This window comes from Oncorhynchus gorbuscha, linkage group LG19 (genome assembly GCF_021184085.1).
Source record: "Oncorhynchus gorbuscha isolate QuinsamMale2020 ecotype Even-year linkage group LG19, OgorEven_v1.0, whole genome shotgun sequence".
Taxonomy (NCBI): domain Eukaryota; kingdom Metazoa; phylum Chordata; class Actinopteri; order Salmoniformes; family Salmonidae; genus Oncorhynchus; species Oncorhynchus gorbuscha.
Window position 1 is genome coordinate 44,367,585 of NC_060191.1, and position 72,089 is coordinate 44,439,673.

The 72,089-nt window shown below is 42.5% G+C and overlaps 1 protein-coding gene and 1 long non-coding RNA gene across 7 annotated transcripts; one reads left to right on the plus strand and one right to left on the minus strand.

The window, feature by feature from the left end:
- Positions 1-480: 480 nt before the first annotated feature.
- LOC124004805 lies at positions 481-11,145 on the minus strand. Of its 3 annotated transcripts, XR_006833535.1 has the most exons (8): positions 10,206-10,587; positions 9,516-9,650; positions 4,838-4,961; positions 4,456-4,548; positions 1,128-1,254; positions 928-1,041; positions 753-830; positions 481-601 (listed from the first exon to the last, which is right to left on the minus strand). It is a non-coding gene; the product is annotated as an uncharacterized LOC124004805 (long non-coding RNA). The 3 variants fall into 3 exon arrangements; XR_006833536.1 differs by lacking the exon at positions 10,206-10,587 and adding an exon at positions 11,009-11,145 and having other exon boundaries at positions 511-1,041; XR_006833534.1 differs by having other exon boundaries at positions 511-1,041.
- LOC124004782 (alpha-2-macroglobulin-like) lies at positions 10,196-42,928 on the plus strand. Of its 4 annotated transcripts, none has more exons than XM_046313575.1 (36): positions 10,196-10,607; positions 12,431-12,614; positions 14,113-14,269; positions 14,504-14,556; positions 15,191-15,211; positions 15,435-15,603; positions 15,748-15,832; positions 16,041-16,155; positions 16,291-16,402; positions 16,485-16,594; positions 16,800-16,967; positions 17,114-17,350; positions 17,559-17,622; positions 17,908-18,053; positions 23,648-23,797; positions 24,284-24,520; positions 24,781-24,877; positions 24,960-25,095; positions 25,317-25,542; positions 25,728-25,854; positions 26,424-26,545; positions 26,708-26,759; positions 26,919-27,002; positions 27,079-27,255; positions 27,694-27,775; positions 28,071-28,227; positions 30,760-30,834; positions 32,497-32,662; positions 32,755-32,951; positions 33,220-33,435; positions 33,643-33,761; positions 34,208-34,298; positions 34,524-34,592; positions 34,754-34,859; positions 40,882-40,923; positions 42,590-42,928. In XM_046313575.1, the coding sequence occupies exons 1-36, from the start codon at positions 10,507-10,509 to the stop codon at positions 42,610-42,612; spliced, it is 4,473 nt and encodes a 1,490-aa protein (XP_046169531.1). In that variant the 5' UTR covers positions 10,196-10,506; the 3' UTR covers positions 42,613-42,928. The 4 variants fall into 4 exon arrangements, with proteins under 4 accessions (XP_046169531.1, XP_046169532.1, XP_046169533.1 ...); XM_046313576.1 differs by having other exon boundaries at positions 24,963-25,095; XM_046313577.1 differs by having other exon boundaries at positions 24,781-24,862; positions 24,963-25,095.
- Positions 42,929-72,089: the final 29,161 nt, after the last annotated feature.

A 72,089-nucleotide genomic window follows, 5' to 3' on the forward strand; every position in this document is an offset into this window, starting at 1 on the left:
GCAGTGGGTTTGCTGGTCAATACATATATTGAACAGGGATGGAGAGGGAGCTAGTGAGGTAGGCTGCAGTGGGTTTGCTGGTCAATACATATACTGAACAGGGATGGAGAGGGAGCTAGTGAGGTAGGCTGCAGTGGGTTTGCTGGTCAATACATATACTGAACAGGGATGGAGAGGGAGCTAGTGAGGTAGGCTGCAGTGGGTTTGCTGGTCAATACATATACTGAACAGGGATGGAGAGGGAGCTAGTGAGGTAGGCTGCAGTGGGTTTGCTGGTCAATACATATATGAACATGTAACCACAGTAATGGTGGCCAGTAAATCAATGAATAAAAATGTAATGTTGGCAAATTAAACAGAAATTGTAGACCTTTAATCTTTTCCAACAAGTCAACAGACACTTTTCTTCAAAGTACAAAACATTTCACAGTGTTAACTTTCTCTTTATCCCTGGTTGATGTACATTTCAGAGCCTCTTCAGTGTGGATTTTCAACAACAAAGACTGCACTTCCAGTTTGTGTTCTTTACTCTGTTGAACTCTTGTGTCTTCATTCCTAGGCACAGCACATGGAACCACCGTTGGCAGGCAAAACATTCAATCTAAAACAAAACAAAGCATAACACGTTATAAATTATATCAAATATCAATGCAGTATGACGAATTAGCCATCCATTGTGTTATATCATAAATTGTCTTACATGCCGTCACTGTTGTCAAAAGATTATAAACATATTAAATAAAGTTACTAACCCAGTCAGTCTTTGGGCCACATCCAGGTTCTTTATCAGTGGCACACATGAAGGAGTTGTTGGCTTTGTTGAACTCTGACTTCATAGACATGAACTGAACATATGGCTGTCCCACACAACTACATACATAAAATTAAAGAATTGACATATACTTTGATTTAAATGTCATTACATACCAGACATTTTTAGTATATCCTCAGCCATTTCTTTTCGCAGTTGCTCCGTGTGTTTTTGAAGGCTCTATATCAATTTGGGATGTTGGGGAAGTTCTGTGCAACTTCCTTGGCCATCTACACCAACAAAAATTAAATAGAGTTTTTGACCTAATTGTCACATAACAGCTAACCATACATTATTGAGAATATAACTATCAAACCTGCATTACAAAGACCCCGCAGCTGAAGGTGTCCTGCTATATGGTGTGAGTTATTTCCCCTCCTTTCCACTTCATGTCCACCCAGTCGTCTTTTCCATGACAGGATCTTCTTATTTTGAAGTATTCTCTTTTTTATGTAAACATAATAGAATTCTGATTAGTTATAGGAAAATTAATACACAGGCCAAAACTGTATGCTGTTTTCCTTATCCCTATAGTCTAGTAGAGGTAGTTTCCTTGATGTTCCATTCTACACACAGCCTAAATTATAGGCACTGAACCATTTACAGGAGAATAACAAAAGTAGCATATAGGATCCAACCCTATTACAGAGTCAATAAATGTAGAGCGTTTGTAGACTTTAAGAAAAAAATATGAAGTGATAGATTCATCAGTACGTGCTTTTAGATAGTCATATCACAAAGGTCACAGATGACAGTGCCCACCAAATCTATGACAATAGAGAATGAATTGTAAGCACCAAAGTGTCTTAAAGTGTGTTTGTCAAAATAATATCTGAAAATGTCAGTTGTTGAACATAATACTTCTATTTGCAATAGCAATTTATAGTATATGCAGTTGTGGAATATTCCATGTACCAACACCACATGTAGGACGGACATAAGACATTCCCACATACAGTAAACACAAACAGAGGCATTTTCAGCTATGATTTTACCACTCAGAATCCAGGATAGATGTGACAATGGGGCCAGCACAGGATGTAATACACCCTTACAACAATCTACTTTTTGATCTTCTTGACTTCAATACATTAAATACATAGAAGGATGTCTCGCCTCATACCTCTGACACTTTAGTCAGGCTGCCAGACTGTAAAAACTGTATGATGGCGCCGGCAACGGAGTTCCCGTTGACTAAGCACCACAGAGCCAATCAGGAGAGAATACATACAGGTCAAGGGTGCCAATTGAAAGCCAAGGGGTGTGTCTGTGCCTTTTGGAGTACTCTCTCTTTACAGAGAACCCCTGTGGTTCAAGTCAAGAGCTACCCTTCCCCTTTCAGTCTGCTCTGCGTATGTCTGAAAGTGACAGAGCCAGCAGCTAAGAGAGTTTTTCACAATATGTCATAAAATATTAGTACACTTATGAATGTACAGTTGAAGTCAGAAGTTTACATACACTTAGGTTGCAGTCATTAAAACTCGTTTTTCAACCACTCTACAAATTTCTTGTTAACAAACTATAGTTTTGGCAAGTCGGTTAGGACATCTACTTTGTGCACGACACAAGTATTTTTTACAACAATTGTTTACAGACAGATTATTTCACTTATAATAATAATTCCAGTGGATCAGAAGATGACATACACTAAGTTGACTGTGCCTTTAAACAGCTTGGAAAATTCCCCAAAATTATGTCATTGCTTTAGAAGCTTCGGATAACTGACATCATTTGAGTCAATTGGGGGCAAACTACCTGCCCTCCAGGACACCTATACCACCCAATGTCACAGGAAGGCCAAAAAGATCATTGAGGACAACAGTCACCTGAGCCACTGCCTGTTCACCCCGCTATCATCCAGAGGGCGAGGTCAGGACAGGTGCATCAAAGCGGGGACCGAGAGACTGAAAAACAGCTTCTATCTCAAGGCCATCAGACTGATAAACAGCCATCACTAACATTGAGTGGCTGCTGCCAACATACTGACTCATCTCTAGCCACTTTAATAATTAAAAATTGGATGTAATAATGTATCACTGGTCACTTGAATTAAACAATGACACTTCATATAATGTTTACATACCCTACATTACTCATCTCATATGTATATACTCTACTCTATACCATCTACTGTATCTTGTCAATACCATTCGGCCATCGCTCATCCATATATTTATATGTACATATTCTTATTCATTCCTTTACACTTGTGTGTAAAAGGTAGTTGTTGTGAAATTGTTAGATTACCTGTTAGATATTACTGCATGGTCGTAACTAGAAGCACAAGCATTTCACTACACTCGCATTAACATCTGCTAACCACGTGTATGTGACCAATAAAATTTGATTTGATTTGAAGGTGTACCTGCGGATGTATTTCAAGGCCTACCTTCAAACTCAGTGCCTCTTTGCTTGACATCATGGCGAAAACAAAAGAAAGACCAAACGCCTGAAGGTACCACGTTCATCTGTACAAACAATAGTATGCAATAAACACCATGGGACCACACAGCCGTCATACCACTCAGGAGGGAGACGCGTTCTGTTTCCTAGAGATGAACGTACTTTGGTGTGAAAAGTGCAAATCAATACCAGAACAACAGCAAAGGACCTTGTGAAGATGCTGGAGGAAACAGGTACAAAAGTATCAATATCCACAGTAAAATGAGTCCTATGTCGACATAAACTGAAAGGCCACTCAGCCAGGAGAAAGCCATTGCTCCAAAACCGCCATAAAAAAGCCAGACTACGGTTTGCAACTGCACATGGGGACAAAGATCATTCTTTTTGAAAAAAATGTCCTCTGGTCTGATGAAACAAAAATAGAACTGTTTGGCCACAATGACCATTGTTATGTTTGGAGGAAAAAGGGGGAGGCTTACAAGCCTAAGAACACCATCCCAACTGTGAAGCACAGGGGTGGCAGCATCATGTTGTGGTGGGGACTTTGCTGCAGGAGGGACTGGTGCACTTCACAAAATAGATGGCATCATGAGGTAGGAAAATGATGTGGATATATTGAAGCAACATCTCAAGACATCAGTCATGAAGTTAAAGCTTGGTCGCAAATGGGTCTTCCAAATGGACAATGACCTCAAGCAGACTTCCAAAGTTGTGGCAAAATGGCTTAAGGACAATTGGAGTGGCCATCACAAAGCCTTGACCTCCATCCTATAGAACATTTGTGGGCAGAACTGAAAAAGCATGTGTGCGCAAGGAGGCCTACAAACCTGACTCAGCTACACCAGCTCTGTCAGGAGGAATGGGCCAAAATTCACCCAACTTATTGTGGGAAGCTTGTGGAAGGCTACCCGAAACGTTTGACCCAAGTGAAACAATTTAAAGGCAATGCTACCAAATACTAATTGAGTGTATGTAAACTTCTGACCCACTGGGAATTTGATGAAAGAAATTAAAGCTGAAATAAATCATTCTCTCAACTATTATTCTGACAATTCACATTCTTAAAATAAAGTTGTGATCCTAACTGACCAAAGACAGGGAATATTTACTAGGATTAAATGTCAGGAATTATGAAAAACAGAGTTTAAATGTATTTGGCTAAGGTGTATGCAAACTTCCGACTTCAACTGTATGTAAAATGCTAATATGTATTAGATCCAGGACAATGGAATAACTAAGACCTGAATTTTAATGCAGCCGTGTTCCGATTCCTCGTTCTCTTTCTGTCCAGCAGGGTCAACCAAGAACACTTGGCCTGATGGTTCATGCAGATACTGGGGAAGCAATATAGAAATGTATTGATCCCTTAAATTGTTTTACTATTAAATCACCCATATCACAACCCTCATACCTCTTCACAAAAATGTACCTAAATCAATTTTGGGAAAAGGATTATACACAATGAACTTCTCGTGGTTCTGGTTCACATTTAAGAAACTCATGACAGCATTGTAGTTACCGATGTTCACGTGAAATAAATAATTTCACATGTTTGCCACTAAGCCCAACATTTTTTATCAATAGTTAATCCTTTAAAATTCCACTAACAGATTGAATTAGTACCTTGGGCAGACTTTGCTTGCACACTCTCCATTTAGAATGACTTGGGCTGAGTAATGATTTAGGGTGTAACTTTGTCCCGTGACCACAGTTTTTTTGTGGTGGCTTGAAAGTACCATTCGATTGTCTGTATAAGGAGAGAAAGTAAAACCACAAATGCTTTGAATGTGAGGAACATTATACAAATAATTAAGCAACAACTAAATATGCATAGACATTTCAGAGAATGTCGGTTAGTTAGACAGGATTGTTTATCGAGATTTAAAACAAACAAAATTACATTTGCATTTGTTTTTATTTGTCTAATATATTCTGCCTAGATTCAATTTATTGGGTCATTGTCACATATAAACTCAGCAAAAAAAACATCCTCTCAATGTCAACTGAGTTTATTTTCATCAAACTTAACATGTGTAAATATTTGTATGAATATAAGATACAACAACTGAGACATAAACTGATCAAGTTCCACAGACATGTGACTAACAGAAATGTGTCCCTGAATAAAGGGGGGGGGGGGTCAAAATCAAAAGTAACAGTCAGTATCTGGTTTGGCCACCAGCTGCATTAAGTACTGCAGTGCATCTCCTCCTCGTGGACTGCACCAGATTTGCCAGTTCTTGCTGTGAGATGTTACCCCCCCCCTTCCACCAAGGCTCCTGCAAGTTCCCGGACATTTCTGGGGGGAATGGCCCTAGCTCTCGCCCTCCGATCCAACAGGTTCCAGATGTGCTCAATGGGATTGAGAGCCGGGCTCTTCGCTGGCCATGGTAGAACACTGACATTCTTGTCTTGCAGGAAATCACGACCAGAACGAGCAGTATGGCTGGTGGCATTGTCATGCTGGAGGGTCATGTCAGGATGAGCCTGCAGGAAGGGTACCACATGAGGGAGGAGGATGTCTTCCCTGTAACGCACAGCGTTGAGATCGCCTGCAATGACAACAAGCTCAGTCCGATGATGCTGTGACACACCACCCCAGACCATGATGGACCCTCCACCTCCAAATCGATCCCACTCCAGAGTACAGGCCTCGGTATAACGCTCATTCCTTCTACTGTCACGCCTTGGTCTTAGTATTTTGTGTTTTCTTTATTTATTTGGTCTGGCCAGGGTATGACATGGGTTATTGTGGTGTGTTTTTTGTCTTGGGGTTTTGTGGGGTGTCTAATTAGTCTATGGCTGCCTGAGGCGGTTCTCAATCAGAGTCAGGTGATTTATTGTTGTATCTGATTGGGAACCATATTTAGGCAGCCATATTCTGTGAGTGTTTTCGTGGGTGATTGTTCCTGTCTCTGTGTTTGTTATCACAAGATAGGCTGTATAGGTTTTCGCGTTTCGTTTGTTGTTTTGTATATATTATAAGTTATTTCATGTCTCGTTCACTTTCATTAAAGAACATGAATAACCACCACGCCGCATTTTGGTCCCACTCTCTTTCTACAGACGGACGCCGTTACAGAATCACCCACCACACCCGGACCGAGTGGCGTGGTAACAGGCAGCGACAGCAGGAGCAGCGAAAAGAGAAACAGACATGGGAGGATGAATTGTTCGGAGAAGGACCCTGGGATCAGCCTGGAGAATATCGCCGCCCCAAAGAAGAACTGGAGGCGGCGAGAGCTGAGAGGCGCTGGTATGAGGAGAAGCAACAGCGGCAGCAGGAGCAACAATATAGGGACTACACTACTTGGGAGGAAATAGACAGGTGGGCGGTCGACCCAGAGAGAGTGCCGGAGCCCGCCTGGGATTCGCTGGAGCAGTGCGAAGAGGGTTATAGGAGAATGGAGTTGGAGAGACAAGCACGACGGCGCAGAAGAAAGCCCGAGAGTCAGCCCCAAAAATGTATTGGGGGGGGCTCAGGGAGAGTGTGGCAGAGTCAGGTGTCAGACCTGAGCCAACTCTCCCTGTTTATCGTGAGGAGCCAAAGAGGAGACCAGAACCAGAGCCGGTGTTAGAGGTGAGCGAAGCAGAGACTGTGAAGGAGTTAATGGGGAAAGTGGAGGAGAGAGTAATGAGGGAGTTGCTAGTATGGTGCTTTAGGTACGATATTCGTCTGACGGAGCGTGTCGGGGATTTGATGGCACCTGGGTCAGCGCTCCATACTTGTCCTGAGGTGCGTGTTAGTCGGCTGGTGAAAATTGTGCCAGCCTCACGCACTAGGCCTCCTGTGTACCTACCTAGCCTTGCACGTCCTGTGCCAGCCCTGCTCTCAGGCTCTCCAGTACACCTTCACGGTCCAGTCCATCCTGTGCCACCTTCACACACCAGTCCTCCGGTGGCAGCTCCCCGCACCAGGCTTCCTGTGCGTGTCCTCGGTCCAGTACAACCAGTTCCAGCACCACGCACCAGGCCTTCAGTGCGCCTCGCTTGTTCGGCGCAGCCAGAGCCTTTCTCCTCTCCAGTGCTGTCGGAGTCTCCCACCTGTTTAGCGCTGCCGGAGCCTCCCGCCTGTTCAGCACAGCCAGCGCTTTCCACAGCCAGAGCTGTCAGTCTGCATGGAGCATCAGAGCTGTCAGTCTGCATAGAGCAGCCAGAGCTGTCAGTCTGCATGGAGCAGCCAGAGCTGCCAGTCTGCATGGACCAGCCAGAGCTGCCAGTCTGCATGGAGCAGCCAGAGCAGCTAGATCTGCCAGTCAACCAGACTCTTCCAGATCTGCCAGTCAACCAGACTCTTCCAGATCTGCCAGTCAACCAGACTCTTCCAGATCCGCCAGCCAGCCAGGATCTGCCGGAGCCAACTACCTGCCTGAGCTTCCTCTCAGTGCTGAGCTTCCTCTCAGTGCTGGGCTTCCCCTCAGTGCTGGGCTTCCCCTCAGTGCTGGGCTTCCCCTCAGTGCTGAGCTGCCCCTCAGTCCAAAGCTGCCCCTCAGACCCGAGCTTCCCCTCAGTCCCGAGCTTCCCCTCAGTCCCGAGCTACCCCTCAGTCCCGAGCTGCCTGAGTCCCGAGCTGCCCCTCAGTCCCGAGCTTCCCCTCAGTCACGAGCTGCCCCTCAGTCCAGTGGGGTTCTGGGTGAGGACTACTAGGCCATGGTCGGCGGTGAGGGTGGACTATCCCAGGACGCGAGGGGGAGGAACGAAGACATTTATGGAGTGGGGTCCACGTCCCGAGCCGGAGCCGCCACTATGGACAGACGCCCACCCGGACCCTCCCTATGGTTTTGAGGTGCGTCCGGGAGTCCGCACCTTAGGGGGGTTCTGTCACGCCTTGGTCTTAGTATTTTGTGTTTTCTTTATTTATTTGGTCAGGCCAGGGTGTGACATGGTTATTGTGGTGTGTTTTTTGTCTTGGGGTTTTGTGGGGTGTCTAATTAGTCTATGGCTGCCTGAGGCGGTTCTCAATCAGAGTCAGGTGATTTATCGTTGTCTCTGATTGGGAACCATATTTAGGCAGCCATATTCTGTGAGTGTTTTCGTGGGTGATTGTTCCTGTCTCTGTGTTTGTTATCACAAGATAGGCTGTATAGGTTTTCGCGTTTCGTTTGTTGTTTTGTATATATTATAAGTTATTTCATGTCTCGTTCACTTTCATTAAAGAACATGAGTAACCACCACGCCGCATTTTGGTCCCACTCTCTTTCTACAGACGGACGCCGTTACATCTACGAGAAACGCGAATCCAACCATCACCCCTGGTGAGACAGTGAAGAGCACTTTTTGCCAGTGCTGTCTGTTCAAGCGACGGTGGGTTTGTTTCCATAGGTGACGTTGTTGCCAGTGATGTCTGGTGAGAACCTGCCTTACAACAGGCCTACAAGCCCTCAGTCCAGCCTCTCTCAGCCTATATCGGACAGTCTGAGCACTGATGGAGGGATTGTGCATTCCTGGTGTAACTCGGGCAGTTGTTGTTGCCATCCTGTATCTGTCCCGCAGGTGTGATGTTCGGATGTACCGATCCTGTGCAGGTGTTGTTACATGTGGTCTGCCACTGCAAGGACGATCAGCTGTCTGTCCTGTCTCCCTGTAGCGCTGTCTTAGGTGTCTCACAGTACGGACATTGCAATTTATTGCCCTGGCCACATCTGCAGTCCTTATGCCTCCTTGCAGCATGCCTAAGGCACGTTCACGCAGATGAGCAAGGACCCTGGGCATCTTTCTTTTGGTGTTTTTCAGAGTCAGTAGAAAGGCCTCTTTAGTGTCCTAAGTTTTCATAACTGTGACCTTAATTGCCTACCGTCTGTAAACTGTTAGTGCCTTAACGACTATTCCACAGGTGCATGTTCATTAATTGTTTATGATTCATTGAACAAGCATGGTAAACAGTGTTTAAACACTTTACAATGAAGATCTGTGAAGCTATTTGGATTTTTACAAATTATCTTTGAAAGACAGGGTCCTATATGCCTTGTTTGGGAGATAAGTATCATACATAAGGTGTTATGTAGTCAAAAAAGTGTGTTATTCTGACAATACTGTGTTTACGTGATGACACATCTTCACTATTTACTTAAAGTGACAGAATAAGGGCCATAAATATTCAGGTGTACATCAGAAACATTCAACTCCAATTCCACTTAACTACAAAATGATATTACATGTCCTTAGACTTGGTGAGGTGCACATCTAATGTACTTCTATGTTCATCATTAATTACTGTATGAATTTCTTTTCTCCACGATATGTTTAGAATTGTGATTGAAAAAGGAATGCTTATTGTGATGTTACGACTAGTATTTATTACCTCATCCACAAGCCATTTGTGGGTCTGCAGAGTTTTAAACTCTGAATGTTGGAGAAGGAAAGAGGAATTTTTGTCTGTAGACCTCACATCAGCAACCACCACCTCGCAATTGTTTCTTCGCCACAGAGCTGTGACCTGCAATATGCAAATGGAACACATTTAGAAGAGTTATTGTAATCTTAAACATGAACTTAAAACAAACTATCACAATCCTTTAACATTTGGAGAAAAAAAACATATTGACTCCCCTCATTGTCTTTGAGTGGACATTCTGAACCTTGTTTGAAGTCAGTAGGTCACATGACCAAGGAGCCATTTCGATTTTAAAGTTTGAACAATTCATGTAAAAACGTGTGAGATGAAAATGAACAAACCAAAGGGTGTGCAGTACAGAAGGGGAGTCAGTGGACATTCTGACACTTGTTTGAGTCAAGTAGGTCCTATGACCAAGGAGCTATTGAAAATCGAAAGTAAAAAAGTTTGTACTTTGTTTACGCTCCCTAACTAATTCGACTAGCAATACCAAATAGTGCTCACATTTCCACATGTTTATTAGCTTTGAAATGCGAATGAATGTCCAAATCGTGAAAATAATGTTGTGCGCAATTTTTCCAACATCATGCCACTTATTTGGAGTCTTTGGCTCAAGTGGATTGAAAGCGCGAATATCCAACTTGAAACTTGCTTTACCTCGGTGGATGTTCGAGGGGGGAAGAGTTCCTGTAGATGGAATGCCCATATGCAGGAACGGCCGAATTTGGGGAAAAATAGCTTGAGGTATTTTGGTGTAATTCTGACCATCCCATTTCGCGCGGGGCTGTGACTGTTTGAGAACTTCTTCGGAATTGGGAGGAAACGGGAGGTGGCTGCCGTGTGCCAAACTATTTGGAAGGGAGTGACACAAGAGGGTGCATTTGGGTATAAACAGCACCGTTTGTGCAACTTTCCTGACCATCTGGACGAGGGAAGGGAGCATTTCGAAGTGCGGAGGATGTGTACCACGGTTATGGCCATGGCTCTCAACTTCCTTTGCCTTGTATTTATCACATCAGTAATTTTACGAACTGCGACATCGAGCACCTTCAATGAATCGTAAGTACGCTTCAAAACATTTCACGTACAGTAGTAGGCAGTAGAAGCAAGTAGTATTTTCGTCATTTAATTGAGGGATTAAACTCACAACAAGCTATTGTTGTTTACATGTTTGGCTGCATACCACAGTCTATAATCAAATTGAGGAATTCATTATTCTCCAGGCTATGCACCTGCAGATGTAGGGTAGGTCACCTGAGCAATATAATTATTTTAGTTATAAACATAATATTACATAACAAAATCGTGTATATGCCTACTGCACTGATATAGCTTAATATCAGATTTTAATTGTCTCCATTTGTGAATAACAATATATAAAAAATTTGGAAGTGGGAAGGCCACAGGGACAGGAAAAGTACCATTCTCTCTCTTTCTTGCACGTGTGAGGCTTTTCATACCTTATGAGACATGCTGGCAAGCAGGCCTGTACATTTGTGGGTTACAAATCCAACTTGTGATAGTCCGTATTAGTGTGCTTTCCTCCAATGCCCCTCTGTGCAATCATCCCCAACAGGGTCTTCATGCACCCTCAAAATCATACAAAGTATGTAAGGATGGCTGTGGGGGGTGTGGTCCATAGGGAGCTTAGGCCCCTGGCCTGAAGTTGGAGAATGTGGAATGTTGCTTTTCTAAAGTCTCCCAACTTACCAACAGGCATGCCAGCTAAGAGTAGCTTGCTTGTCTGTCTTGATTGATAGCCTGAAATGGCTTCTTGGTAGCTTTATAAGGTTATGACACTGGGAACATATCTGGGCTAACTAATGCCAACTAAATACAATTGCTAGGTGGGTAGTAGTATCATAGAGAAACAACAAAAATAATAACGGCCCTAAGCACACAGCCAAAACAATGCAGGAGTGGCGTTGGGAAAGGTCTCAATGTATTTGAGTGGCCCAGCCAGAGCCCGGACTTGAACCCGATCAAACATCTCTGGGGAGACCTGAAAATAGCTGTGCAGCGATGCTCCACATCCAACCTGACAGCGCTTAGAGGATCTGCAGAGAAGTATGGGAGAAACTCCCCAAATACAGGTGTGCAAAGCTTGTAGCGTCATACCCAAGAAAACTCTAGGCTTTAATTGCTGCCAAAGGGGCTTCAACAAAGTACTGGGTAAAGGGTAAATTTGTAATACATATGAACATTTCTATGAACCTATTTTTGCTTTGTCATTATGGGGTATTGTGTGTAGATTGGGGAGGGGGGAAATTTAATCAATTTTAGGAGAAAGGTTGCAACATAACAAAATGTGGGAAAAGTCAAGGGGTCTGAATACTTTCCAAATGCTGTGTGTGTGTGTGTGTGTGTGTGTGTGTGTGTGTGTGTGTGTGTGTGTGTGTGTGTGTGTGTGTGTGTGTGTGTGTGTGTGTGTGTGTGTGTGTGTGTGTGTGTGTGTGTGTGTGTGTGTGTGTGTGTGTGTGTGTGTGTGTGTGTGTGTGTGTGTGGGATATTTTATGAAACATGGGACCAACACTGTACATGTTGTGTTTTTATATGTTTGTCCAGTGTGTATATGTATATCTATTTTAAACAGTACAAATCTGAGTGGGCATGCCGCCTTTGTTCACCAATACATGGTTGACAGACCATCAAACAACTAATTGGTATTCCCTCCAACACTGTCTGAAACGGAATCAATTGTGCCCTCAATTTCTCATTGTTTGGACTCTGAGTGGGGCACATAGCCAGAGACAATTAAGGTCACTTTGTCCCCAACTTTAAAAAATCAGTAGGGTACAAAGGAACTAAAGAGCTGTTTGAGTACACTGCCACTTAAGTATTATTACCACAGCTGCACTCATGCTGACTCTTTCCCCTTTTAGGATTTACTTGGTGACGGTCAGCTCGGAGGTGGTAGGAGGGACCACAGAGAAACTTTGTGCTCAGGTCCACCAAGCCACAGAGCCTCTGTTGTTGAAGGTGTCGCTGGAAATGGAGGGTGGCAGCGGCACCACTCTACTGGAGGAAGACGTAACACAGGACTTCTATCGCTGCATCTCCTTCCAGGTCAGCTGTAACTGTGCTGTGTTCAGCAGGCTACAACGTTGTGGACCGCTCTGATATAAATATTTCATGTAGAACTAACATGCCTCTCTGACACGTGGGTTAAGGAATCATGCCAGCTCTGTATGACATTTCTAACTGCAAAGTTAATAATAATAATAATAATAATAATATAATATATGCCATTTAGCAGACGCTTTTATCCAAAGTGACTTACAGTCATGTGTGCATACATTCTACGTATGGGTGGTCCCGGGAATCGAACCCACTACCCTGCCGTTACAATCGCAATGCTCTACCAATTGAGCTACAGAAGGACCACAACGAAGTTCCACAACGATGTGAGCTACTGACTGTGGCCCTATTCTATCGTCTCTCATGCAAAAGCATCCCGACCACAGTCAACAAGACAATGGGTTAAATGTTGACATAATTTCTTTACTTGACTAACACTGACCTGAGTCATCAGCTTTAATAGTAGCTGACACTTTGAATTGGGTCTCTTTCCCATCAGTGTTGGGTGTTACACAACTTGTGCCTCGCTTCATATTGATTTTAGTTGAACAGTTACCCCCATCAGTTGTACATACACTGAGCATACCAAACATTATGAACAACTTCCCAATTTTGAGTTTTGACCTTAGAACAGCCTACATTTATCAGGGCATGGGCTCTACAAGGTGTCAAGAGTTCCACAGAGATGCTGGTCCAAGTTGGCTGGATGTCCTTTGGGTGGTGGACCATTCTTGACACATCACACACAGGAAACTGTTGAGTGTGAAAAAAACAGAAGCATTGCAGTTCTTGACACTAACTGGTGCACCTGGCACCTACTATCATAGCCTGTTCAAAGGCACTTATCTTTTTAATCTTTTGTCTTGCCAATTCACCCCCCGAATGGGGCACATGCACAATCCATGTCTCAATTGGCTCAAGGCTTAACAACCCTTCATTAACTTGTCTCCTCCCCTTCATATACACAGATTTTTGAAGTGGCTTTATCAAGTGACATCAATAAGGGATCATAGCTTTCACCTGGATTCACCTGGTCTATATGTGTTGTGGAAAGACCAGGTTGTTCTTAATGTCTTGTACACTCAGTGTATGTAAGATTGCAGTTGATAGAATCTCCTGGCTCTTCTTCTGTCGTTTTTGTCATTTTGTCATCTAAACAAAGTACTCTTCTTACTAGCTTTTAAGTTACCTATGTGCATTCATTCAACAAAACACATTAATTTCAGTCTTTTATTTTGAAGAGTGGTTGTAACTCCGTCATGTTATGTGGAACTCAACTTGAATTCCAGGCTGGGTTGTATGCAAAATGATCAAACCTATGAAAGGTAATAGCAGTTATATTAGTCATACTTTGCTATGCTATCTACCACTTAACAAAAAGCCCTCTGTTCTCAAGCTACTCCGTCAGAGAGCCATACTTTGGTTAGGAGCTAGAGGATTGTAGAAGTTCTACCAAGCTTCCATTCTTCTGTTCTTCATATTGTAGGTACCCCCAGTGAAGGCTGACAGTGTGGCCACTGTTCTTGTCAGCATCAAGGGGAGAAAGGATGAGATGAGTAAAAAGACCAAGATCCTTATCAAGCCTAAAAGGTTCTTCACCATTTTCCAGACCGACAAACCAGTCTACAAACCTGGACAGACAGGTAGTTAAATACAATCTTTGATGAACACTGAAACTGACCCTTCCTGAGTTATTACTTGTAAATGTACTAAACTGACCCTTTTGTCTGGGCCAACTGTTGATTTTGATTGATTATTATGCATGTACTTTACAGTATATTTGTGAGGCCATCAGAAAGGTCCTTCTTGAAATGGATGATGGATATACTGTACATAGACTCATACTATATAGACAAATGTTTCTACCCCTTTTCCAGTCAAGTTCCGAATCGTCTCGCTGGATGCCAGTTTCTTGTCATTCAATCAGATGGTAAGTTACTCTTTCAATGTTGTTCAATATAAATAAAGTTACTCTTTCAAAGCATTTAAGTTGGGTTGAACAGGACAGCAGAGTGTTAGTCAGCTTTGGAACATTCTAGGGAGGTGTAGTTTGGGAGAGATTTACTGTAGTTGAGTAAGAAAGGCAAGTGATGGAGCAATGATTTCATCCTCTTGCAGTCCAATTTTGTCTACTATTATTTTATTTGTGTGTGTGTGTGTGTGTGTGTGTGTGTGTGTGTGTGTGTGTGTGTGTGTGTGTGTGTGTGTGTGTGTGTGTGTGTGTGTGTGTGTGTGTGTGTGTGTGTGTGTGTGTGTGTGTGTGTGTGTGTGTGTGTGTAGGTGGCTCAGCAAACATGTGGTCAGAGTTCATTTGGCCTGGCTGTTTGAGCAGAGCATCTGAGTCAACATGAGCTCAAGGCCTGCTCTGTACTGTAACTCTGTAGATAAAGATGCCTGTACTGTAGAAACTGTTTTGGAAAGTTATGAAATGTTTGTTTTAAACCCATTTCCTGACACGATAGTAGTTCCCTTTAGGCCTCCTGTGAAAATAATTTGAAAATACGTTTGAAAATGTTTTTTTGGGACAAATGTTAAATGCTGAATGTTTTGTTTCTCTTTTCTAGTATCTAACAGTGGAGCTTCAGGTGAGACTCATTCAAATCCATTGCAACTAAAAACCAAAGCTGTATATAACATGAGCAATAATAATAACATGATCTCCCTTAAAAAATGTTACCTGCCAATATGTTACATTTAATCATTTACATTTAAGTCATTTAGCAGACGCTCTTATCCATGCTCTTATCCATGATTTTATACAATGCCTAACAAACATACCTACCTAACCTATTATGAATCTGTATACAGGACCCGAACTCCAACCGCATTGCTCAGTGGTTGAACCAGTCAACAGTGAGTGGAATTCTGGACCTGTCCCACCCCATGTCTGCAGAGGCAACGCAAGGAAGTTACATCATCACTGCATGGAATGAGAAGGGAGAGCAAACTTCCCAAACCTTTGACATCAAAGAATATGGTGAGGAAATTGGCATGGGATAAAAAAAAAAATCAGATTAGATTGTTTTTACATGGTGATTCCATTGTGGTCTGGGTTTATGTTTTTGGTGTAGTTCAACAGACAATGAGGAAATAACATTTGATATGTATTTTTTTTGTACAGTTTTACCCAAATATGAGGTCAAAGTCTATCTACCCCAAACAATCACTATTCTGGACAAGCAAGCAACGCTGAGAGTTTGTGGAAAGTAAGTGCATAAGATGATAGACAGTAAGATGATAATGTGAACTGGGACACTTTATGGACAGAATATTAAGCCTTAATTTGTGTGTTGCATAGACCACTTTAGAGACTGTCCCATGTTTGATACTTGCTCATGTTCAAAGCTGTTTCTATTTTTATAACACGTGATTGCCATTCTTGAATAGTTTTTCTTCTGTTGACTTTGTTTCTAGATACACTTATGGAAAACCAGTGCTGGGGTCTGTCACGGCGAAAGTTTGCAGAAATATCATTCAATATCGCTGGTTATATGATGCTATTAATATCTGCGAGTTATATCTTATGAAAGTAAGTATTTTTTTTATTCTTGTTATGCCAAATTCTTTGATGACGAACACTCACTGTGGGGAAAATGTTGAGATTTATAGACGTTTTCGTAGCGGATTTAAGCTGAGCTACAATAACTGTACTCATTCTGCCTAGACCGACACAACTGGTTGTGCAACCCAAATTATTGACGTGACCCGGTTCGGTCTAAATGAATCAAAGTTTGATGACTTCGAAGTGGAGACTGAGATGGAAGAATATGGAACGGGTAGGAGAGAGCCTTATCTTGAACGTAGAGGTGTTTACATGCTCAACCGTTGACCTCTGACCCTTGCCTGTGTTCTCTCCAGGGGTCATCCTTAAAGGTAGTGGCAAGGCAAGCTTCACCAATGTCATCGTAACTGTTCGTTTTGAGGACGTGCCCCAAGCATATAAACCAGGAATTGCATACGAGGGGAAGGTGAGGACAAACTATATTAACAAATGCCTTTTTAATAACACTGCAGAGAATGTTTTACTCAGAAAAATGGATTTGAACATGAAGTGGTGATAAATGTTAACATGTAATTTGGAGCATCTAAACTAGGCTTTTGATGTCTTGTATGCAATGGGAGTGTACATTTAGTATATTGGATGTCTGTAGTCATCCTGTCCTGTGTTTTCAGATCAAGGTGACCGGTCCCGACTCTAGTCCCGTTCCCAATGAGTCTGTGTATCTCTTCCTACAAAACAGTGGCAAATCTGAGAACTGGACTCTCACCACAGACAGCAAGGGCATTGCTTCCTTCTCTCTAGACACTTCTCTATGGAGTTCTGATTCTGTCTCTCTGTCGGTCAGTGGTCACTCATGTTTTCCTCTATTAAATATTTAATGATATTATTTAAATATTCAATTGTTTGTTCTGAGTGAGATCATTCATTTCTCCTGATGTATTCTCCAAGGTTACTACAAATATATTTTCTGTGTTTCTTGAACCAGGCTCGTTATCAAAAGGTTGAGGAGGATTATCCGTACGTGCAGGGTGTGCGTAGACCAGAATATTCATCCGATTACCAATTCACAAGAAAATTTTATTCTAAGAGCAAGAGCTTTGTGAAGATAATGCAGGGCGAAGGGAAGTTCTCCTGTGAGAAGGACGGTATTGTTCTTGCTCACTACATCATCCAAGGGGTGGAGCTGAAAAAGGGACAGACGACCCTGGACTTTTTCTATCTGGTAAGATTAAAGGGATGTTTCACTCAAAATACAATCTAACATGATTTTTACACTTTGTCTGTGGCTTTGGGATATAAATTTTACTTACTTCAATAATGCATTAACTTCAAGATATTTGCTAGCAGATCTCCCAGTTTTAGCCAATGTTCCAGTCTCCCTGGGTCACTCTCTGGTTATTAATGTTGATGCTGCCACCTGGCTGTCCCAGGTTATATCTAGAGGCAGCATTCAGCAGCACGGCCATCTTCCGGTGACTGTTACAGAAGGAAAAGGTAAATACATTGGACTTGGATTCTCCCGAATGCTTCTTGCTGTTTTTCATTAGAACTTCTCAGAACCCCACTTGATCAGAGAACATGCCTAATGGCATTAAGCTGGCATGGGATAAAAAGCTGTCACGACAGGATTCAATCATCCAGATTACATCTTTAATACAAGTTCTTACTGCACAGTACATTTAAAGTTCATACGCTAATCAGAGAACACAATGTTCGTATTGGATGATTGGTGGTTTACGGTGACTTAATGGCCATCCCATTGTCCATCTCTTATTTTAGTAAACCAAGGGGAGCTGACTCTCTCGCTGCAGCGGATGCCTGAGCTGACCCCTTTTGCCCAGGTAGTGGTGTACACCGTGTTGCCTGATGGGGAGGCAGTAGCAGACAGCCGAGACTTCCCCATTCACCTCTGCCTAAAAAACGAGGTAGGCAACTCGGCATCTTTTGCCAGCCACATGAGATGTCAAAATGTCTCATCAGAGAGCCTGAGCCATGTGTATACTGTATATTGGGGCAACATGTTGCACTAAACATTTCCAAAATGACTTTGCATCAGACTATGATATGAAATGCTTCAACTTGTCCTCTTTGATCATCATTTTCATCGGGCCTGTTTCTATCCCTCTAGCATATATTATGTGGTGTGGGCTTTATTCCAATATTCACATCAGTATGCTCCTGTACTTGAAATGAACCAATGTGTTGGCCATGTATGCTAGTATACAGTGCCGTCAGAAAAGGTGCACACCCCTTTATTTTCCCTACATTTTGTCGGGTTAGCCTGAATTTAAAATGGATTTAATTGAGATTTTGTCCACTGATCTACAGACAGTACCCCGTAATGTCAAAGTGGAATTTTGTTTGTAGAACATTTTAGAAATGAATAAAAAATGAAAAGCTGTCTTATTAAGACAGTAATGTATTCAACCCCTTTGTTACGACAAGTCTACGTAAGTTCAGGAGTAAAAATGTGCTTAATAAATCGCATAATAAGTTGCATGAACTCATTCCGTGTTCAATAATATTGTTGAACACGATTTTTGAATGACTACCCCATCTCTGTACCTCACATATACAATTATCTGTAACGTCCCTCAGTTGAGCAGTGAATTTCAAACACAGATTGAACTACAAAGACCAGGGAGGTTTTCCAGTGCCTCTCAAAGAAGGGCACCAATTGGTAAGAGATGCTGACAATCCCTATGAGCATGGTATTAATTAGGCTTTACTACAAAGATACTCAGTTGCCGGAGAGGAAAGAACTGCTCAAATACTCTACAATACTAACCTAAATGACAGAGTGAAAAGAAGGGATGCCTGAACAGAATAAAAGTATTCTAAAACCTGCATCCTGTTTACAAGAAGGCACTTAAGTAATACTGCAAAATAATAATGCAAAGAATATGAAGCGTAGTGTTTGGGGCAAAACCAATACAATGCTTGTCATCAGCAAGGGCTAAGAAACAGAATACAGCTATAAGCACAGGCAAAATCCTAGAGAAAAACCTGGTTCAGTCTGCTTTACAACAGACACTGGGAGACATTGTCCTGCTGAAAGGTGAATTTATCTGAAAACACAAGGCTATTTCCACACTGGAGTTGCTTACCAAGACGATATTGAATGTTCCTGAGGTTTGGTTATTATTATTAATATATATGTATACATTTTGAAGGCGGAAGTTTACATACACTTTGGTTGGAGTCATTAAAACTCACAAATTTCTTGTTAACAAACTATAGTTTTGGCAGGTCGGTTAGGACATCTACTTTGTGCATGACACAAGTACATTTTCCAACAATTGTTTACAGACAGACAATTGCACTTATCTTGGTCTTGGCTGATTTCTTTTGAATTTCCCATGATGTCAAGCAAAGTTTGAAGGTAGGCCTTGAAATACATCCACAGGTACACCTCCAATACCGATGGCCCGGCTAGCTGTCTGAATCTCCGTTACCCCAACCAACCTCACTACTCGCTGGACCCTTATGATCACTCGACTAAGCATGCCTCTCCTTAATGTAAATATGCCTTGTCCATTGCTGTTCTGGTTAGTGTTTATTGGCTTATCCAACCTTTCAGTTCCACCACCCACACATGCGATGACATCACCTGGTTTCAATGATGTTTCTAGAGACAATATCTCTCATATCTCATCACTCAATACCTAGGTTTACCTCCACTGTATTCACATCCTACCATACCTTTGTCTGTACATTATATCTTGAAGCTATTTTATCGCCCCCAGAAACCTCCTTTTACTCTCTGTTCTGGACGTTCTAGACGAGCAATTCTTATAGCTTTTAGCCGTACCCTTATCCTACTCCTCCTCTGTTACTCTGGTGATGCAGAGGTGAATCCAGGCCCTGCAGTGCCGAGCTCCACTCCTATTCCCCAGGCGCTGTCTTTTGATGACTTCTGTAACCGTAATAGCCTTGGTTTCATGCATGTTAACATTAGAAGCCTCCTCCCTAAGTTTGTTTTATTCACTGCTTTAGCACACTCTGCCAACCGGGATGTTCTAGCCGTGTCTGAATCCCTGTTTAGGAAGACCACCAAAAATGCTGAAATCTCCATCTCTAACTACACCATTTTCAGACAAGATAGAACAGCCAAAGGGGGCAGTGTTGCAATCTACTGCAAAGATAGCCTGCAGAGTTCTGTCCTACTATCCAGGTCTGTACCCAAACAATTTTAACTTCTACTTTTAAAAATCCACCTCTCTAAAAACAAGTCTCTCACAGTTGCCGCCTGCTATAGACAACCCTCTGCCCCCATCTGTGCTCTGGACACCATATGTGAACTGATTGCCTCCCACCGATCTTCAGAGCTCCTGCTGCTAGACGACCTAAACTGGAACATACTTAACACCCCAGCCATCCTACAATCTAAGCTTGATGCCCTCAATCTCACACAAATTATCAATGAACCTACTAGGTACCACCCCAAAGCCGTAAACACGGGCACCCTCATAGATATCATCCTAACCAACTTGCCCTCTAAATACACATCTGCTGTTTTCAACCAAGATCTCAGCGATCACTGCCTCATTGCCTGCATCCGTAATGAGTCAGCGGTCAAATGACCTCCACTCATCACTGTCAAACGCTCCCTGAAACACTTCAGCGAGCAGGCCTTTCTAATTGACCTGGCCGGGGTATCCTGGAAGGATATTGATCTCATCCCGTCAGTAGAGGATGCCTGTTTTTTTTTAAATGCCTTCCTCACCATCTTAAATAAGCATGCCCCATTCAAGAAATTTAGAACCAGGAACAGATATAGCCCTTGGTTCTCTCTAGACCTGACTGCCCTTAACCAACACAAAAACATCCTATGGCGTTCTGCATTAGCATCAAACAGCCCCCATGATATGCAACTTTTCAGGGAAGCTAGAAACCAATATACACAGGCAGTTAGAAAAACCAAGGCTAGCTTTTTCAAGCAGAAATTTGCTTCCTGCAACACAAACTCAAAACAATTCTGGGACACTGTAAAGTCCATGGAGAATAAGAACACCTCCTCCCAGCTACCCACTGCACTGAGGATAGGAAACACTGTCAACACCGATAAATCCACTATAATTGAGAATTTCAATAAGCTTTTTTCTATGGCTGGCCATGCATTCCACCTGGCTACCCCTACCCCGGTCAACAGCACTGCACCCCCCACAGCAACTCGCCCAAGCCTTCCCCATGTCTCCTTCTCCCAAATCCAGTCAGCTGATGTTCTGAAAGAGCTGCAAAATCTGGACCCCTACAAATCAGCCAGGCTAGACATTCTGGACCCTTTCTTTCTAAAATGATCTGCCGAAATTGTTGCAACCCCTATTACTAGCCTGTTCAACCACTCTTTCGTGTCGTCTGAGATTCCCAAAGATTGGAAAGCAGCTGCTGTCATCCTCCTATTCAAAGGGGGTGACACTCTTGACCCAAACTGCTACAGAGCTATCCTACCCTGCCTTTCTAAGGTCTTCGAAAGCCAAGTCAACAAACAGATTACCAACCATTTCGAATCCCACCATACCTTCTCCGCTATGCAATCTGGTTTCAGAGCTGGTCATGCACCTCGCCACGCTCAAGGTCCTAAACGATATCTTAACCGGCATCGATAAGAAACAATACTGTGCAGCCGTATTCATTGACCTGGCCAAGGCTTTCGACTGTCAATCACCACATCCTCATCGGCAGACTCAATAGCCTTAGTTTCTCAAATGATTGCCTCGCCTGGTTCACCAACTACTTAAGTGTGTCAAATCGGAGGGCCTGTTGTCCGGGCCTCTGGCAGTCTCTATGGGGGTGCCACAGGGTTCAGTTCTTGGACCGACTCTCCTCTCTGTATACATCAATGATGTCGCTTTTGCTGCTGGTGAGTCTCTGATCCACTTCTACGCAGGCGACGCCATTCTGTATACTTCTGGCCCTTCTTTGGACACTGTGTTAACAACCCTCCAGATGAGCTTCAATGCCATACAACTCTCCTTCCGTGGCCTCCAATTGCTCTTAAATACAAGTAAAACTAAATTCATGCTCTTCAACCAATCGCTGCCTGCACCTGCCCGCCCGTCCAACATCACTACTCTGGACAGTTCTGACTTAGAATATGTGGACAACTACAAATACCTAGGTGTCTGGTTAGACTGTAAACTCTCCTTCCAGACTCACATCAAACATCTCCAATCCAAAGTTAAATCTAGAATTGGCTTCCTATTTCGCAACAAAGCATCCTTCACTCATGCTGCCAAACATACCCTCGTAAAACTGAACAGTTCTTCCATTATCTTCAATATGCACCTCGCAATTGTATAAGGACGAGCGCAGTTGCATCCCCGATGTGTCTGTCTTCACTTGTAGCCAGTGAGAGAGACCCGATCACGTGACGTAGAGCCATGTGAGTGAGAGGCGCAGTCGAAGGGCACAATACAGCACTCCGGGCCGCAAAAGGCATGGATTCTTTTAGGGTGCATTACAGCCACAAAGGGGATGCCGCCGTGACATGCGAGGCATTATCAAGTGCTTGTCAAATTGTAAATGAGAGACTGATGAAGTGTGTACATCCTGCGCTATAAACAAAGCAGAGCTTATGCCTTTCAAACGACTTTTCAAATGATCATCAGTCATCATGCAGCCTTACAATGTATTAAAAATCAAAACATATAGCCCAACGTTTGTAGAACAACTAAAGTTAAATTAATAACTCTAAATTAAGCATATAGGAATACCTATTTCATTGTTAACCGCTCAACAAAGAATAGCCACATATGCGTACTCCCTCAAAACTTTTGAATAAAATATTTATATTTTATTCAGCTTTGTTCAATTGTATTGTTCATACTATAAAATAATATCAAATATTGCCATGGAATTATAAGCAAATCATGTCTGCTAATTAACTAGTGTAACTCATAGCCACATCAGGACCAAACATAAGGACAACTCAGAGTATGCTGTTCTGTTCTTCTGAAATGGACTACATTTTCATCATATCATGCTTCTTTAGACCTGTCTAAAATAAATAATGGATTTATTGTGAAGGTGTAGGCTATATTACATGGATTTATTCGACTTTTTAAAACGGATGTATGCTATGTATGTAAGCCAGGAGATGCTAAATGTTTGTTCATTAACGGTCAATTACCGTGAGACCGACCAGTTATTTGCTTGACAATCACCGACTGCCACAGCCCTAGGTGCGCAATAACTCAAAAAGACTCACAGCTGTAATCGCCACCAAAGGTACTTATACAAAGTATTAACTCGGGGGAGAAATACTTTTGCAAATTAGATTTCTGTATTTCATTTGAAATACATTTGCGATCATTTTCTAATAACGTGTTTTCACTTTGTCATTATGGGGTTGTGTGTGTGTGGATGGGTGAGGAAAAAATACATATTTAATCCATTTTGAATTCAGGCTGTAACACAACAAAATGTGGATTATGTCAAGGAGTATGAATACTTTCTGAAGGCACTGTAGATATGTTTAAACATTTTCTGTGATGTCTCATCCTTTTCTCCTCTCCAGGTGTCCCTGAAGTTCTCGTCCCTCCAGGAGTTGCCAGGGGAGAAGACCTCTCTGAGCCTCCAGGCCCACCCAGGGTCTCTGTGTTCTCTCAGGGCCATCGACCAGAGTGTGCTGCTGCTGCAGCCTGAACAGGAGCTCAGCCTAGACTCTGTACGTTCTCCATGGGTCTGCGTCCCAAATGGCTCCCTATACCCTATGTAGTGCACTACTTTTGACCAGGACCATTGACTCACCACACTACTCACCACCACCATTCACCACACAAAGCACTAAACACATCACCTTTGGCATTGTTTTTGTGCACCCATGTTTTTCAAGATAGGATTGGGCTCATTTTCAGCTTCCTCTAACTATGTCTTAACCACTGTCTGATAATTAAAGTTTAGAAGTTTCAACTTGTGGGACTATTTAGTTGGTTGTCTTGTACCACTCAAGCTAAATCGAGTACAGATCAAGTATTAGCCGTATGTATTTAACCCAGGTGTTATCCTATGCACTGACCTTGTCCTAACTATGTACTGACCCTATAACCTCTGACCACAATCTGACCATGCACCGACCACGCTCTGACCGTGTCAAGGTGCTGCTGATTATAAAGTCAGTATTACTAGAGGTATATTACTTCTCTCTCCGCAGGTCTTCAGTCAGCTGCCTGTTCAGAAGTTGTCTGGATATTCATACAGGGTAGAAGACTTTGACCCCTACCCATGCCGACCATTTCCTCCAATCATTAAAGAGGAGATGGAAGTGCTCCCTCCACCAGTCCCTAAACTGGCCGAGGAGTTAGAGGCACCACCCGCACCTGACAGGAAAAAACGCTCATTCTGGTTTGGCCCCAACAATGACAAAAATGATGTTTACAACATCTTTAAAGTAAGAGGATCAAATAAGTTTCATGTTATTGTTTTTGTCTGGAATATGGAAAATGTATAAATAAATACTTAATATTTATTTAAGTAAGAAAGTAGACACTGAATGAATTCAAATGGAATGCAGTCTGTGAAGACGTATACACCGTATCTGTACAAATGTTTGGGTTTTTAAACCAATACCCACATAATTGAGCAAAACTGATATACAGGCATGATATGTCCTTTACACTGACTGTTCTATTGCTTTACTTTTGATTTTAGGAAGTTGGAATCAAAATCCTGACCAACTCTGACGTGAAAAAGCCTTACCACTGTATTATACCCTTTTCAATGGAATATGACGGTATGGAAGAAGAGGGTACGTTAATGTGTGATCCTTTCTAGTCTTAACCTAATAATAAAGGATTAGTTTCTATTTACAGCTATTCAATTTAAATCAGTAGAAGAAATTGATGCTCCAGTGTCAATGGCCAACATGATGCCAGAGACCTCAGCCGCTAGAGCCTCTGACAGGCCTAAGGAGACCGTCCGCACGTACTTCCCTGAGACCTGGATCTGGGACCTGGTTCCTGTGGGGTAGGCATTGTAACAGACGCCAAAGTTGTATCCATTTATATTTAGTTTAATGCACATCCCTTTTCATGGGGTGCTTAACTGACACTGCCTTGTAATAGGGTTGTACTGAGACTACAAGAATGTTTTTGTCCATGGGGTAGGTTTATTTATTGAATTGACCATGTTATGTGTTCTGATGTTAATATACATGGTTTTTATTGCGCCCTTTTCACCACGACCAGACTTACAGGAAAAGTGAATGTTGAGAAGACTGTCCCAGACACCATCACTAAGTGGGCTGCAGGGGCGTTCTGTACTTCCCCAGTGGGTTTTGGCCTGGCTCCCAACACTGGCCTCACTGCCTTCCAACCCTTCTTTGTGAGCCTGACGCTGCCCTACTCTGTCATCCGGGGGGAGGTGTTCACACTCAAGGCCACAGTGTTCAACTACCTCTCCAAGTGTATCATGGTAAGCACTCCCAAGGTTGTCTCTTTCTTTACCTCTCCAGTCCCACTTGGATAGTCCCCGTAGACAACCTATAGATGCTCTGACGTAGACAACCTATAGATGCTCTGACGTTTTAAGGACGAGAGAAGAGAGAAATGCATGGAATCTAGTAAAGACTTGCGATTGACTCCATGTGTTTCTCCTAGGTGAAGGTGACTCTAGCTGAGTCGAACCAGTTCACAGCCAGGCCATGTGAAGGCTGCCAGTACACATTGTGTCTGTGTGCTGAAGAGAGCAGGACCTTCAAGTGGATCCTCACCCCAACTGCTCTAGGTGAGCCATACAGTACTCTGTCAATCTATCACAAGGCTCTTGCAATAGACTCCACATTTACTCCCTATGTCCTAGGCCCTTACCCCCTAACCCTTCTGTAAGGTTTAAGATATATGGTGGTATCTCCACCACTATACTGCTTATAGCTATCCAGACCCTCAATTCATGCAAACGTTGAAAGGTTAGGGCCAGAGTGGAGGGGGTAGGATGTGAATTGTTCCGTCTGTGGTGCCTAAGGCCAGGGTTGTTCACTTTGCACAGCTCTTGTCAGACTGAAATGTATATATCCTAGCCCTGTAAAGAAATGTTGACAATGGCTTGTACTAACAAGTCAGGAGGGATATCTGATGACATGCTCAGAAAGCTCTCCCTCAGGAGGTATCCATGGCTATCGGAGAAATGGAGGCAGGGAATGAGGGAAGGAATGAGGAGGGAAGGCGGGAACAGTTGAGCCAGGGTACATGAGGCTGGAGGTGGAGTGGGTGAAAGGGAGCAAGCTGATGGAGGCGCAGGTTCATGTGTGACTGGTCTAGACTGGAATGTTAATGTTTCCCTGGACTGAACTATAGGGGAAGTGAGTGTGAAAGTGAGCGCTGAGGCATTGAAAACTGAGGAGCTCTGCGGCAACGAGGTGGCCACGGTGCCAGAGAAAGGACGCATTGACACCGTTGTGCAAACACTGCTGGTGGAGGTGAGTGTCTGTCCTGTATAGCAAGTCTACGTTTAATGAACCTTTTAAGTGGTTATACATATAAATTCTATAATGGAATGAACTAGAGTTGTGGTAATTGTATTTTAGTGCTGAAGAAAGCCAGTGGCCTGTCTTTTCTCAATGTCACTTTCCCTCTGTCAGGCCGAAGGAACCCAGGAGACGGTCAGCCACAACGCTCTGCTCTGCCCTGCAGGTAATCTCCTGACATCTATCAGTCATACTTTCTCATAATTACCCTGACAATTAAGTTGACGTGCATTTGTTTTGGTTTAGATGACAGATACTTTTTAATTTCGTTAAAACGGTTCTCAAGTCACTCAGTCTGTCTTGTTTATCTGTCTCGCGTCACCAGAGGGCCCAGTGGAGAAGGACATCTCTCTGAAGCTGCCTGAGGTGTTTGTGGAGGGCTCTGCCAAGGCCTCCCTCTCAGTACTGGGTGAGAATTATCCTATATACATTGCCATTGACTAGAGACCTATGTTTGTTTGATTGTCTTAATTGTTGGTCTCCAGGCGACCTGATGGGTCGGGCCATGAAGAACCTGGACAGCCTGTTGCAGATGCCCTATGGCTGTGGAGAGCAGAACATGGTGCTTTTTGCTCCCAACATCTACATCCTCAACTACCTGCAAAGCACCAGGCAGCTCACCGAGAAGATCCAGACCAGGGCCACAGGCTTCCTAGACAGTGGTGAGTGAGCTGGATCCAGTTCAGTAAGGCACAACATGTGTCGCAATGAAAACCAAGCAATTATTATCCGACATGTTCAGTTACAGCCTGCACTCCCTGTTTTACTCAATAAAAATGTAATCTCCCTACTGGACACAACCCTGGTGAAATAAACCACTATCTATTTTGAAGACTATTGCTTAACCTAATGCATCGAATGGGATATGACAAGATAATTTGCAGTAAGCCTTGTACTTTTTAAATAATGAGCTGTGATTGAACAGGACACTGCAAAGATCAATACTGTTTGACAGTTTGTCTGATCCTGTGTGCATCTCGCCTCTGACTAGCAACAACCTGTTCTTTATATTTGGCTCTGAACCAGTTAACGTCACCTTCCACATACAGTACAAGTCCCTAGAAGGAGTGTCTTTGTTCACTTGGCCATTTGTGTTGCAGGCTACCAGAGAGAGCTCAACTACAAGCATGACGATGGCTCCTACAGTGCCTTTGGGAAGAGCGATGAGTCTGGAAACACGTGGTCAGTTCAATTGTCCACAGTCCTAATACCTTCTTTTAGATTATTCCTCAATTTACATTTGTTCATTTTTTTAAGTCATAAAAATTACATTAGATCAAAGTGGGTTGTAGTATGTAATCAAGGTAGGAATGTGATGGTCTCAAATCCATACTAGTATGTGCTATGGCAAATATAGTTGGCTTCAGCACAATACAGTATGGCTACTGTTATCTAGAGTCTATGATCCATAGTTTAGGCAAGGCTCACGGCATCTAGTCCGTGTAACTCCAGTGACATCTGACCTGTGTCCTCTCAGGCTCACCTCCTTTGTGCTGAAGTCCTTTGGAGGGGCCAAGCCCTACATCTTTGTGGACCCCGCACACATTGCCCAGGCCAAGGCCTGGTTGGCCAGTCACCAGCAGACGGATGGCTGCATCGCGTCAGTGGGGAAACTCTTCCATAACGGCATGAAGGTAAAGGGGAGTCAGACCTCAGTGGGTAATAAGAGGAGTATTATACTGCTGCCACCAAATGTGAGAAGGTAACGTTATGGGCAGAGATTCAGCAGGAGGTTGTGGTGCAAGTGTCCCCTTCTATTTAGAGTGCAATGGTGGAGTCTGCATAAAATCCTAGATGACTAACAAACAAAAGACTTGATAATAATACATAGTCTAACATCAAATATGAGTACAGTCGTGGCCAAAAGTTTTGAGAATGACACAAATAATACGTTTCACAAAGACTGCGGCTTCAGTGTCTTTAGATATTTTTGTCAGATGTTACTATGGAATACTGAAGTATAATTACAAGCAGTTCATAAGTGTCAAAGGCTTTTATTGACAATTACATGAAGTTGATGCAAAGAGTCAATATTTGCGGTGTTGACCCTTCTTTTTCAAGACCTCTGCAATCCGCCCTGGCATGCTGTCAGTTAACTTCTGGGCCACATCCTGACTGATAGCAGCCCATTCTTGCATAACCAATGCTTGGAGTGTCAGAATTTGTGGGTTTTTGTTTGTCCACCCACCTCTTGAGGATTGACCACACATTCTCAATGGGATTATGGTCTGGGGAGTTTCTTGGACATGGATACAATGTTTTGTTCCCCGAGCCACTTAGTTATCACTTTTTCCTATGGCAAGGTGCTCCATCATGCTGGAAAAGTCATTGTTCATCACCAAACTGTTCCTGGATGGTCGGGAGAAGTTGCTCTCAGAGGATGTGTTGGTACCATTCTTTATTCATGGCTGTGTTCTTAGACAAAATTGTGAGAGAGCCCACTCCCTTGGCTGAGAAGCAACCCCACACATGAATGGTCTCAGGATGCTTTACTGTTGGCATGAGATAGGACTGATGGTAGCGCTCACCTTGTCTTCTCCGGACAAGCTTTTTTCCAGATGCCCCAAACAATCGGAAAGGGGATTCATCAGAGAAAATGACTTTACCCCAGTCCTCAGCAGTCCAATCCCTGTACCCTTTGCATAATATTAGTCTGTCCCAGATGTTTTTCCTGGAGAGACGTGGCTTCTTTCTTGACACCAGGCCATCCTCTAAAAGTGTTATGCAGGTGAATGAGGACCCAAAAGCGACTTAACGAAAACAGAGTCTTTATTCCAGTATAGACAAAAGCGATAATCCTGGATAATATCTAGGTGAAAGCAAACACAGGAAAACTGAAATCCACTCGTCAGTAGAGAGGAATGACTGGAGACGCGACCACAGACTGCAGGTCGCTTCGGGAAGGCATCGGCCGTAGCTGACAATGACACCTGCTCACACGCAGCATCTGAAGAAGGTAAAACACGACAGGGCGGAACAAGGACACAGAACAGCGAACATCATACAAGGATCCGACAAGGACAGAAGCGGAAAACAGAGGGAGAAATAGGGACTCTAATCAGAGGGCAAAATAGGGGACAGGTGTGAAGAGTAAATGAGGTAGTTAGGAGAATGAGGAACAGCTGGGAGCAGGAACGGAACGATAGAGAGAGAGAGCGAGAGGGAGAGAGGGAGGGGGAGAGAGGGATAGAAAGAGGGAAAGAACCTAATAAGACCAGCAGAGGGAAACGAATAGAAGGGAAGCACAGAGACAAGACATGATAACCAATGACAAAACATGACAAAAAGTCTTCGCCTCACTGTGCGTGCAGATGCACTCACACCTGTCTGCTGCCATTCCTGAGCAAGCTCTGTACTGGTGGTGCCCCGATCCCGCAGCTGAATCAACTTTAGGAGATGGTCATGGAGCTTGCTGGACTTTCTTGGCCGCTCTCCTTGACGTTCTTGATAATCCGATAAATGCTTAATTTAGGTGCAATCTTACTGGCAGCAATATCCTTGCCTGTGAAGCCCTTTTTGAGCAAAGGAATGATGACGGCACGTGTTTCCTTGCAGGTAACCATGGTTGACAGAGGAAGAACAATGATTCCAAGCACCACCCTCCTTTTGAAGCTTCCAGTCTGTTATTCAAACTCAATCAGTAGAAATGTTTTTGGGGAATTCAGTTCATTTGCATGGCAAAGAGGGACTTTGCAATTCATCTGATCACACTTCATAACATTCTGGAGTATATGCAAATTGCCATCATACAAACTGGGTCAGCAGACTTTGTGAAAATTAATATTTGTGTCATTCTCAACTTTTGGCCATGACTGTACTTTACATACTTCATATTGCACTGACATGTACTGTTCAGGAGAACCTGAGAACCCCACGTGTGCCCCAAAGGAGCACAAAATGGCACACGCTGAGCACAACAAGAATCCCAAGCATGTTTTAGCCAGTGCCGAGAACACACCACCTCCCTAAAGGGACCTCAGTCTGACTAGTCCCGACAGCTTTTGTGCATCTCCAAAACAGTACTCTTAAAGTGTTTTACCTTTGTGCACCATTATCATGTGCATGTTGTTTTAAACAGTGCAACGTTTTTACCTGATGTCAGTTGATATCAATCTGACTTTGAAACTAACACCTTGGAGTACTGTATGAATCATTTGCTGTCATAGGGAGGTGTTGGGGATCAAGTGTCACTCACTGCCTACATCACCGCTGCACTGCTGGAGCTGGATGGCAACACTTCTGTGAGTTATCACCTCTTCCATATCCAAGTATTTTAAAAATCTTATTGAATAACAAGGCCACATTTGGTGCTTTTATCACAACATGAACGGCCCTAGTGGATATTTCTGCTTAGCCGTCCAACTACTTCACACAATTCTAAGTAAGACGATATCACCCACACAACGCCTCACTTGCTATGTATTCGAATTTGTTAAACATCCCAATATACAGTTCCTTCCGGAAAAGTATTCAGACCCCTTGATTATTTCCACATTTTGTTACGTTACAGCCTTATTCTAAAATTGATTAAAAACATGTTTTAAAACCTCAGCGATCTACACACAATACACCATGACAAAGTGAAAACGGGTTTGTAGAAATGTTTGCAAATGTATTGAAAATAAAAACAGATTCCTTATTTACACAAGTATTCAGATCTTCTGCAATGAGACTTGAGATTGAGCTCAGGTGCATCCTGTTTCCATTGATCATTCTTGAGGTGTTTATACAAGTTCATTGGAGTCCACTTGTGGTAAATTCAATTGATTGGACTTGATTTGGAAAGGCACACACCTATCTATATAAGGTCCCAAAGTTGACAGTGAATGCCAGAGCAAAAACCAAGCCATGTGGTTGAAGGAAAATTCCGTTGAGCTCCGAGACAGATTGTGCCGAGGCACAGATCTGGGGAAGGGTACCAACACATTTCTGCAGCATTGAAGGTCCCCAAGAACAGTGGCCACCATCATTCTTAAATTGAAAAAGTTTGGAACCACCAAGACTCTTCCTAGAGGTGGCCGCCTGGCCAAACTGAGCAATATTGGGAGAAAGGCCTTGGTCAGAGGTGACCAAGAACCTGACGGTCAATCTGACAGAGTTCTGGAGTTCCTCTGTGGAGATGGGAGAACCTTCCAGAAGGACAACCATCTCTGCAGCCTTCCACCAATCAGTCCTTTATGGTAGAGTGCCAGACTTCCAGGAAGCCACTCCTCAGTAAAAGGCAGATAACAACCTACTTGGGGTTTGCTAAAAGGCACCTAAAGACTCTCAGACCATGAGAAACAAGATTCTCTGGTCTGATGAAACCAAGATTGAACTATTTTTCCTGAATTCCAAGTGTCACGTCTGGAAGAAACCTGGCAACATCTCTATGGTGAAGCATGGTGGTGGTGGCATGCTGTGGGGGTGTTTTTTCAGTAGCAGAGACTGGGAGACTAGTCAGGATCAAGGCAAAGTACAGAGGTCCTTGATGAAAACCTGCTCCAGAGTGCTCAGGACCTCTGTCTGTTTTGCCTCTGCAGAGACTTGAAAATAGCTGTGCAGCAACACTCTCCAACCAACCTGACAGAGCTTGAGAGGATCTGCAGAGAAGAATGGGAGAAAATCAAAAATATATTTTTTGTCCAATTCTTCTCTGCAGATCCTCTCAAGCTCTGTCACTACACAGTATATTCACTAGTTATTTCTTGTATATTGCTAAAATTATTTGGTACTCATATCCGTATTTAAAACGTGAATAAAGGTCTGGGTTGTATTCATTAGGGAGCGCAATGGAAAAGCCATGAACATTTTGCAACTGATAATGTGCATGTTTCTTATTGGTCCAGAGATTCCCTTCCAGTTTCAATCAGTGCTCCTCTGTTTGGTGCCTAATAAACACAATCATGTTGTGGGTGTGTCAGGACCCCATGGTGGAGAAGAGTCTGATGTGTCTGAAGGCAGCAGTGTCTGACCAGCTGGAGAACACCTACACCATAGCCCTGCTATCTTACACCTTCACCCTGGCCCAAAACCAGGACATGAGGGCCAAGCTCATCACCCACCTGGACAAGATGGCTGCTACCTCCGGTATGTCTTGTCTCTTGGTGAAAATGTCTCTCTCTACCTTTGTCTGCCGTAAAACGGTCACTGCCGACCACTGACAATGAAAATTCCCACAGGTGGCAATCGTCACTGGGAGAGACCAGAGGCTTCTGGGACAAAGACTGACTCTCTGGAGGTGGAGATGACATCCTATGTGCTGCTGGCGCTGCTCTCCGGTCCCACCATGCCAGGCTTTGGGCTGGAATACTCCACTGGCATCGTCCGATGGCTGGCCCAGCAGCAGAACCCCTACGGAGGATTCGCCTCCACACAGGTACTTTATTGGTCTGGTAGACATTTATTCACTCTAGCAACTCATCTGCCAGTAGATAATTGTAGTAGTAAATTGGACATTTGTATTAAAGCTTTACAATAATTTCATAACACAACACATGGATTTCCTTGAATTGTTGTGCTTCATTTTACAATCTTCATATTTTTTGCATTATTATATTGATTCTCTCCATCCATACCCAAGCTATAGTCGACCTGGATTTGTTTTTGCAACAGTACTTTTCTTCCCACCTCGCCCCTGTCACCAGGACACAGTGGTTGCACTGCAGGCCCTGGCCAAGTACGGTGCTGCCACCTTCAGTCCAGAGGGCGCCAGTACAGTCAGTGTGAGCTCGGCCGGCGGCCTGAAGATGGAGTTTACTGTGAATCAGAACAACAGGCTGCTCTATCAGGAGGAGCAGCTGAGGGAGGTCCCTGGGGACTACAACATCAAGGCACAGGGCAAGAGCTGCGTGTTTGTGCAGGTCAGGCTCCAGTCGTTTTTCCCTTTGTTGCCTCTCAGTACTGCATGTACTGAGTATCTGGTTTGTGTTCAGTAGAGCACACTGTTGCACAAAAACTAACGTTTCAACCCTAGAATTTCAGCATTAATGGAAATGCATGTGTGCTACTGTTCATTGAAATGTGTATGTTGATTTCATGCATCTCAGTAGTATCGTCTGTCTTTTCAGATCGCCATGCACTACAATATTCCCCCTCCTCCTGACTTCTCTGCTTTCAACATCTCAACAGAGACGCTTGGGAAATGTGACGGCACCAAGAAATCTCTGATCGTGTCTGTGGCTGTCAGGTACAGTGGTATTCCTTTTACCCTTAATGGCAGCTGAAAATAATGACTGAACCACCAGTGTGTAGATGCATTTTAAAATGGGCTTTTGGGGCGACCTGACCAAATTCATGTTGAAATATGAGTTATAGATCTGTCATCCTTATTGACAGCAAGTCTAAGAAGTGTTAGATCTGTTCTATGTGCGCTATTTTTATGATTCCCATTCTTAAGTATCGTTTTTGCGTCTTTTACTTTTGGTTTTGAACAGCATAAAATAAAAAATGTTTGGTTACTGAAAATATATTTCAAGGCGGTTTAGAATGTACAATGATTTTCTTGCTTGTTTGTCACAAACTTAACTTAAGCTAACTAGTAGTATTTTAGCAATCAGGAAATGGCAGAGCGATTCCTGCATATTTGCACCTTTAAGATAATATCCATCCTTCATCTGACTCTGTGACTGGCAGGTACAATGGTCGGCGAGAGGAGACCAACATGGTGATCATCAATGTCAAGCTTCTCTCCGGCTTCGTCCTGGACAAGTCCTCCCTCAGGCCTGTGAGTCAATAAGAAAGAGAACCTCAGTTGAGGGGAACACCCTTTAATCAGGGCCAGGAGTTACCAGTTTAGGGAACACTCCTGGCCCTAAGTATATCCCCTTGAGGATTAGTTGATGTATAACATGATAATGGCGTCTGTTCTAATTGTAATGCCTGTATTTGTCCTTCGAACGTATCAGTTGAACTGTCTGACACGATCTTATCCTGTGTTCTGTTCTTCCAGTTGAAAAATGACCCCACTGTCAAACGTGTTGACCTGGAGGAAGGACATGTCATCATCTACCTAGATGGGGTAGGAACATGAATGTTGCATCTAAATATGAATATGAAGAATATGAAGACCTAGTTGGATGTGGTAACATCAAAGACTGTAGTGGAGGTTTTACACAGTAACACTATGTGAATCTATAACATTGAACTGCAATGTCAAATGTATTATTCCTTTTCTTCCAGCTCAAGCAGAAGGAAACGAAGACGTACAGCCTGGCCATAGAGGAGGATGTGCCTGTGAGGAATCTGAAACCAGCTGTGGTGAAAGTGTATGACTACTACCAGACAAGTAAGAATTCCATCTAACACAGACAGCAAAAATGTCATCTCATGCGCAGAAACCCTTGTCTGGCAGTGAAAAAGTTAATTCAGCCTAATTTTACTGCCTTTAAAAGAAAACAATACATGGCTGACTTGCCTAAACAAATGTGGTTTCTACTGACATTTGAGATGTACATACTATGGCATAAGGGGACGACGAGCAGATAAGAGGCAATACGTCATTTCGATTAACCTCTCTAGGGTACGTGGGACGCTAAATTCGAACAACAGAAATCTCATAATTAAAGTTCCTCAACCATACATGTGTTATACACCATTTTAAATATAAACTTTTGTTAATCCCAGGAGTGTCCGATTTCAAAAAGGTTTTACGACAAAAGTGTACAATGCGATTATGTTAGGTCAGTAACTAATTACAAAAAAAAACATTTTTCCAGCCAAAGAGAGGAGTCACATTAAGCAGAAATAGAGATAAAATTCATCACTAACCTTTGATCCTCATCAGATGGCACTCATAGGACTTCATGTTACACAATACATGTATGTTTTGTTCGATAAAGTTCATTTTTATATCCAAAAATCTCTGTTTACATTGGCGCGTTATGTTTTGCCTCCACAAAACATCCTGGGAAAGTGCAGAGAGCTACGTCAATTTCCAGAAATACTCATCATAAATGTTGATGAAAATACAACTGTTATGCATGGAATTAAATATATACTTCTCCTTAATGCAACTGCTGTGTCAGATTTCAAAAAAGCTTTACGGAAAAATCACACCATGGAATAATCAGTACAGCGCTAAGAGACCAAAACAAGCAATACAGGATACCCACCATGTTATGCAGTCAACAAAAGTCAGAAATAGCATTATAAATATTCACTTACCTTTGATCTTCATCAGAATGCACTCCCAGGAATCCCAGTCCCACAATAAATGTTAGTTTTGTTCGATGAAGTCCATTTATGTTCAAATACCTCCTTGTTGTTCGCATTTAGTACAGTAATCCAAATGTGCAGGCACTAGGTCCAGACACAGTCAAAAAATTTATATTACAGTTCGTAGAAACATGTCAAACAATGTATATAATCAATCTTAAGGATGTTTTTATCATACATCTTCAATAATATTTTAACTGGAGAATTCCTTTGTCATTAGAAATGAAAGGGAATAGAGCTAACTCTCACGGGTGCACGCCTGACTGAGCACATGGCCTTCTGGCAGACCCATGACTCAATCAGCTCTCATTCTCTCCCACTTCACAGTAGAAGCCTGAAACAAGGTTCTAAATACTGTTGACATCTCGTGGAAGCCTTAGAAAGTGCAACATGACCAATATCCCACTGTATCTTCAATAGGGACTGAGTTGAAAAACGACCAACCTCAGATTTCCCACTTCCTGGTTGGATTTTTTTCTCCGGTTTTTGCCTGCTATATGAGTTCTGTTATACTCACAGACATCATTCAAACAGTTTTAGAAACTTCAGGGTGTTTTCTATCCAAATGTTTTCAATACTAATAATATGCATATCCTAGCATCTGGGCCTTAGTAGCAGGCAGTTTACTCTGGGCACGCTTTTCATCCGGACGTGAAAATACTTCCCCCTACCCCAAAGAAGTTAAGACATTAATGAGCGAGCTAGGACGGACGTAGTCAATATAACTATTTGTTCAGCACTTTTGAAATGTACTGCGACATAATTTAGAACATGGGCGTTCTGACAGTATTCTCCCTGAACACCAAGTCAGAACCGTAGGATAAGTAAAAGGGGCATATAAGCAGACAATGAAAGCTCTTACAATATTCAATGACTACATTTCTCTAAACAGGCTATAGGCTACATGTGCACCACCAAGTCAGAACATTAGCCTAAATGAGGGGGAAAGGGACCAAATTATTAGGGTGAGGCACATGGGCTAATAATAGCTTACTACAGAACATACACTTAGTATTACTTAATTAGCTACAGTATACGTATCTCCCTGGCATATTACATAATTTATGCAGCAGCATACAATACATTTTTCGACTTACCTTATTGTGCTGTGCTCACTTGAACAGGAAGGTGGTGCAGCGGGCCATCGTGGGGAAATTTCGTCATCAAAGTCTGGCATTCTATGGATTTCAAATCACATTATATTTGTCACATGCGCCAAATACAACAGGTATTAGACCTTACAGCTGAAAACTGTTGTTTTGATTAAAGAAGCAATAAAACTGCCCTTCTTTAGACTAGTTGAGTATCTGGAGCATCATCAGTTGTGGGTTCGATTACAGGCTCAAAATGGCCAGAAACAAAGACCTTTCTCCTTAAACGCGTCGGTCTATTCTTGTTCTGAGAAATGAGGGCTATTCCATGCGAGAAACTGAAGATCTCATACAACGCTGTGTACTACTCCCTTCACAGAACAGCACAAACGGTCCCTAACCAGAATAAAAAGCCCCCGCCCCCCCGGCCATACCCGGACGAAGCTGGGCCAATTGTGCACTGCCCTATGGGACTCTCGGTCACGGCCGGTTGTGACACAGCCTGGGATCAAACCCCAGGCTGTAGTTACGCCACAACCTTAGACCGCTGAGCTGTTCGGGAGCCCTCAACAAAGCAATTAAATAAACGTAACTAGGAGAAATTTAAGAGCAACAATAAGGAGGCTATATACAGTGAATACCAGTATCGTGTCAATGTGCGGGGGTACAGGTTAGTCAAGGTAATTGAGGTAATATGTACATGTAGGTAGGGGTAACGTGACTATGCATTAATAATAAACAGCAAGTAGCAGCAGCGTAAAAAAAAGGGGGTTGGGGTTTCAATGCAAATAGTCTGGTTAGCCATTTGATTAGTTGTTCAGCAGTCTTATGACTTGGGGGTAGAAGCCTTTTGAACCTAGACTTCGCGCTCCAATACCACTGGCCGTACGGGGTCAATTTTTAGGGCCTTCCTTTGACACGCCTAGTATAGAGGTCCTGGATGGCAGGAAGCTTGGCCCTAGTGATGCACTGGGCCATACGCACTACCCTCTGTAGCGCCTTGCGGTCGGAGGCCGAACAGTTGCCATAGCAGGTGGCCAGTCAGGATTCTCTCGATGGTGCAGCTGTAGAACTTTTTGAGGATCTGAGGACCCATGCCAAATCTTTTCAGTCTCCTGAGGGGGAATATGCATTGTCGTGCCCTCTTCACTCTTCATGTCTTGGTGTGTTTGGACCATGATGGTTTGTTGGTGATGTGGACACCAAGGAACTTGACGCTCTCAACCTGCTCCACTAAAGCCCCGTCGATGAGAATGGGGGCGTGCTTGGCCCTCCTTTTCCTATAATCCACGGTCATCTCCTTTGTATTGACCATGTTGAGGGAGAGGTTGTTGTCCTTGCATCTCTCTATAAGCCTACCACTGTTGTGTCTCCAGCAAACTTAATGTTGGGAGTTGTGCTTGGCCACTCCGTCATGGGTGAACAGGGAGTACAGGAGGGGACTAAGCACGCACCCCTGAGGGGCCCCTGTGTTGAGGATCAGTGTGGCAGATGTTATTACCTACCCTTACCACCTGGGGCGGCCCATCTGGAAGTCCAGGATCCAGTTGCAAAGGGAGGTGTTTAGTCCCAGGTTCCTTAGCTCAGTTATGAGCTTTGAGGACACTATGGTGTTGAATGCTGAACTGTGGTCAATGAATAGCATTCTCACGTAGGTGTTCCTTTCGTCCAGGTGGGCAGAGTACAATCGAGATTGTGGCGGTATGCAATTTGGAGTGGGTCTAGGGTTTCTGGGATAATGATATGAGCCATGACCAGCCTTTCAAAGCACTTCATGGCTACGAACGTGAGTGCTACGGATCGGTAGTCATTTAGGCAGGTTACCTTGGTGTTCCTTGGCACAGGGACTATGGTGGTCTGCTTGAAACATTTTGTTATTACAGACTTGGTCAGGGACAGGTTGAACAAGACACTTGCCAGTTGGTCAGCGCATGCTAGGAGCACACATCCTGGTAATCCGTCTGGCCCTGCGGCCTTGTGAATGTTGACCTGTTTCAAGGTCTTACTCACATCGTGACGACTGTGTGATTATGCTCTCCATAGCCGAACAGCTGGTGCTCTCATGCCTGCTTCTTTGTTGCTTGCCTCGAAGCGCGCATAGAGGTCATTTAGTTCGTCTGTAGGCTCCTGCCTCTAGGCAGCTCATGGCTGGGCTTTCCTTTGTAGTCTGTAATAATTTGCATGCCCAACCACATCAGCTGAGCGTCGGAGCCGATGTAGTAGGATTCAATCTTAGTCCTATATTGATGCTTTGCCTGTTTAATGGTTTGTCGGAGGGCATAGCATGATTTCTTATAAGCATCCAGGTTGGAGTCCAGCTCCTTGAAGCGGCAACTCTACCCTTTAGCTCAGTGCGGATATTCCCTGTGATCCATGGCTTCTGGTTGGGATATTGTCACGGGAATTTTCAATTTCAATAATGCTAATTAAACATTCATTCAACCTTTGTCCAATTTCCCGAGGTTTGCAGGACCCCATGTTTAATAATAATTAGACAAATATTCAGATTAATACAAAAGGTTTGTATAGTTTATTCATGAGAGCTCTAAAGACAAAAATGAAGACTGTCTTTTTATAACATACACACACATTCCTATCTTTAGGTCACTACCTTCTCAAATGACCAGCACTTTTCCACTAACCACATTGTAGACAAAGAACCATCAATATTGTCTCATTCTTCAAGGCTTTCACTTCCCCTCCCCCGTTGGCGCCCTCATTAAAGGCGTTGGCGCCGTTGGCGCCCTCTGCTTACACCCCCATTAAAGACTATAATACTCTAGTATACTCTAGTATTATAATTCTAACATAACTACACACATCTTCATATTATCTTCTTAAGATTCTCAAACATTTCACACCATTATACAATATCAGAGTGGAACACTTTAGCCATTATCTCAAACCATGTAAATGATTCTAACAGGTATGTACGTACGGTCACTGTGGGGACGACGTCATTGATGCACTTATTGATGAAGGGCTTTCAAGACAGCTGGGAACTCCACAACAAAAAAACAAGGTCCAATCATGATGTCAGTGATCTTCAGGAAACTGAAGAGCTCTAGAAAGAGGCCGAGTTCCAACCTGGAATTCTGAGATAGATGACCGTTCAAAATGTATTTTCCCAGTCTGAGCATGTTTTTTTTCAGAGTTTCAGAGTTCTGATGCTGGATTGAAAGCATGGCCAATGTTGAATGGCCAATGTTGACCCTTAAATCCAGACTTGGAGCACACACTCAATCCACTGAATAGCAGGCTAGTGATTGCTTTGCAGAGCTTGCAGTTAGCCACTGATTCCTTCCAAACCACTTATTGTTGAATTTGCGATTTTCCAACTTGCGTAATATTTATGGCCGATGAGCACCAGTGTTTTATCTATCATTTCACTTCATAATTTATCTTCATATGACAATGATGGAAAAGGATTTGCTAGTAGATTGTTGACTTGATTCATGATGATGATGACTGCTAGCTTGCTAGCTAAGATTCTGAAAGTACGATGTTGACATGATCAGTCCAATTAAAGCTACGGTAGATATAATGTGATTTGACGTCATTTTATTTCTGTCCAATGATCTTGAGCCTTCTTGGATAGGCACTTCTAATGCAACTCTATTGCAGCATCCAAAGGGCTTGAATTTTTTAGCTCTACCCGTACATTTTGCAGTGACATAGTGTCCCCATGAGTGACAGAACACTGAGCCTATCACGGCGTAATTGGAGAACATTACCAACCCCCTACGCTCCGTATTTTCCGCTGGCTGCCCCACCACCACAGAAAGCATTGGGCTAGTCTGAAACACCTGCATTACTCAAAGGAAAAAAGAGACCATGTTTGTATACAGCTTTATTAACTCATTGATTATAAAAATTGTACATTGTTTGCAAACTGATATGTGACACGTATTAATGGCAAAATAACACGTGTGTTGACTGACAGGGAAGTAGTTATCATTAGAATGGAACTGACCTCTGCATTCTCCTCTTTTCTGTTCTCAGGTGATGAAGCTGTGAGTGAATACAGCTCCCCGTGTGCAGAGAGTAAGTACATAACAACCTTTCTATAACCAAACCTACATTTCTCATACTCATGCTTAAATGACAGGAATGAAGATGCAGGGCCGACCCTAGCCTTTTGAGTGCCCTAAGTGAGATTTGCACCTCCCAGGAAAAACATTTAGTGGTCCCCCTCTTGACGGCGGAGATAAATATATTTGTTGTAAAGCTAATTATCTGCAATTCTATACGTTTGTCATGGGGAGTAAAGAAAATGTTGCATTTCTAAAGCAAACTTTTGGCAATTCTACAGATTTTGCCATGGTTCAGAGAGAAGTTTAGCAACTTTAGATCAAATTCCATGCAATTCTACAGTATAAAATGTGTAGTTTTACAGTTAATTTCCTACAATTCTTCCCATTTTGTCATGGGATTGAGATAAGTTTTTATGTTTTTAAAGCTAATGTCCTGCAATTCTACACATTTTGTCAAGACTTATGCTATGTTAATGAAATGAGAGTGACTAACAAAATCAGCGGGGTGGCAGATAGCCTAGCGGTTAAGATCGTTGGGCTGAGGGGCCTCATGAGTGGCGCAGTGGTGTGGTAAGGCACTGCATCGCAGTGCTTGAGGCGGGGTTCAGATCGGGGTTCAATCCCATGACCAGGAGGCCCATGAAGCGGCACACAATTGGCCTAGGGTTATCCGGGTTAGGGGAGGGTTTGGCCAGCCGGGATTTCCTTGTCCACCTTGCGCTCACATGACTCCTTGTGGTGGGCCGGGCACCTGCAAGTTGACCCCGGTCACCAGCTGGATGGTGTTTCCTCTGACACATTGGTGCGGCTGGCTTCCGGGTTAAGCGAGCAGTGTGTCAAGAAGCAGTGTGGCTTGGCAGGGTCGCGTTTTGGAGGATGCATGGCTCTCGACCTTCGCCTCTCCCGAGTCTGGAGGGGAGTTGCCGCGATGGGTAAAGACAGTCAAGACTGTAATTACCAATGGATATTATGAAATTGAGGAGAAACTAGTAAACGTACTACAAAAAATAAATAAAAGGCCACTAAAAGCAAAGGTTGCTGGTTCGAGTCCCCAAGCCTATTAGGTGAAAAATCTGTTGGTGCCCTTGATCAAGTGGACGGTTACTTTAATTGGGCACATCCAGAGCGACTCCAATCTAAGAACTGTGAGCTTACATGGCTGATTGAGTGATGGACATAACAAGAGTAACTGCTGATCCACAACAACATTTTGAAACTGCACCTTGTGTATTCTACAATAATAACACACAATACATGGGAAACTGTGGAGAAAAAAAATGTGTGAAAAACCCAGCAGCGTTGCAGTTCTTGACACACACCGGTGCACCTGGCATCCATTACCATACCCCGTTCCAAGGCACTTACATTTTTTGTCTTGTTTATTAACCTTATGAATGGCACACATACACAAAAAAGGCTAAAAATAAAAAATGTACCTGTCTCCTCCCCTTCATTTGAAGTGGATTTAACAAGTGACATCAATAAGGGATCATAGCTTTCACCTGGTCAGTCTGTCATGGAAAGAGCAGGTGTTCTTAATGTTTTATATACTCAATATATATTAATATTATTTGGTCGGGGGCCGGCCCTGTGAAGATTGATGTTCATTGTTTTATATGGAGTAAAATCCTAGGCCAAGCAGGGAATGTTCTATTGATGATTTGACATTTTCACAGGTGACGAAGTCAATGAAGTGTGACAGACAGTGGACCTGGACCCGACCAAGTGCTTTCATGTGTAGGAAGTCATGTGCTTTTTTTTTTAGGCAGAGCTCATAGAACCTCTCCATTTATTTGGTTTGATGCTTGTAGTTTCTGGTAACACATTGACCAACTCATGATCTGTTTTTTAATATTGTAAGTGAACAAAAACATTTTAATACATGGGCGTAGATGGGCCGTAGGATTTTACCTTTTTAACTCCTTTTTTAATTTTGTTAATTTGATTTGTGCTAACACATGTCACAACCTGCTGTTGTAACCCTAAACCTGCTATTAAAGTTATGTGAGACATTTCAATGTTTCTACTGCGATGATGAAAATGCATACGACTGCATCTACTGAAAATGAAATGTTTTAATGAAACTATGGCCATGTTGAGTCTACAGTGGTTTGAATCCATAGCAACATCTATTTAAAAAATAAATCTGACAAAATCTCTATAATCCATACATTAAACACTGAGGTTTACATGTTCAAAATCACAGCGTATTCTTCTCTAAAACAGATATTCAGATGGTGATTATAAATGTTGTTATGATCGTGTAGAATCCTTTACAATGATGATGTCAAGCTACCTGATCATTTGATGTTCTATTAAAACTGAAATGTACCCTGAATCTGAAAGTGCATAGGATGTAGTGGGGGCTGGAACTTGATTTGAAATTCAGGGGAGGTTACTGTTCACATGCACTTGTGTATTGCTGTTAACAGTATGAGAATTCAACAACAAAGAAAAGGGTTCTTCAGCTGTCCCCATAGGAGAACCCTTTTTGGTTCCAGCTTAGAACCCTTTCTGGTTCCATGTAGAACCATCAGTGAAAAGTGTTCTACCTGGAACCCAAAACGGTTATTCAAAGGGTTCTCCTATGGGCATTCAGCATAATTGCTGGAACTCCAATGACCATTCTCCTCAGCCACGGCAGTGAAGGCACAGCCAGCTCAACCGGGGGCGGTAAAGCCACGGAAAGAACGTGCTTCAATAGCGTACTGTGTTGCCATTCTAGACCAGGGTTTCCCAATCTCAGGACCCAAAGGGGTGCACATTTTGTTTTTTTGCCCTAGCACTACACAGCTGATTCAAATAATCAACTAATCATCAAGCTTTGTCGTGCTAGGTCAAAAAGCGCACCCTTTTGGGTCCCGAGGACCGAGATTGGGAAGTGCTGTTTAAGACTGATACAGAGTAAGCTGCATATGGAGGTTCTATCTAAGGTTTGGTGGAGTTCTGTTTAGCACTATGACTACTTTGATAGACTTGAATATTGGGTTGTTTGGGTAAACTCCATTGTGATTCATGCAAATGTGGTTGTCGTAGGAAAAGTAATAGTACTATCAACAACAAAAAATTCCAAGCAACCTGGAGAAAGTCAGCCTAAAGGTTTTAAAGTTGTTTTGGTCTCAGTAACTTTAAAAACTGTTGCGTCAGAGGTTCCAGTGGAAGGCGAATAATAATGACAGGAAAAGTACAGGTAACTGCCGAAATAATGAAACACTTAAGTGAGGGATACAAAGTACACTAAAATAACACATCCTAGATCTGAATGAATGAAATATTCTTATTAAATACTTTTTTCTTTACATAGTTGAATGTGCTGACAACAAATTCATACAAAAATTATCAATGGAAATCAAATTTATCAACCCTTGGAGGTCTGGATTTGGAGTCACACTCAAAATTAAAGTGGAAAACCACATTACAGGCGGATCCAACTTTGATGTAATGTCCTTAAAACAAGTCAAAATAATAATTTTGTGTGGCCTCCACGTGCCTGTATGACCTCCCTACAACGCCTGGGCATGTTCCTGATGAGGTGGCGGATGGTTTACTGAGGGATCTCCTCCCAGACCTGGACTAAAGCATCCGCCAACTCCTGGACAGTCTGGTGCAACGTGGCGTTGGTGGATGGAGCGAGACATGATGTCCCAGATGTGCTCAATTGGATTCAGGTCTGGGGAATGGGCGAGCCAGTCCATAGCATCAATGCCTTCCTCTTGCAGGAACTGCTGACACACTCCAGCAATATGAGGTCTAGCATTGTCTTGCATTAGGAGGAACCCAGGGACAATCGCACCAGCATATGGTCTCACAAGGGGTCTGTGAATCTCATCTCGGTACCTAATGGCAGTCAGGCTACCTCTGGCGAGCACATGGAGGGCTGTGCGGCCCCCCAAAGAAATGCCACACCATGACTGACCCACCGCCAAACCGGTCATGCTGGAGGATGTTGCAGGCAGCAGAACGTTCTCCACGGCGTCTCCAGACTCTGTCACGTCTCTCACGTGCTCAGTGTGAACCTGCTTTCATCTGTGAAGAGCACAGGTGCTTCCACACAGGTGTGATTCCTTAGTTAATTAAGCAATTAACATCCCATCATACTTAGGATTATGTATAAAATTGCTGGGCTGGCCTTGATTTTGGCTACCATGGCAAAGCCCCCATAGGATGTTTTAGTTTATTAAGTTGACCATTGCTAACAGGTTTTAGTTGTCAGCACCTCACCCCCTAACTCCACTCTGATTTCAGAGGAGCTACTCAATTTAGGTCGGGCTCCAAAAATAATTGCCCCAGTTTTACCTAAGTTCAGAGATAGCTTATTATCGCCATGCCATTTGCTAATAAGCTCTGTGATAAGTATGCTCTCCAACAGTTTTACTTTTGTGAGACAAGAAGTGGAGTCATTCACATAAAGGAAAAGATGGCAAGAACAAGCATCTTTCATATCGTTAATATACAGTAAAAAACAGGAGAGGCCCAAGCACGCTCCCCTGCGGAACGCCACAACTCATTGGTTTTTGCCTGAGACAGTGAACCATTAACCTCTACTACTTGCTCACTACCTGATAAATAGGACTTTTCCCAGCCTAGAGGGATACTGCTCAACCCCAGTGCCTCCAGTTTGGAGATTAGGAGACAGTGGTTAACTGTATCAAAGGCCTTTTGTAGGTCAAGCAGGACCATTCCACAGAGATTTCCCTCATCAATCTCTTTCCTGATGAGGTCAGTGAATTAAAGTAGACACAGTGGTCGAAAAAGTACTCAACTGTCATACATGAGTAAAAGTAAAGATACCTTAATAGAAAATGACTCAAGTAAAGGTGAAAGTCACCAAGTAAAATACTACTTGAGTAAAAGTCTAAAAGTATCTGGTGTTAAATGTACTTAAGTTCAATTGTGTAAAAAGTACCCAAACTTGAATAAAAGTAAAAGTTGTACATTAAATTCCTTATTTTAAACATTGTTGGATGTCCTTAAGTATCTGGCTCCAAAAGTAAAAGTATGAAACATAGGAGCTGTAAATCCAAAAAGCAAAACAGCCAGCCCTTTTATTTGGATTGAGTTTTTCTGAAAGGTAGTAGCGAGGCTATAACAGTAGCGAGGCTATAACAGTAGCGAGGCTATAACAGTAGCAAGGCTATAACAGTAGCGAGGCTATATACAGTAGCGAGACTATATACAGTAGCGAGGCTATAACAGTAGCGAGGCTATATACAGTAGCGAGGCTATAACAGTAGCGAGGCTATATACAGTAGCGAGGCTATATACAGTAGCGAGGCTATAACAGTAGCGAGGCTATATACAGTAGCGAGGCTACATACAGTAGCGAGGCTATACCAGTAGCGAGACTATATACAGTAGCAAGGCTATAACAGTAGCGAGGCTATATACAGTAGCGAGGCTATATACAGTAGCAAGGCTATAACAGTAGCGAGGCTATATACAGTAGCGAGACTATAACATTAGCGAGGCTATATACAGTAGCGAGGCTATAACAGTAGCGAGGCTATATACAGTAGCGAGGCTACATACAGGCACTGTTTAGTCGGGCTGATTGAGGTAGTATGTACATGTAGATATGGTTAAAGTGACTATGCATATATGATGAACAGAGAGTAGCAGTAGCGTAAAAGAGGGGGTGGTGGGTGGTGGGTGGTGGAACACAATGCAGATAGCCCGGTTTGCCAATGTGGAGGCACTGGTTGGTCGAGCCAATTGAGGTAGTATATATATGAATGTATAGTTAAAGTGACTATGCATATATGATAAACAGAGAGTAGCAGCAGCGTTAAAGAGGGGTTGGGGGGGAACACAATGCAAATAGTCCAGGTAGCCATTTGATTACCTGTTCAGGAGTCTTATGGCTTGGGGGTAAAACTTGTGAATTTTAAACATAAATTAACAAAACGCATTAGGCAGTTCTGTCCTTGGGCTTGCTAGCGTTAAGCTGTCATTACTTGAAGTTGAAGAATTTACGGTTCATCTTCAGGAAAAGCTGGTTTTCAAAGTTTCTGGAATCCAGCCTTGCTCTCCTGGGGCTGAAAACAAGTACGGCAATGCTGGACAGCCTTTCACAGGCAGCTGATGTAGGTAAGGGTGTGTTTAACCTCAGAGACAGCTTACAGACTGCCGGGAAGGACTTGAGCAACTCCATATGATCCGCTGAACAGGCCAGGTGTCTGTCCATCTGTTTGGAGCTTTCATGTGCTTGAGACATTTTCATGGCAGAGAAGAAGTCCTCATCAGATGAACTGGTTTCATCACCTAGCTGCAGCAAGGGTTCTTCCAGGTGGTCCTTGATGTAGTCCATTCCTGAAATACAAAAGAAGACGACAATAGAAATCATGCAGTTAAGAGCCTACATTAATCCATCCCCATCCCCTATCTATATAAACAAAGCAACAGGGGTAAATAGGCTACACGTTGGACTTAACCACAAAGTCAGGATTGTACTTTAAATGGGTGTTTCTCAAATCTATGAAGTGTCAAAATGTACACTATGCACAGTTGTTTATGAATAATTAAATACTATTAATCTACCACGTTGTCTTACCCATTCTGATGGTGGCGTCATCCTTTGTCCGCATTGTTTTGAATTTGGGGAGAAGGATTGTAGCGGCTATCAGCTCAGGGCCGTGAAATGTGGCTGAAGCGCTTCTTCAGTCTCAGTTGTAGCACATCCACCAGAGGCTTACAGTACTTCAGGGACAACTTGATTCGGTCGATTTTTGTAATGAGCAGGTTGGTAGTTGCAAGTAGCCACCCCATCTGGACATTGGTTTCAGCCTGTAGGATGTTGATGGCCTTTTTTCGACTGGGCTCATGATGGCAGCATACACCGTGAGGATGGTGAGTTTAGCTGGATTGAACCTATGAAACAAAATATATATAATAATACTGTGTTTCCTAACCCTATACAAAGGGGACCACTAAGTCCCCAAGCAAAGGGTCTGGAAACTGCAACAGATTTAAACATTCAAGAACTTAAAAATGATGACAAAATCATACATAATCCTTACTTACATTGGAACCTCGAAGTCTGTGCAGAGAAAAACCATCATCTTCATTCAGGATCATTGCCACATCAACAAACTCCACAATCTTCACTCTCCTCTTGTTCCTCTTCGCAATCTTCCTGTCCTGGCTGAGCTGCTTCACCACCCACTGCTTTCACTGTCTCATTGTTTTTCATCGTTTCATCAAAAACATGGAAAGCATTCAAGAAGTTAGAGCCGTTGTCTGTTGTTGTTCTCACAATCTTAACCATGATTTCAAACTCAGAATGGATGTTATTTAGGACACCTGCCAACACATCAAAGGTGTGCGATCCTGTCAACCGTTTACAGGCCAGGGCTGCAGAGCATCTGTTGAAACTGTCAGAGTCTATACAGTGGGCAGTAACACCAATGAAGCTCTGTCTTAAGTTAAAAACAAATGGATAACATACGATCATAAATTCCTTTTTGGAGGCAGGCCACTCGATTTTGTCTCTGCGTTATATTGGCATCGAACATGTCACCCTCCCTTGAAGGAGAGGGGGTGACCTTGATCATTTATTGTTAAAACGAGAGGCTGCCTGGATCTTTAACTTAAAGACCCTTGCTCCCTTCGGTCTCAACGTAGACTCTGATGCCATTCTTGTGATTATTGTGACTTTGCCATTGTAATTGTCTGTAAGCTTGTGTAGTCTGAAATGTATTCATGATCGTATGCTATTCATTTGTTTTTTGTATGTTCTTTGTATGCCATTTTAATATTTGAGAATTAACCAATGATATTAGGCCACTCTTGGCCATGATTACAGACACTTGTGTGTCTTTTGACACTGTATAAACAAGTCATCCCGCAGTGTTTGTGATTATACCCTGATGAAGACAGCTTGGCTGTCGAAACGTTGGACATTACATTTTTGCATTTTCTACTCTGCTAGCCAGCACCTCGCCTAAATAGGTGTGTGTTTCTTTTTCTTCTAGATTGTACATGCTTTCTCTGAAATAAGAAAAGGAAAAGTGAAAAACCGTTACTAGATAACTACCATCACCAAATACTTAAGGTATAGGATCCTAATTTTAAAGCTATAAACAACATTAGCTAAGTGACAGTTAGTGACTATTTAATATTACAATGAGAAAAAAATATGATAATTGATCTAGCTAGTCAGTAGGTTATGTCAATAACTTAGCAAGTTAAGAACAACTTTATCAACTAACACAAAGAATAAAATGTCTAGCTAACTGCTTGTTAGCTAAAATTAGAAAGTTAACATTAGCTAGCTAACTAGCTTGACTGGGTGTTTGAAAAAAAAAGGTATTTGGCTAGACTAACATTAGCTGACTAAAATGTGCCCAGATTCGGAAACTTCAGAAGCTAGTTAGTTAGCTTGTGTCAAATATTGGTCACATACACATGGTTAGCAGATGTTATTGCGAGTGTAGTGAAATGCGTATCCTTCTAGATCCGACAGTGCAGCAGTATCTAACAGGTAAGGTATCTAACAATTCCACAACAAAACCTAATATCTAAAAAATTCCACAACAAAACCTAATACACACAGTCTAGTAAAGGAATGGGATGAGAATATATAAATATAAAATATATGGATGAGCAGTGACAGAGCGGCTAAGATGCAATAGATAGTAAAGAATGGACAGTGAAGGACACAGTATACAGTATGAGATGAGTAATGTGAGATATGTAAACATTCTTAAAGTGGCATTATTAAAGTGACTAGTGTTCCATTTATTAAAGTGGCCAATGATATCAAGTCTGTAGGTAGGCAGCCACCTCTCTGTGCTAGTGGTGGCTGTTTAACAGTCTGATGGCCTTGAGATTGAAGCTGCTTTTCAATCTCTCTGTCCCGGCTTCGATGCACCTGTACTGACCTTGGCTTCTGGATGGAAGCGGGGTGAGCAGGTAGTAGCTCGGGTGGTTATTGTCCTTGATGATATTTTTTGCCTTCTTGTGATATCGGGTGTTGTAGGTGTCCAGGAGGGCAGGTAGTTTGCCCCCGGTGATGTGTTGTGCAGATCCACCCTCTGGAGAGCCCTGCGGTTGTGGGCGGTGCAGCTGCCGTACCAGGCGGTGATACAGCCCAACAGGATGCTCTCAATTGTGCACCTGTAAAAAGTTAGTGAGAGTTTCAGCCTCCTGAGGCTGTAGAGGCGCTGTTGTGCCTTCTTCACCACACTGTCTGTGTGTGGACCATTTCAGTTTGTCGGTGATATGTACACCGAGGAACTTAAAACTTTCCACCTTCTCCACTCACTGCTGTCCAGTCGATGTGGATAGGGGCATGCTCCCTTTGATGTTTCCTTAAGTCCATGATCATCTCTTTTGTTTTGCTGACATTGAGTGATAGGTTATTTTCCTGACACCACACTCCGAGGGCCCTCACCTCCTCCCTGTAGGCTGTCTCGTCATTGTTGGTAATCAAGCCTACCAAATCAAATCAAATTTTATTTGTCACATACACATGGTTAGCAGATGTTAATGCGAGTGTAGCGAAATGCTTGTAGTGTCATCTGTAAACTTGATGATTGAGTTGGAGGTGTGCATGGCCACGCGGTCATGGGTGAAGAGGGAGTACAGGAGAGTGCTGAGAACGCACCCTTGTGGGGCCCCAGTGTTGAGGATCAGTGAAGAGAAGATGTTGTTTCCTACCCTCACCACCTGGGGGCTGCCCATCAGGAAGTCCAGGAGCCAGTTGCACAGGGCGGGGTCGAGCCCCAGGGTCTCAAGCTATGGTGTTGAATGCTGAGCTGTAGTCAATGAACAGCATTCTTTCATAGGTATTCCTCTTGTCCAGATGGGATAGGTCAGTGTGCAGTGTGATGGTGATTGCATTGTCTGTGGACCTATTGGGGCGGTAAGCAAATTGGAGAGGGTCTAGGGTAACCGGTACAGTGGAGGTGACATGATCCTTGACCAATCTCTCAAAGCACTTCATGATGACAGAATTAAGTGCTACAGGGCGATAGTCATTTATTTCAGTTACTTTAGCTTTCTTGGGAACAGGAACAATGGTGGCCATCTTGAAGCATGTGTTGACAGCAAACTGGGATAGGGATTGATTGAATATGTCCATAAACACACCAGCCAGCTGGTCTGCGCATGCTCTGAGGACACGGCTAGGGATGCCATCTGGGCCCGCAGCCTTGCAAGGGTTAACACGTTTAAATGTTTTACTCACTTCGGCCATAGAGAAGGAGAGCCCACAGTCTTTGGTCGCGGACTGTGTCGGTGGCACTGTATTGTCCTCAAAGTGCGCAAAGAAGTTGTTTAATTTGTCTGGGAGCAAGACGTCTGTGACGGGGCTGGTTTTCTTTTTGTAATCAGTGATTGTCTGTAGACCCCGCCACATACGTCTCATGTTTGAGCCGTTGAATTGCGACTCCACTTTGTCTCTATACTGACGCTTTGTTTGTTTGATTGCCTTACGGAGGGAATAACTACACTGTTTGTATTCAGTCATGTTTCCAGTCGCCTTGCCATGATTAAAAACGGTGGTACGCACTTTCAGTTTTTCACAAATGCTGCCATCAAGCCACGTTTTCTGGTTAGGGGAAATTTTAATAGTCACAGTGGGTACAACATCTCCTATAGACTTCCTTATAAACTCGCTCACCGAGTTAGCATGTGCATCAATGTTATTTTCTGAGGCTCCCCGGAACATATCCCAGTCAACGTGATCAAAGCAATCTTGAAGTGTGGAATCCAATTGGTCAGACCAACGTTGGATATACCTAAGCATGGGCACTTCCTGTTTTAGTTTCTGACTATAGGAGGGGAGCAACAAGATGGAGTCATGGTCAGATTTGCTAAAAGGCGGACTGGCGAGGGCCTTGTATGCATCGCGGAAGTTAGAGTAGCAGTGGTCGAGTGTGTTACCCGCTCGTGTACTGCAATCGATACGCTGATAGAATTTAGGTAGCCTTGTTCTCAGATTAGCTTTTCTAAAATCCCCAGCGACAATAAATGCAGCCTCAGGATATATGGTTTCCAGTTTGCATAAAGTCCAGTGGAAGTTCCTTGATGGCCGTCTTGGTGTCCGCTTGCGGGAGATATACACGGCTGTGACGATAACCGAGGAGAGTTCTCTTGATTGTGAGGAATTCTAGGTCAGGTGAACAAAAGGACTTGAGTTCTTCTATGTTGATACAATTACACCATGAGTCGTTAATCATGAAACATACACCCCGCCCTTCTTCTTACCAGAGAAATGTTTGTTCCTGTCTGCGCAATGCACTGAAAATTCTGTTGGGTGTACGGACTCCAACATCATGTCCCCAGCTAGCCGTCTCCAGCTAGCCATGTCTCCTTGAAACAGACTATGTTACAATTCCAGATATCTCTTTGGAAAGCAACTCTTGCCCTATTTTCATCGACTTTGTTAACTAGGGACTGGACATTAGTGAGTAATATACTCGGAAGCGGTGAGTGGTGTGCGCGGATCCGAAGCCTCACTAGAAGACCGCTCCAGCACCCTCTCCTCCAACGTTGTTGTTTTTGGTCGACTTCTGGAATCAGTTCAATTGCAGACTAGTGATCCGCTTTGGAAAAGTCGTATTCCTGGTCGTAGTGCTGATTGTTTTGGTAAATGTACATCTCTCTGATATCCAATAGTTCTTCCCGTGCGTGTAATAACACTTAAGAAATTATACCACCTAAAAAAACAAAATACTGCAGGTTCCTAAGGACTTGAATCGAAACTGCCATCTCTATCGGCACCGTCTTGCAAAAAGATTGCTTTAGCTAACAAAGCTTCTGAATCTGGGCACATTTTAGCCAGCTAAAGTAGATAGCTACTAGCTAGTGAACTATATAGGATTAGCTAGTAACAACTAACACTGCTTGTTGCATTCGCAAATGTGGGATAGTTAGGTTAGCTAATGTTAGGTTAACTAATTAGCATGCTAACGTTATTCTAGCTAGCTAGCAAGCTAACAGTAGACTTACATTAATGTGTTTTTTTAGGATCGACGATGAGTTCTTGAACGCTCGCACAGATACTCCTGCCTTCATGTCAAAAATGATAACCTTGTTCAATGAGCATTGTGTCTCCTTTGGCGTGGTGGCCGGAGATTTTAATTGTACCCTTAACGCAACCCTCGACAAATCATCTCAAGTCCCCACCACAAATCCTAGATCTGCAAAGATGTTGAACTCTCTTACTAAAGAGATGGGGCTGATAGATATCTGGAGAGAGACTAATAGCTCATCTATGGACTATACATACTACTCTAATGTCCATAACACCTACTCCCGTATAGATTACATTTTTATCCCAAAGAGTTTCATAAATTCAGCGACAAGTACAGTCGGACCCATAGCTCCTGTCAACTATGTGTCAACTATGTGTCTGTCTGTCTATCCCTGTTCTCTCCTCTCTGCACAGACCATACAAACGCTCCACACCGCGTGGCCGCGGCCACCCTAATCTGGTGGTCCCAGCACGCACGACCCACGTGGAGTTCCAGGTCTCCGGTAGCCTCTGGAACTGCCAATTTGCGGCCAACAAGGCAGAGTTCATCTCAGCCTATGCCTCCCTCCAGTCCCTCGACTTCTTGGCACTGACGGAAACATGGATCACCACAGACAACACTGCTACTCCTACTGCTCTCTCTTCGTCCGCCCACGTATTCTCGCACACTCCGAGAGCTTCTGGTCAGCGGGGTGGTGGCATCGGGATCCTCATCTCTCCCAAGTGGTCATTCTCTCTTTCTCCCCTTACCCATCTGTCTATCGCCTCCTTTGAATTCCATGCTGTCACAGTTACCAGCCCTTTCAAGCTTAACATCCTTATCATTTATCGCCCTCCAGGTTCCCTCGGAGAGTTCATCAATGAGCTTGATGCCTTGATAAGCTCCTTTCCTGAGGACGGCTCACCTCTCACAGTTCTGGGCGACTTTAACCTCCCCACGTCTACCTTTGACTCATTCCTCTCTGCCTCCTTCTTTCCACTCCTCTCCTCTTTTGACCTCACCCTCTCACCTTCCCCCCTACTCACAAGGCAGGCAATACGCTCGACCTCATCTTTACTAGATGCTGTTCTTCCACTAACCTCATTGCAACTCCCCTCCAAGTCTCCGACCACTACCTTGTATCCTTTTCCCTCTCGCTCTCATCCAACACCTCCCACACTGCCCCTACTCGGATGGTATCGCGCCGTCCCAACCTTCGCTCTCTCTCCCCCGCTACTCTCTCCTCTTCCATCCTATCATCTCTTCCCTCTGCTCAAACCTTCTCCAACCTATCTCCTGATTCTGCCTCCTCAACCCTCCTCTCCTCCCTCTCTGCATCCTTTGACTCTCTATGTCCCCTATCCTCCAGGCCGGCTCGGTCCTCCCCTCCCGCTCCGTGGCTCGATGACTCATTGGGAGCTCACAGAACAGGGCTCCGGGCAGCCGAGCGGAAATGGAGGAAAACTCGCCTCCCTGCGGACCTGGCATCCTTTCACTCCCTCCTCTCTACATTTTCCTCCTCTGTCTCTGCTGCTAAAGCCACTTTCTACCACTCTAAATTCCAAGCCTCTGCCTCTAACCCTAGGAAGCTCTTTGCCACCTTCTCCTCCCTCCTGAATCCTCCTCCCCCTCCCCCCCTCCTCCCTCTCTGCAGATGACTTCGTCAACCATTTTGAAAAGAAGGTCGACGACATCTGATCCTCGTTTGCTAAGTCAAACGACACCGCTGGTTCTGCTCACACTGCCCTACCCTGTGCTCTGACCTCTTTCTCCCCTCTCTCTCCAGATGAAATCTCGCGTCTTGTGATGGCCGGCCGCCCAACAACCTGCCCGCTTGACCCTATCCCCTCCTCTCTTCTCCAGACCATTTCCGGAGACCTTCTCCCTCACCTCACCTCGCTCATCAACTCATCCCTGACCGCTGGCTACGTCCCTTCCGTCTTCAAGAGAGCGAGAGTTGCACCCCTTCTGAAAAAACCTACACTCGATCCCTCCGATGTCAACAATTACAGACCAGTATCCCTTCTTTCTTTTCTCTCCAAAACTCTTGAACGTGCCGTCCTTGGCCAGCTCTCCCGCTATCTCTCTCTGAATGACCTTCTTGATCCAAATCAGTCAGGTTTCAAGACTAGTCATTCAACTGAGACTGCTCTCCTCTGTATCACGGAGGCGCTCCGCACTGCTAAAGCTAACTCTCTCTCCTCTGCTCTCATCCTTCTAGATCTATCGGCTGCCTTCGATACTGTGAACCATCAGATCCTCCTCTCCACCCTCTCCGAGTTGGGCATCTCCGGCTCGGCCCACGCTTGGATTGCGTCCTACCTGACAGGTCGCTCCTACCAGGTGGCGTGGCGAGAATCTGTCTCCTCACCACGCGCTCTCACAACTGGTGTCCCCCAGGGCTCTGTTCTAGGCCCTCTCCTATTCTCGCTATACACCAAGTCACTTGGCTCTGTCATAACCTCACATGGTCTCTCCTATCATTGCTATGCAGACGACACACAATTAATCTTCTCCTGATGATCTTCTTCTGATGACCAGGTGGCGAATCGCATCTCTGCATGTCTGGCAGACATATCAGTGTGGATGACGGATCACCACCTCAAGCTGAACCTCGGCAAGACCAACATCAAGGCGGTGGCCCGTTCCTGTAGGTTCATGCTCTACAACATCCGCAGAGTATGACCCTGCCTCACACAGGAAGCGGCCCAGGTCCTAATCCAGGCACTTGTCATCTCCCGTCTGGATTACTGCAACTCGCTGTTGGCTGGGCTCCCTGCCTGTGCCATTAAACCCCTTCAACTCATCCAGAACGCCGCAGCCCGTCTGGTGTTCAACCTTCCCATGTTCTCTCACGTCACCCCGCTCCTCTGTTCTCTCCACTGGCTTCCAGTTGAAGCTCGCATCCGCTACAAGACCATGGTGCTTGCCTACGGAGCTGTGAGGGGAACGGCACCTCAGTACCTCCAGGCTCTGATCAGGCCCTACACCCAAACAAGGGCACTGCGTTCATCCACCTCTGGCCTGCTCGCCTCCCTACCACTGAGGAAGTACAGCTCCCGCTCAGCCCAGTCAAAACTGCCAGCTGCCCCCAATGGTGGAACAAACTCCCTCACGACGCCAGGACAGCGGAGTCAATCACCACCTTCCGGAGACACCTGAAACCCCACCTCTTTAAGGAATACCTAGGATAGGATAAGTAATCCCTCTCACCCCCCCCCCTTTAAGATTTAGATGCACTATTGTAAAGTGACTGTTCCACTGGATGTCATAAGGTGAATGCACCAATTTGTAAGTCGCTCTGGATAAGAGCGTCTGCTAAATGACTTAAATGTAAATGTATAGCACTTTCAGATCACGCCTTTGTCCACCTCCGCATTGACCTCTGCAAAAACACCCCGAGGTCAAAGAGCTGGAAATTCAACACCTCCATGTTATCACACGAAGCGTTCCATACATTGGTAACTACATGGATAGACAACTACACACAAGACAACAAAGATTCTCCTGTTTCTCCGGCCACAATGTGGGACGCTGCTAAAGCCACACTAAGGGGCCATCTAATTGCATATACTTCCTCTAAGAAAAAAGCAATGGAAGCACACAGGCTAGATCTTGAGAGGGAGCTGGAATGCTGTGAAAAATACATAAACAATCCCCAGACAGCACCTCCTGGACTCATCTTAAAGCAGCCAAAGCCAAACTGAATTTGGACTACACTTGGGATATAAAAAAAAAACTTTACTAAACAGAAATACCACGAGTATAGCAATAGGCCCAGTAGATTGCTTGCTTACCAATTAAAAAAGGAGCGGTCAGAGCGTACAATCATGGCTATCCGAACAGCAGAGGACGAGGTCACATATGACCCAAAAAAGATCAATTTAACTTTTCATGATTTTTACTGCAAACTATAACTCTATAACTCTGAGAGAAAACACACGGAGGCAGAACTCCACTCTTTCCTAGAGGGAATCTCGCTACCTAAACTATCAGAGACCGATCAAGAAGATCTCATTTACCCCTTCACTCCTGAGGAGATCCTGGAGGCAATTACCTCCATGCCACCTAATAAGTCCCCAGGCCCAGATGGATTCCCCAAAGAGTTCTACAAAGCTTTTTGGCCCCAGCTCAGACCTGTCTTCATGCCAATGCTAGAGGATTTTTGCAAAAACGGAGTTCTCCCAGACTCCATGCACACAGCTCGCATTCATATAAGGCCCTGCCCCGCCCCCTTTCGGAAAAGCTGACCACGACTCCATTTTGCTGATCCCTGCCTACAGACAGAAATTAAAACAAGAGGCTCCCACGCTGAGGTCTGTCCAACGCTGGTCAGAACAAGCTGACTCTACACTCCAAGACTGCTTCCATCACGTGGACTGGGACATGTTTCGTATTGCGTCAGATGGAAATATTGACGAATACGCTGATTCGGTGTGCGAGTTCATTAGAACGTGCGTCGAAGATGTCGTTCCCATAGCAACGATAAAAACATTCCCTAACCAGAAACCGTGGATTGATGGCAGCATTCGCGTGAAACTGAAAGCGCGAACCACTGCTTTTAATCAGGGCAAGGTGTCTGGCAACATGACTGAATACAAACAGTGCAGCTATTCCCTCCGTAAGGCTATTAAACAAGCTAAGCGTCAGTACAGAGACAAAGTGGAATCTCAATTCAATGGCTCAGACACAAGAGGCATGTGGCAGGGTCTACAGTCAATCACGGACTACAAGATGAAATCCAGCCCAGTCACGGACCAGGATGTCTTGCTCCCAGGCAGACTAAATAACTTTTTGCCCGCTTTGAGGACAATACAGTGCCACTGACACGGCCTGCAACGGAAACATGCGGTCTCTCCTTCACTGCAGCCGAGGTGAGTAAGACATTTAAACGTGTTAACCCTCGCAAGGCTGCAGGCCCAGACGGCATCCCCAGCCGCGCCCTCCGAGCATGCGCAGACCAGCTGGCCGGTGTGTTTACGGACATATTCAATCAATCCCTATACCAGTCTGCTGTTCCCACATGCTTCAAGAGGGCCACCATTGTTCCTGTTCCCAAGAAAGCTAAGGTAACTGAGCTAAACGACTACCGCCCCGTAGCACTCACTTCCGTCATCATGAAGTGCTTTGAGAGACTAGTCAAGGACCATATCACCTCCACCCTACCTGACACCCTAGACCCACTCCAATTTGCTTACCGCCCAAATAGGTCCACAGACGATGCAATCTCAACCACACTGCACACTGCCCTAACCCACCTGGACAAGAGGAATACCTATGTGAGAATGCTGTTCATCGACTACAGCTCGGCATTCAACACCATAGTACCCTCCAAGCTCGTCATCAAGCTCGAGACCCTGGGTCTCGACCCCGCCCTGTGCAACTGGGTACTGGACTTCCTGACGGGCCGCCCCCAGGTGGTGAGGGTAGGCAACAACATCTCCTCCCCGCTGATCCTCAACACGGGGGCCCCACAAGGGTGCGTTCTGAGCCCTCTCCTGTACTCCCTGTTCACCCACGACTGCGTGGCCACGCACGCCTCCAACTCAATCATCAAGTTTGCGGACGACACAACAGTGGTAGGCTTGATTACCAACAACGACGAGACGGCCTACAGGGAGGAGGTGAGGGCCCTTGGAGTGTGGTGTCAGGAAAATAACCTCACACTCAACGTCAACAAAACTAAGGAGATGATTGTGGACTTCAGGAAACAGCAGAGGGAACACCCCTATCACATCGATGGAACAGTAGTGGAGAGGTAGCTAGTTTAAGTTCCTCGGCATACACATCACAGACAATCTGAATTGGTCACTCACACTGACAGCGTCGTGAAGAGAAGCGCAGCAGCGCCCTATTCAACCTCAGGAGGCTGAAAAAATTCGGCTTGTCACCAAAAGCACTCACAAACTTCTACAGATGCACAATCGAGAGCATCCTGGCGGGCTGTATCACCGCCTGGTACGGCAACTGCTCCGCCCTCAACGTAAGGCTCTCCAGAGGGTAGTGAGGACTGCACAACGCATCACCGGGGGCAAACTACCTGCCCTCAGGACACCTACACCACCCGTTGTTACAGAAAGGCCATAAAGATCATCAAGGACATCAACCACCGAACCACTGCCTGTTCACCCCGCTATCATCCAGAAGGCGAGGTCAGTACAGGTGCATCAAAGCTGGGACCGAGAGACTGAAAAACAGCTTCTATCTCAAGGCCATCAGACTGTTAAATAGCCACCACTAACATTGAGTGGCTGCTGGCCAACACACTGTCATTGACACTGACCCAACTCAGCCATTTTAATAATGAGAATTGATGGAAATGATGTAAATATATATATATATATATATATATATATCACTAGCCACTTTAAACAATGCTACCTTATATAATGTTACTTACCCTACATTATTCATCTCATATGCATATGTATATACTGTACTCTACAACATCGACTGCATCCTTATGTAACACATGTATCACTAGCCACTTTAACTATGCCACTTTGTTTTACTTTGTCTACACACTCATCTCATATGTATATACTGTACTCGATACCATCTACTGTATGCTGCTCTGTACCATCACTCATTCATATATCCTTATGTACATGTTCCTTATCCTTACACTGTGTATAAGACAGTAGTTTTTTTGGAATTGTTAGTTAGATTACTTGTTGGTTATCACTGCATTGTCGGAACTAGAAGCACAAGCATTTCGCTACACTCGCATTAACATCTGCTAACCATGTGTATGTGACAAATAAAATTTGATTTGATTTGATTTGATTTGATTTGATTTTGAATTCCTCTTCTGACACAGCTTTTGCCTTAAAAAAGTAGCTCTTTGTCAATACCGAAAAATTCTCCAATTGGTGAAAGGAAAACACATGAACAGTGATTAATCGTTTGATATATGTCATAGTTTGAGAACAGACAACACATGTAATGCGAATAATCGTTCGACACATGTCATCATATGCCTAGTTTAGAATTCAAAAAGTTACTCAAATTCCATTAAAAAAATTTTTTTTTACTATTTCTTTCATGAGCTTTTAACGTTTTTTGTTTTTATTTTTATTTGTATTTTAAGATCTGCATGTTTCCATCAGACATATCAGACGTTATGTTACAGAATTATGAAAAAATATGAATTTTAAGGATTCGTAATTGTCAGGATGGCCGAGTGGTCTAAGGCGCCAAACTCAAGTTGAGAATCCTTCCTAGTTACATGGGTATTCTGGTCTCCGATTGGAGGCTAGGGATCAAATTCCTCTTCTGGCACAGTTTTTTCCTTAAAAAAGTAGCTCTTTGTCAATAACGAATAATTCTCCAAATGGTGAAAGGAAAACTCAAGAACAGTGATTAATCGTTTGATATATGTCATAGTTTGAGGACAGACAAGACATGAAATGCGAATAATCATTCGACACATGTCATCATATGCCTAGTTTAGAATTCAAAAAGTTACTCAAATTCCATAAAAAAATGTTTTTTTACTATATCTTTCACTACCTTTTAACGTTTTTTATTTATTTTTCTTTGTATCTGAAGATCTGCATGTTTCCATCAGACATATCAGACGTTATGTTACAGAATCATGAAAAAATATGAATTTTAAGAATTTGCAATTGTCAGGATGGCCGAGTGGTCTAAGGCGCCAAACTCAAGTTGAGAATCCTTCCTAGTTACATGGGTATTCTGGTCTCCGATTGGAGGCTAGGGATCAAATTCCTCTTCTGGCACAGTTTTTTCCTTAAAAAAGTAGCTCTTTGTCAATAACGAATAATTCTCCAAATGGTGAAAGGAAAACTCAAGAACAGTGATTAATCGTTTGATATATGTCATAGTTTGAGGACAGACAAGACATGAAATGCGAATAATCATTCGACACATGTCATCATATGCCTAGTTTAGAATTCAAAAAGTTACTCAAATTCCATAAAAAAATGTTTTTTTACTATATCTTTCACTACCTTTTAACGTTTTTTATTTATTTTTCTTTGTATCTGAAGATCTGCATGTTTCCATCAGACATATCAGACGTTATGTTACAGAATCATGAAAAAATATGAATTTTAAGAATTTGTAATTGTCAGGATGGCCGAGTGGTCTAAGGCGCCAGACTCAAGGTGAGAATCTTTCCTAGTTACAGGGGTATTCTGGTCTCCGATTGTAGGCTAGGGTTCAAATTCCTCTTCTGGCACAGTTTTTGCCTTAAAAAAGTAGCTCTTTGTCAATACCGAAAAATTCTCCAAATGGTGAAAGGAAAACACATGAACAGTGATTAATTGTTTGATATATGTCACAGTTTGAGAACAGACAACACATGAAATGCGAAAAATCGTTCGACACATGTCATCATTTGCCTAGTTTAGAATTCAAAAAGTTACTCAAATTCCATACAAAAATGTTTTTTACTATATCTTTCATTAGCTTTTAACGTTTTTTGTTGATTTTTCTTTGTATCTTAAGATCTGCATGTTTCCATCAGACATATCAGACGTTATGTTACAGAATCATGAAAAAATATGAATTTTAAGAATTTTTAATTGTCAGGATGGTCTAAGGCGCCAGACTCAAGGTGAGAATCCTTCCTAGTTACAGGGTTATTCTGGTCTCCGATTGGAGGCGAGGGTTCAAATCCCTCTTCTGACACGGCTTTTTCCTTAAAAAAGTAGCTCTTTGTCAATACCGAAAAATTCTCCAAATGTTGAAAAGAAAACACATGAACAGTGATTAATCGTTTGATAGATGCCATAGTTTGAGAACAGACAACACATGAAATGCGAATAATCGTTCGACACATGTCATCATATGCCTAGTTTAGAATTAAAAAAGTTACGCAAATTCCATAAAAAAATGTTTTTTACTATATCTTTCATTAGCTTTTAACGTTTTTTGTTGATTTTTCTTTGTATCTTAAGATCTGCATGTTTCCATCAGACATATCAGAGGTTATGTTACAGAATCATGAAAAAATATGAGTTTTAAGAATTGTTAATTGTCAGGATGGTCTAAGGCGCCAGACTCAAGGTGAGAATCCTTCCTAGTTACAGGGGTATTCTGGTCTCCAATTGGAGGCGAGGGTTCAAATCCCTCTTCTGACACGGCTTTTGCCTTAAAAAAGTAGCTCTTTGTCAATACCGAAAAATTCTCCAAATGGTGAAAAGAAAACACATGAACAGTGATTAATCGTTTGATATATGTCATAGTTTGAGAACAGACAACACATGAAATGCGAAAAATCGTTCGACACATGTCATCATATGCCTAGTTTAGAATTAAAAAAGTTACGCAAATTCCATAAAAAATGTTTTTACTATATCTTTCATTAGCTTTTAACGTTTTTTGTTTATTTTTCTTTGTATCTTAAGATCTGCATGTTTCCATCAGACATATCAGACGTTATGTTACAGAATCATGAAAAAATATGAATTTTAAGAATTTTTAATTGTCAGGATGGTCTAAGGCGCCAGACTCAAGGTGAGAATCCTTCCTAGTTACAGGGTTATTCTGGTCTCCGATTGGAGGCGAGGGTTCAAATCCCTCTTCTGACACTGATTTTGCCTTAAAAAAGTAGCTCTTTGTCAATACCGAAAAATTATCCAAATGGTGTAAAGACAACACATGAACAGTGATTAATCGTTTGATAGATGCCATAGTTTGAGAACAGACAACACATGAAATGCGAATAATCGTTCGACACATGTCATCATATGCCTAGTTTGGAATTCAATAACTTACTCAAATTCCATAAAAAAATTTGTTTACTATATCCTTCATTAGCTTTTAACATTTTTTGTTTTTTATTTTTCTTTGTATCTTAAGATCTGCATGTTTTCATCAGACATATCAGACGTTATGTTACAGAATTATGAAAAAATATGAATTTTAAGGATTTGTAATTGTCAGGATGGCTGAGTGGTCTAAGGCGCCAGACTCAAGGTGAGAATCCTTCCTAGTTACAGGGGTATTCTGGTCTCCGATTGGAGGCAAGGGTTCAAATCCCTCTTCTGACACAACTTTTGCCTGAAAAATGAAGCTCTTTGTCAATACCGAAAAATTCTCCAAATGGTGAAAGGAAAACACATGAACAGTGATTAATCGTTTGATATATGTCATAGTTTGAGAACAGACAACACATGAAATGCGAAAAATTGTTCGACACATGTCATCATATGCCTAGTTTAGAATTCAAAAAGTTACTCAAATTCCATAAAAAAAGTTTTTACTATATCTTTCATTAGCTTTTAACGTTTTTTGTTGATTTTTCTTTGTATCTTAAGATCTGCATGTTTCCATCAGACATATCAGACGTTATGTTATAGAATCATGAAAAAATATGAAATTTAAGAACATTTAATTGTCAGGATGGACGAGTGGTCTAAGGCGCCAGACTCAAGGTGAGAATCCTTCCTAGTTATGGTCTAATGGTCTAATGTTGTTATGATCTAATGGTCTAATGTTGTTATGGTCTAATGGTCTAATGTTGTTATGGTCTAATGGTCTAATGTTGTTATGGTCTAATGTTGTTATGATCTAATGGTCTAATGTTGTTATGGTCTAATGGTCTAATGTTGTTATGGTCTAATGGTCTAATGGTGTTATGGTCTAATGTTGTTATGGTCTAATGTTGTTATGGTCTAATGTTGTTATGATCTAATGTTGTTATGGTCTAATGGTCTAATGTTGTTATGATCTAATGTTGTTATGGTCTAATGTTGTTATGGTCTAATGGTCTAATGTTGTTATGGTCTAATGTTGTTATGGTCTAATGTTGTTATGGTCTAATGGTCTAATGCTGTTATGATCTAATGGTCTAATGTTGTTATGATCTAATGTTGTTATGATCTAATTGTCTAATGTTGTTATGGTCTAATGGTCTAATGTTGTTATGGTCTAATGTTGTTATGATCTAATGGTCTAATGTTGTTTATGGTCTAATGTTGTTATGGTCTAATGTTGTTATGGTCTAATGTTGTTATGGTCTAATGTTGTTATGGTCTAATGTTGTTATGGTCTAATGTTGTTATGATCTAATGTTGTTATGGTCTAATGGTCTAATGTTGTTATGATCTAATGTTTATTTATGGTCTTAATGTTGTTATGGTCTAATGGTCTAATGTTGTTATGGTCTAATGTTGTTATGGTCTAATGTTGTTATGGTCTAATGGTCTAATGTTGTTATGGTCTAATGTTGTTATGGTCTAATGCTGTTATGATCTAATGGTCTAATGCTGTTATGATCTAATGTTGTTACGATCTAATGTTGTTATGATCTAATTGTCTAATGTTGTTATGGTCTAATGGTCTAATGTTGTTATGGTCTAATGTTGTTATGGTCTAATGTTGTTATGATCTAATGTTGTTATGGTCTAATGGTCTAATGTTCTAATGGTCTAATGTTCTAATGGTCTAATGTTGTTATGGTCTAATGGTCTAATGTTGTTATGTTCTAATGTTGTTATGTTCTAATGTTGTTATGGTCTAATGGTCTAATGTTGTTATGGTCTAATGGTCTAATGTTGTTATGATCTAATGGTCTAATGTTGTTATGGTCTAATGGTCTAATGTTGTTATGGTCTAATGGTCTAATGTTGTTATGGTCTAATGGTCTAATGTTGTTATGGTCTAATGGTCTAATGTTGTTATGGTCTAATGGTCTAATGTTGTTATGGTCTAATGTTGTTATGATCTAATGGTCTAATGTTGTTATGGTCTAATGTTGTTATGGTCTAATGTTGTTATGGTCTAATGTTGTTATGATCTAATGTTGTTATGGTCTAATGGTCTAATGTTCTAATGGTCTAATGTTCTAATGGTCTAATGTTGTTATGGTCTAATGGTCTAATGTTGTTATGTTCTAATGTTGTTATGTTCTAATGTTGTTATGGTCTAATGGTCTAATGTTGTTATGGTCTAATGGTCTAATGTTGTTATGATCTAATGGTCTAATGTTGTTATGGTCTAATGGTCTAATGTTGTTATGGTCTAATGGTCTAATGTTGTTATGGTCTAATGGTCTAATGTTGTTATGGTCTAATGGTCTAATGTTGTTATGGTCTAATGGTCTAATGTTGTTATGGTCTAATGTTGTTTATGATCTAATGGTCTAATGTTGTTATGGTCTAATGGTCTAATGTTGTTATGGTCTAATGGTCTAATGTTGTTATGGTCTAATGGTCTAATGTTGTTATGGTCTAATGGTCTAATGTTGTTATGGTCTAATGGTCTAATGTTGTTATGGTCTAATGTTGTTATGATCTAATGGTCTAATGTTGTTATGGTCTAATGGTCTAATGTTGTTATGGTCTAATGGTCTAATGGTGTTATGGTCTAATGTTGTTATGGTCTAATGTTGTTATGGTCTAATGTTGTTATGATCTAATGTTGTTATGGTCTAATGGTCTAATGTTTATTATGATCTAATGTTTGTTATGGTCTAATGTTGTTATGGTCTAATGGTCTAATGTTGTTATGGTCTAATGTTGTTATGGTCTAATGTTGTTATGGTCTAATGGTCTAATGCTGTTATGATCTAATGGTCTAATGTTGTTATGATCTAATGTTGTTTATGATCTAATTGTCTAATGTTGTTATGGTCTAATGGTCTAATGTTGTTATGGTCTAATGTTGTTATGATCTAATGGTCTAATGTTGTTATGGTCTAATGTTGTTATGGTCTAATGTTGTTATGGTCTAATGTTGTTATGGTCTAATGTTGTTATGGTCTAATGTTGTTATGGTCTAATGTTGTTATGATCTAATGTTGTTATGGTCTAATGGTCTAATGTTGTTATGATCTAATGTTGTTATGGTCTAATGTTGTTATGGTCTAATGGTCTAATGTTGTTATGGTCTAATGTTGTTATGGTCTAATGTTGTTATGGTCTAATGGTCTAATGTTGTTATGGTCTAATGTTGTTATGGTCTAATGCTGTTATGATCTAATGGTCTAATGCTGTTATGATCTAATGTTGTTACGATCTAATGTTGTTATGATCTAATTGTCTAATGTTGTTATGGTCTAATGGTCTAATGTTGTTATGGTCTAATGTTGTTATGGTCTAATGTTGTTATGATCTAATGTTGTTATGGTCTAATGGTCTAATGTTCTAATGGTCTAATGTTCTAATGGTCTAATGTTGTTATGGTCTAATGGTCTAATGTTGTTATGTTCTAATGTTGTTATGTTCTAATGTTGTTATGGTCTAATGGTCTAATGTTGTTATGGTCTAATGGTCTAATGTTGTTATGATCTAATGGTCTAATGTTGTTATGGTCTAATGGTCTAATGTTGTTATGGTCTAATGGTCTAATGTTGTTATGGTCTAATGGTCTAATGTTGTTATGGTCTAATGGTCTAATGTTGTTATGGTCTAATGGTCTAATGTTGTTATGGTCTAATGTTGTTATGATCTAATGGTCTAATGTTGTTATGGTCTAATGTTATTATGGTCTAATGTTGTTTATGGTCTAATGTTATGTTCTAATGTTGTTTATGATCTAATGTTGTTTATGGTCTAATGGTCTAATGTTGTTATGGTCTAATGGTCTAATGTTGTTATGGTCTAATGTTGTTATGGTCTAATGGTCTAATGTTGTTATGTTCTAATGTTGTTATGGTCTAATGGTCTAATGTTGTTATGGTCTAATGTTGTTATGATCTAATGGTCTAATGGTCTAATGTTGTTATGGTCTAATGTTGTTATGGTCTAATGTTGTTATGGTCTAATGTTGTTATGTTCTAATGTTGTTATGGTCTAATGGTCTAATGTTGTTATGATCTAATGGTCTAATGTTGTTATGGTCTAATGGTCTAATGTTGTTATGGTCTAATGGTCTAATGTTGTTATGGTCTAATGTTGTTATGATCTAATGGTCTAATGTTGTTATGGTCTAATGGTCTAATGTTGTTATGGTCTAATGGTCTAATGGTGTTATGGTCTAATGTTGTTATGGTCTAATGTTGTTATGGTCTAATGTTGTTATGATCTAATGTTGTTATGGTCTAATGGTCTAATGTTGTTATGATCTAATGTTGTTATGGTCTAATGTTGTTATGGTCTAATGGTCTAATGTTGTTATGGTCTAATGTTGTTATGGTCTAATGTTGTTATGGTCTAATGGTCTAATGCTGTTATGATCTAATGGTCTAATGTTGTTATGTTCTAATGTTGTTATGGTCTAATGGTCTAATGTTGTTATGATCTAATGGTCTAATGTTGTTATGGTCTAATGGTCTAATGTTGTTATGGTCTAATGGTCTAATGTTATGGTCTAATGTTGTTATGATCTAATGGTCTAATGTTGTTATGGTCTAATGGTCTAATGTTTGTTATGGTCTAATGGTCTAATGGTGTTATGGTCTAATGTTTATTTATGGTCTAATGTTTGTTATGGTCTAATGTTTATTTATGATCTAATGTTGTTATGGTCTAATGGTCTAATGTTGTTATGATCTAATGTTGTTATGGTCTAATGTTGTTATGGTCTAATGGTCTAATGTTATTATGGTCTAATGTTGTTATGGTCTAATGTTGTTATGGTCTAATGGTCTAATGCTGTTATGATCTAATGGTCTAATATTTATTATGATCTAATGTTTTATGATCTAATTGTCTAATGTTGTTATGGTCTAATGGTCTAATGTTGTTATGGTCTAATGTTGTTTATGATCTAATGGTCTAATGTTGTTATGGTCTAATGTTGTTATGGTCTAATGTTGTTATGGTCTAATGTTGTTATGGTCTAATGTTGTTATGGTCTAATGTTGTTATGGTCTAATGTTATTTATGATCTAATGTTGTTATGGTCTAATGGTCTAATGTTATTATGATCTAATGTTGTTATGGTCTAATGTTGTTATGGTCTAATGGTCTAATGTTGTTATGGTCTAATGTTGTTATGGTCTAATGTTGTTATGGTCTAATGGTCTAATGTTGTTTATGGTCTAATGTTGTTATGGTCTAATGCTGTTATGATCTAATGGTCTAATGCTGTTATGATCTAATGTTTTACGATCTAATGTTGTTATGATCTAATTGTCTAATGTTGTTATGGTCTAATGGTCTAATGTTGTTATGGTCTAATGTTGTTATGGTCTAATGTTGTTATGATCTAATGTTGTTATGGTCTAATGGTCTAATGTTCTAATGGTCTAATGTTCTAATGGTCTAATGTTATTTATGGTCTAATGGTCTAATGTTGTTATGTTCTAATGTTGTTATGTTCTAATGTTGTTATGGTCTAATGGTCTAATGTTATTATGGTCTAATGGTCTAATGTTGTTATGATCTAATGGTCTAATGTTGTTATGGTCTAATGGTCTAATGTTATTATGGTCTAATGGTCTAATGTTTATTTATGGTCTAATGGTCTAATGTTGTTATGGTCTAATGGTCTAATGTTGTTATGGTCTAATGGTCTAATGTTGTTATGGTCTAATGTTGTTTATGATCTAATGGTCTAATGTTGTTATGGTCTAATGTTTATTTATGGTCTAATGTTGTTATGGTCTAATGTTATGTTCTAATGTTATTTATGATCTAATGTTGTTATGGTCTAATGGTCTAATGTTGTTATGGTCTAATGGTCTAATGTTGTTATGGTCTAATGTTGTTATGGTCTAATGGTCTAATGTTGTTATGTTCTAATGTTGTTATGGTCTAATGGTCTAATGTTGTTATGGTCTAATGTTATTTATGATCTAATGGTCTAATGGTCTAATGTTGTTATGGTCTAATGTTCTTATGGTCTAATGTTGTTATGGTCTAATGTTGTTATGTTCTAATGTTGTTATGGTCTAATGGTCTAATGTTGTTATGATCTAATGGTCTAATGTTGTTATGGTCTAATGGTCTAATGTTGTTATGGTCTAATGGTCTAATGTTATTTATGGTCTAATGTTGTTATGATCTAATGGTCTAATGTTGTTATGGTCTAATGGTCTAATGTTGTTATGGTCTAATGGTCTAATGGTGTTATGGTCTAATGTTATTTATGGTCTAATGTTGTTATGGTCTAATGTTGTTATGATCTAATGTGGTTATGGTCTAATGGTCTAATGTTGTTATGATCTAATGTTGTTATGGTCTAATGTTATTTATGGTCTAATGGTCTAATGTTGTTATGGTCTAATGTTATTTATGGTCTAATGTTGTTATGGTCTAATGGTCTAATGCTGTTATGATCTAATGGTCTAATGTTGTTATGATCTAATGTTGTTATGATCTAATTGTCTAATGTTGTTATGGTCTAATGGTCTAATGTTGTTATGGTCTAATGTTGTTATGATCTAATGGTCTAATGTTGTTATGGTCTAATGTTGTTATGGTCTAATGTTGTTATGGTCTAATGTTGTTATGGTCTAATGTTGTTATGGTCTAATGTTGTTATGGTCTAATGTTGTTATGATCTAATGTTGTTATGGTCTAATGGTCTAATGTTGTTATGATCTAATGTTGTTATGGTCTAATGTTGTTATGGTCTAATGGTCTAATGTTGTTATGGTCTAATGTTGTTTATGGTCTAATGTTTATTATGGTCTAATGGTCTAATGTTGTTATGGTCTAATGTTGTTATGGTCTAATGCTGTTATGATCTAATGGTCTAATGCTGTTATGATCTAATGTTGTTACGATCTAATGTTGTTATGATCTAATTGTCTAATGTTGTTATGGTCTAATGGTCTAATGTTGTTATGGTCTAATGTTGTTATGATCTAATGGTCTAATGTTGTTTATGATCTAATGTTATGATCTAATGGTCTAATGCTGTTATGGTCTAATGGTCTAATGTTGTTATGGTCTAATGTTGTTATGGTCTAATGGTCTAATGTTGTTATCGTAGAATGTATGCACACATGACTGTAAATCGCTTTGGATAAGCGTCTGCTAAATGGCATATATTATTATTACTATATTAGTTACAGGGGGTATTCTGGTCTCGATTGGAGGTGAGGGTTCAAATCCCTCTTCAGTCGTAGTCAACTGGAGACACCTGCTCACACGCAGCGTCTGAAGAAGGCACAAAACACGACAGGACAGGGTGATACACAATCACGGCAAAAACACGACAGGACAGGGCGAAACGCAATCACAGCATGGTGAATACAAAACAAGGAACCGACGGAACAGGAACGGATCACAAAGGAATAAATAGGGAGTCTAATCAGGGGAAAGGATCGGGAACAGGTGTGGGAAGACTAAATGATGATTAGGGGAATAGGAACAGCTGGGAGCAGGAACGGAACGACAGAGAGAAGAGAGAGCGAGAGAGTGAGAGAGGGAGGGGGAGAGAGAGGGATAGAACCAAACAAGACCAGCAGAGGGAAACGAATAGCATGGGGAGCACAGGGACAAGACATGACAATAAATGACAAACATGACAGTACCCCCCCACTCACCGAGCGCCTCCTGGCGCACTCGAGGAGGAATCCTGGCGGCAACGGAGGAAATCATCGATGAGCGAACGGTCCAGCACGTCCCGAGACGGAACCCAACTCCTCTCCTCAGGACCGTAACCCTCCCAATCCACTAGGTATTGGTGACCCCGTCCCCGAGAACGCATGTCCATAATCTTATGTACCTTGTAAATAGGTGCGCTCTCGACAAGGACGGGAGGGGGGAGGGAAGACGAACGGGGGTGCGAAGAAAGGGCTTAACACAGGAGACATGGAAGACAGGATGGACGCGACGAAGATGTCGCGGAAGAAGCAGTCGCACAGCGACAGGATTGACGACCTGGGAGACACGGAACGGACCAATGAACCGCGGAGTCAACTTACGAGAAGCTGTCGTAAGAGGAAGGTTGCGAGTGGAAAGCCACACTCTCTGGCCGCAACAATACCTTGGACTCTTAATCCTGCGTTTATTGGCGGCTCTCACCGTCTGTGCCCTGTAACGGCAAAGTGCAGACCTCACCCTCCTCCAGGTGCGCTCACAACGTTGGACAAACGCTTGAGCGGAGGGAACGCTGGACTCGGCAAGCTGGGATGAGAACAGAGGAGGCTGGTAACCCAGACTACTCTGAAACGGAGATAACCCGGTAGCAGACGAAGGAAGCGAATCATGAGCGTATTCTGCCCAGGGGAGCTGTTCTGCCCAAGACGCAGGGTTTCTGAAAGAAAGGCTGCGTAGTATGCGACCAATCGTCTGATTGGCCCTCTCTGCTTGACCGTTAGACTGGGGATGAAACCCGGAAGAGAGACTGACGGACGCACCAATCAAACGACAGAACTCCCTCCAAAACTGTGACGTGAATTGCGGGCCTCTGTCTGAAACGGCGTCTAACGGGAGGCCATGAATTCTGAATACATTCTCAATAATGATTTGTGCCGTCTCCTTAGCGGAAGGAAGTTTAGCGAGGGGAATGAAATGTGCCGCCTTAGAGAACCTATCGACAACCGTCAGAATCACAGTCTTCCCCGCAGACAAAGGCAGACCGGTAATGAAGTCTAAGGCAATGTGAGACCATGGTCGAGAAGGAATGGGGAGCGGTCTGAGACGACCGGCAGGAGGAGAGTTACCCGACTTAGTCTGCGCGCAGTCCGAACAAGCAGCCACGAAACGGCGCGTGTCACGCTCCTGAGTCGGCCACCAAAAGCGCTGGCGAATAGACGCAAGAGTGCCTCGAACACCGGGATGACCAGCTAACTTGGCAGAGTGAGCCCACTGAAGAACAGCCAGACGAGTGGAAACAGGAACGAAAAGGAGGTTACTAGGACAAGCGCGCGGCGACGCAGTGTGCGTGAGTGCTTGCTTAACCTGTCTTTCAATTCCCCAGACTGTTAACCCGACAACACGCCCATAAGGAAGAATCCCCTCGGGATCAGTAGAAGCCACAGAAGAACTAAACAGACGGGATAAGGCATCAGGCTTGGTGTTCTTGCTACCCGGACGGTAAGAAATCACAAACTCGAAACGAGCGAAAAACAACGCCCAACGAGCTTGACGGGCATTAAGTCGTTTGGCAGAACGGATGTACTCAAGGTTCTTATGGTCTGTCCAAACGACAAAAGGAACGGTCGCCCTCCAACCACTGTCGCCATTCGCCTAGGGCTAAGCGGATGGCGAGCAGTTCACGGTTACCCACATCATAGTTGCGCTCAGATGGCGACAGGCGATGAGAAAAATAAGCGCAAGGATGAACCTTATCGTCAGACTGGAAGCGCTGGGATAGAATGGCTCCCACGCCTACCTCTGAAGCGCCAACCTCG

What these genes read in the sequence shown, in the direction of transcription:
- LOC124004782 (XM_046313574.1), top strand. Translation starts at nt 10,507, where the DNA reads ATGTGTACCACGGTTATGGCCATGGCTCTCAACTTCCTTTGCCTTGTA. An exon ending in AGGAGCTCAGCCTAGACTCT is followed by an intron (nt 23,798 to 24,283) that starts GTACGTTCTCCA and finishes CTCTCTCCGCAG; the next exon opens with GTCTTCAGTCAGCTGCCTGT. An exon ending in TCTTCCATAACGGCATGAAG is followed by an intron (nt 28,228 to 30,759) that starts GTAAAGGGGAGT and finishes TTGCTGTCATAG; the next exon opens with GGAGGTGTTGGGGATCAAGT.